Raw genomic sequence first — 72,089 nt, forward strand, 5'->3', positions numbered from 1 at the left:
GTCAAAGGCCAAAGACTACATGATATTTCTTCCCCTACCTCTGGAAGTTTGAGGAATTGATGTAGCTGGAAAGGAAAAGACATTTATCTGCAGGAAATTGTTCGGCCTATCTCATCTTTTGTTTAAAAAAAAAACTTTGCAATCTTGTCACTTTGTAATGCATACAAAGTTACAATTTCAGTTTGGTAAGCTTTATTTGACAAATTAGTCATAAAAGCACATAAAAGGTGAAACAAAATACAAATACTTATAGCCACAGTAAAATATTGATGTGCAAATTAACAACTTGTATGGTATTCTATGCACCACAACAAGTTGACATAAAGAATAGGATACAATAAATCATGATCCACGTAAGGGAAATAAGACAATTGAAATAGGTGGCAGTGGGAAAGAGCTCAACAGGGAAAAAAGGAAAATTAGGATGGGAGGACAACTTAATTTGGTGCTGGCCGCACAAAAAGAGACCTTAATTAAAACACAGTTCATTGCTAATCACAATTTAACCTCTTCTATGCTCATGATGAACTCAGCTCATCATGAGGCACAGTGCAGCTGCACTCATGATGAGCTGAGCTCGTCACGGCAGTTGGAACGCTCGCACGCAGTGATAATTACCCCGCTGTGCTGAACGTTCGAAAAACGGGTGTGGTTGTGACGAGCTCCGCTCGTCATGAGTGCAGCTGCACTGTGCCTCATGACGAGCCAAGCTCGTCACAAGCACAGCAGTGCCGTGCGCAGCCGCCTCCCCCCCGCACAGGGGGGGAAAAACACCCCGCAGCGAAGGGGTTAAAACCGTTGTTATATGATGCAACATAAAGTTATGCAACTTTATTCATTCAGATTTTGCTCTAATCACTCACATCCACCCCAGTAACGTCCCAATTGCATAGGTGTAGGTTGAGTTTGGCCCTGACCTCAGTATCCTCGATGCAGACCAGCTGTTGCTGATCCCTATAAGCCTACAAAGGGGTTGGAGTCATTTCTGGCCAGGTGCAATATATCCTGGCCAATGGTTTATTTAAAGTTCTTACAGTTATGGGACTGTAGGTCGCCATTTGGGGTCCATTTGCTGGTAAACGTTTTTAGAGGGAGGGTGATGACCCTGAATTGGAAATATGGATGTCTGTCCTAAAAGTTGGCCCTTTTAACCGCAAGGTAACTGCAATTGTGACTTCCTGTTTAGTATTCAAATATAGCAATAATATGTGTTTAGAGGAGTTCTGACAACTTTTAGTCTCAATTCTATTGCACCTGCTACACCATACAAATCTTGGCACTGCTGTCTGCAATGTAACCACACTTGTGGTTGCCTGTTTAGGAATAAAATATAGCAATATTTGGTGTTTGGTGGCGTGCCTGGAGCTTTTGAGCCCAGTGCCACTGCACCTGCTGCACTATTGAAATCACAACCATAGTGCTTGCTAGATAACTGCACTTATCACTGCCTGTTTAGTTGTAAAATATAGCAATAATAGGTGTTTAGAGGACTTCTGACAACTTTTTTGGCCCTGTGCTACAGCACCTCCTGCACCAATCAAATAATGACCCTGTTGCCTGCAAGATAACTGCACTTCTAACTGCCTATTTAATAGTAAAATCTAGCAATAGTTGGTAATTAGTGGAGTTATGACAACTTTTGGTCTCGGTGCCACTGCACCTGCTGCATCATTTAAATCAAGCCCTTTTTAACTTCAAGGTAACTGCATTTGTGACTGCCTGTTTAGTAGTCAAATATATCAATATTAGGTGTTTGGAGGAGTTCTGACAACTTTTTGGCCCGTTGCCACTGCACCTGCTACACCATTCAAATCATGACCCTAGTGCATAAAAGGTGAATGCACTTGTAACTGCCTCTATAGTTTTAAAATATAGCAATAATCAGTGTTTAATTGGGTGCCTGGAGCTCTTGGGCCCGATGCCACTGCAACTGCTGCACAATTCAAATAATCACCCTGTTGCCTGCAAGATAACTGCACTTGTGACTGCCTGTTGAGTAATAAAATATAGCAATATTTGATGTTTAGTGGACTTGTGACAACTGTTGGCCCGGTGCCACTGCATCTACTGCACCATTTAAATCAAGCCCCTTTTAACTGAAATGTAACTTTAATTGTGACTGCCTATATAGTAATCAGAAGTTGCTATATTAGGTGTTTAGAGGTGTACTGACAACTTTTTGACAAGTTCATCCTCTCCCACTGCACCATTCAAATCATGACCCTGTTGCCTGCAAGATAACTGCACTTCTGACGGCCTATTTAATAATACAATATAGCAATATTTGGTGTTTAGTGGAGTTATGACAACTTTTGGTCCTGGGCCCACTGCACCTGATGCATCATTTAAATCAAGCCCCTTTTAAATGCAAGGTAACGGCATTTGTGACTGCTTATTTAATAGTCAAATATAGCAATATTAGGTGTTTAGAGGAGTTCTGACAAATTTTTGGGCATGTTCCACTGCACCTGCTGCACCATTCAAATCCTGCCCTTAGTGCCTAAAAGGTAAATGCACTTGTAACTGCCTGTATAGTCTTAAAATATAGCAATAATCTGTGTTTAATGGGGTGCCTGGGGTTCTTGGGTCCGATGTCACTGCACCTGCCGCATCATTGAAATCATGACCTTGTTATCTGCAGGGTAGCTGCACTTGTGATTGCCTGTTTAGTTTTAAATGTTAGTAATAATCCGGGTTTAATGGGTTCCCTGGAGGTTTTGGCCCCGGTGCCTCTGACCTGCGGCACCATTCAAATCAAGTCCCTTTTAACTGCAAGATAACTGCAATTGTGACTGCCTATTAGTAGTCAAATATAGCAATATTATGTGTTTAGAGGTGTTCTGACAACTTTTAGGGCCAGTGCCACTGCACCTGCTGAATCATGAGCCTAGTGCCTGCAATGGAACTGCACTTGTGCCTGCTTGTTTAGTAGTATACTACAACATAGCTCTTGTCTGTTAACTTTTTTTTTAACTTGTAATGTTTATTAAGACATTTAGAATTTGATCATAATGACTAAATCTGCTAGATTGAAAAAATCTATCTGATAATGCTTACAAAGTGCAAAGAAAGGTACGGAGGCATGAATAGGAAATGCCACAAACGTTCTAAGCATGAAGCATTTGTTTTACACAACTAAGTAATACAAACCAAGCATCCTCCAGCGTACTGTTAGAAGCTGTCTACCTTTTCCATGGGAAAGGATCTTATCTTGACAGTGAATTTGGCTTAAACAGTGTGAACAGATTTAGTTGAAGTATCGTAAATGTATGCAGACAGAGGAATTTAACAAAAAAAAAGTTCCACACAAGAGTGAATGAACACAGTAATTCGATTTTGGAGAAAAGATAAGAGCCCATTTGAAGATATATTCAATATAAGAGATTTCACAAGCACATCGCAAGAGCTGTGCAGGCGAAGCCTATGTGTGGCATCCAACTACAGTATTTTAAACCTGCTGATGTACTTCTTTGAGTCTGAACACCAGCGCATTCAGTGGGTTGTGAGGCTACTGTATATTAATTAGCATATTTTGATATAAACAAATTCAGACAATCTTAATGGATTGGTTGTGTGAGAAAAAACGCTCAATCGAGGATGAAAATCCAAAGGAACATTGTTAAGCAAAGAACATTTTAATTTAACTAGACTATGGTAGTTTAATCGGTGTTGAACCCTTTTTTTGCCCTTTTCTTTTCAAGTACTATGAAGATGTCTTGTTGAAGGCCATGGATGAGAAGAACCTCAGCCCTCAAATGAAACAAAACGTGGAGAAATATCTGAAATTTTAAAGCGATACCCTCATCAAGGCACCAGAATGAATTGTCAATGAAGTTCATTTTAAAAGCATGCATGATCTAAATAAATGGCAATGATGTTGTGTCTATCCGTCTATAAATAGTAAATGATTCTTGCATATGGATGTGCTTGCAGCAGAAATCATTGCCCCTAATAAAAAATCGAATTTGGTTACTGTCTGTAAGACTGGTTGTCATTGATGTTGGAACTTTGAACTGAATTGGAGAGTCAGAGGACTTATCTGTTCGCGGGTAAATAATCAGCACATTTCTGCACTGAACAAATACTGTGATCATTATTAGAGAGTGTATAATTCACAAAATGACTTGCAAGGATATGGGTACCATTGGAGGTTATCAGAGGAAAAATATATTTTTTAAATTCAGAGATCTAAATCAGTTGGTGGGAGCTGGACCTTTGTTTTGCTTCCTGTAGAAATTTGAATAAAAATATCAAAGTTCCAGTTGAAGGAGTGAAGTTGCATGAGAACCGTAGCATTAAACCTACAGCAATATACTACCAACAGTATTACCCTTTATTTACTGGAAAGGTTGTGACTGTGGGCATCAAAGATTTTGACTGGGTGCATTAGGCAATCATGTAGGTAAAAGAAAAAATAAATTCCTACCCAAGTTAAAAATAATATTGTTTTTATTCAGTATCAATAATCAGTGATATATAGAATTAATTAAAAGTAATCTAATTATATTTTAGTAAAAATAATTTTACATTTGTGATTTCTTTATTTTGGCTTGATTGAATCAAAAAAGGTACAAATAAAACAATAATATAAAACAAGACAAATTCATTCAAAAGCACATTATATGTACTGTAAAATACAATTTGTTCCATAAATAAAATTATTTTGTACCCAAAGTTGTCAGAAAGGCATAATCTATGAAAGGTTTTTGTGCTAATGAATGCTCAGTCCCTTGTCAGATAGCATACTAATAAGGCTAGGTAAACAAATCAATATTCACACATGAAACCATACAAACTATCATTAAGAAGAATACTAATATCTTAAAATACTCCTCACATATAAAAGTATGCTTCTAGAAAACTCTATTATTTCAGTGCTTTCATCTTGATGTACTATATTGAGGACAAATAGTGTGGAACTGAATAAACAATACAGTCATGTGTATTTGTTTTACATACTCTTAGAGCTGTATGGCGATTAAAGAAGACAAAAAATCACTCAAGTGGAATATTCCACTTTGAACATTGCTTTACAAAGGCTTTACAGAAAAATCAGACATATTTATCATGCTCGATTGGTGTACAACTCATGGGACATGTGTTGAATATAATTTATTTTTTATTCCAACAAGGGTAACAGCCCAAGTCTGAATTTTATGTAAAGTGCTCATACGAGACGGTTACTTATAAAATTCATAATATCTCAAATTCAGCTACAAATGTAAACATCATATAGGAATTTACCAGACTGCCTGAATTAACAGTGGGTGACTTTGCTTCTGACACAATATCCAATAACTCATTTCCACTTTCGCAAGCACCACAAGTCAATGCAGTGGGATGTGACCAATAATCATTGAAATCCAGCTTCATAAGCAATGTTTTTATGTATATTAGTGAAGGGATATTACTTGCTGATTGGCCCTCGAGTAATTCCCTGATACAATCCATATATGGCCCCAACTTCTCATTTTTCTCCACAGCCTAAGCCAATATAAAATTGGTCTCAAGTCAACTATATCTGAGATAGACTGAAGATTTGTATAAAATCTCATTGGGAGCATAGGGGCATTGGTGGGGCGTCTCAATAGGGACTTCTGAAAAGCATAAACAGCATTTTCAAGAAACAACAAAAGTGGACACCCTTTTAGCAAACATTAAGATGGACCCTTTTATTTTGCTTTAAGAGCAGTATACTTTTTTTCTATATCTGGGGCTGCCATCTATGAGAATCACTTATTCAAGCACCCAGATAGTCAAATTAACCCTGCCCAATGTCTCATCCTCAAGCACTACCTTTCGCTTAGCTTTCTCTAAACATCATATATTTGGTTTTGTTACTATTAATCTCTATTCCCTCCTACTCAAAAAGAGTTTACAATTTCCCAGGAGAATAGATATTCCCTTTTTTCAGTTTTGGAACAAAGCAAGGTATCATCACTGAGAAGACGGCCCGATATTTTGTGTGTCCAATTTTGGGTGAATCGTTTTCGCAGTCACAAAGATCCATTTATATATAAAAGAAAGAGGGTAGGGGCCAAAATGCACCCGTGTCTGACACCTCTTCTAATGGGAATATCCTCTGTCATTCTCCTGTCAGTCCTCAACTAAGTCATGCAAATTCTCTGTGTACAGGGCTTGTGTAAGAGACAGTAGACCCAAGGGAACTCTTGTGCTTTGCAAGACTTCCCAAAGCTTTCCCTTCGGGACAAAGTCAAATGCAGCGAGGAGGTCCACAAAGGCAACACATGATGACTCCTGATTAATGTCTACATTCTTCCACTTAATGGATAAAAACACATTATATGGTCGATTGTATTGATATTTTGCCAAAATCCTGCCTGAAGATGGGACAGCACTTGACTCGAGGACATTCCTATAGCCGTATCAAAATCTGCCTACAATAGACTTCTTGAATATAATCAATTAGGCTTATATGCACAATATAAAGACATTTTCTGCTAAATAATGAGCCCTCCCAAAGGTCTACCTGCTCCTGATGGAATAACCTCAAAGCTATAACTTGTAAGGCCCTGCCTATGAATTTCCATAAGGGCCCATGTCTCTAAATGTGAAATGTATCTATAAAAGAGCCCAATCTCCATCATCTAATTTGGAATAAATTCCAGCAACATTTCATGAAGCTAAGTGCAGATAAGACATATTTTTTTTGTGCATACAATTCATATTTGTAGGAATCAACATTGGCTGCAAACTATTATTTATTGAGTTAGCTACATTAATGCCCTTCTTCATATTTCATTTGGAGCCAATTCTCCCAAGCTGGGTTGAAAATGCTCTTCTTTTACTGTTTAAAAAGTTGGCTGAGTCATTGGTGCAGGAAAAACAATATGAAAATCCAGAAGTAAATCGACCACTGTCAATGTACTCTCTTGAGAAATACCAAACTTAATCCCACATTTCTTGCCGGTTCCATTCTCTCCTTGGTAGAAACTGCATTTCCACCCCTTTCATAAGCACAAGCATATCCAATACGGGGGGACTTGATTTGAAACAAATTTCTGAGCCATTTGGGGGTAGCGTCCGTTGGTCTTAGCCCTCGACCAACTCAAAGGAGGTTATGTTTAATTAAATTGGATCTTTTACTCCACCAAGCTCTACAAGGCGTTTTGCATAATTAATATCAGAGTAAACAATCGACTAACATTTCCTAACATGCCTAATCCAATGTAAAGCCTTATTCTTCAGGGAATCGTTATTTTCAAAGGAACAAGATGGTAGCTTCGGTACTCTCACCATAAATACCAAATATCCAGCTTGGGTGTCAGAGCTCCCCTGCAGTCTCACAGTGGAAAGAGTGACAGAAGAAGGCATATGTTTGGAATTGTGCACCCCATAAATATAACAAGCTCACCTAGGCCTTGTGGATATAGGATAAATAGATAGCAGGTGGGCACTTAAAGGGCACGATAACACACTTGTAGCAAACCACGACCTGAACTGCCATAATAACTACCCCATTGACTTTGAATAGTTAATCAGGACAAGGATGAGGATGCAATAGGAGTCGTTGATAAGCTCGTCATAGCACCCTGGCCTTGTTTGGATTTCGAAGTCCAAGCATTATGCTTCCACTGTGATGTAAAAATGTAAAGACCTTGGTTTAGGGGTTTTCGCCACATCTAGGAGAATTTCCTTCAGGTTGCAATCTCCTCTCTTAGAGCTAATATCAAATCAATTGCTTCACTAAGCGTTGAGGGTGCCTGTGTGGGTAAACTTTCTAGCATGGGTATAGACAGTATCTGTGAAGGAGAAGCTTTCACATACTTCGTGTAGCACCACAAACCTGTTAGAACATTCTACATTGATGCATTTTTTTAGTGTCATCCTTGCAACCAGAAGTCAGGGAGGGCTCCTCACCTTGACCCATGTAACAATACGCGTGAAACTGCAGGCAGAATTGGCTGGGGCTAAAACAGAGTTTTTCAGCGGCCCTGCTTTCAATTGAAATGAATCTGGAACGCTCCTCCCTCTGTTAACTTTAGTAATTTTACCTTGAGTATTACCTTGTTTGCCTAAAATAAACTCCACTGCTTCTATCAATGTATCAAACACATTTGTTACAGAGTTTGTTGTCGCATAACTTGACTGCTTGAGGAGTTTGAGTTGCACAGTCTTATCCACCGGACTATTTAAAGCTTTTCATTTTCCCATTTGCTTCCTACCTGTGCAGGGTTTAAACATTAATATCTGTAGTACCTTCAGGTATCTGGATCACTAAAGACTTGGGGCTCAAATTCTATAGCCGGAGGGGGGGTGCCCTGCCTCTTCCTGGTGCTGATGGGCGAAGGACGGGATATGCACGTGGCCACCTTACTCCATTGAAACAATATGCTCTTGAACTTACATGATTTGTCAATATGGTTGTGGTGGCTTGAAGCTATTGATCATTATTAAAATATTTCACTGTAGCACAGAGAATGTATGACAATATCCCAGGTGCATTTTGATAGTTGTATGATTTTGTCACAAAGTCATGTGTCAGTATGGATATAAAAGCATGTGGGTATCTTAAATGCAAACCCTCTCATCTGTGATCAAGGTTAAAACACGGTACATCAAAATGTACCCCTAGGCAACGGTTATGATGGCTATGAAGTCTTAACTTCATAATAATAAATGAGCTATATCCTTGACATAACTAATTTGATTATGCCAGTGTTCACTCCACCTTATGATGATCTATTGCATACCGACAAGCATGGCGGAGACATCTACATATACCTACCTCCTTTATGCAGCTATATACTTTCCATGTACTTATGGATCTGTACATTTATCCCTTTCTTCCAATTCTGCATATTCAATGCACAACCCTCTTTCTCACCCTATACCTCTCTCAATATATCTTCTACCCCAACATTCTGACTCATCTCAAACTTCTTTCTACTACTCTTTCCATTGCACTACATTATTTCTTACCCTATACCTCTTTCAATATATCCTCTACATTCATTCTCTAATTTATCAGAAACCCCATACCATTACTATAACCCCCAAAATACCCCTTTCTAGACTCTTCCCTACTCTACCACTCCTAGCATCATCTGACACTTGTTGTATTATACCAATCCCACCAAAACAAGGCTTTCTAAACTCTTTCCCTCCATATCCCTTTGTACTCATCCTAAACTTCCTCCTACTACTCTCTCCAAAACAAAAACAAAAAAGTCTAAATCTTTCACTCTTCTATCCCTCCACTATCCTTTTCAATCAAAATAATAGACTAACATGTCCAGTTCTTAAATTTCATATTACACTCTACTAATTCATCACTAATCCTTTATGGGTTCTAGAGTAGCGTGCTGCTTGCCAAAAAACCTCTTCAACACCTTATCAGGGGTAGCAAGCACTATATAAATGCAAACCTTTTCCCTCTTCTATGCCTCAGCTACCCTTCTCTATCCAAATAACTGAATAAGATATCCACCACTCAAATTACTTTCATATTTCACTATACCAATTCAACACTAATACTTTATGGGTTCCAGAGTAGCGTGCTACTCGCCAAAAAAGCACTTCCACACCTCATCAGGGTAGTAAGCACTATATAAATGCAATTACAATACAATCTATGGAAAAGGAATTCAGTGATCCTAGTGGTAAATAGAACTTGCAGTGTGCGAAGAGAAGTAATAGAACAAAGTAAGAGAACCAAAGAAAACTCAAGTAATGTGTAAACCAAGCTGAATTCCTCTTAAAAGAACGTCAACCTCTGTAACAGAACTACAGCAGAAAAGTATGTGTTTGCAGGGTAAAATACTCTATCTCAGTGGCTGTGTAGAAGACTCCAAAGGGTGTTCATGCCACAGCAATGTCTGAATTGTAGGACTTCCGAAAGACATAGAAGGAAACAACATGGTATCCTTCTTGGAAAAGTGGGTATTTCAAATGCTACCTATACCAGGCCTTATTCTCTTCTCTTTTGAAAGAGCACACAGCGTCCTGGACAACTATCCTTTTCTTGGTGCCACCTCTAGACCTGTTGTTGTGAAACATTTCCACTATAAATATAGAGATGTTATTTTGCAAGAAGTGAAGAAAAACGGAGACATTACAGTAGGAGAGTAGAAAGTATTATTATAGCCTTAGAGACTGCTGTAGCAGGCTATACTGGCCATTAAAGACCCACTCTTATGCTAAAGGCTGAAGGCGAGGGCATTTAACAAAGGAGCAGGCCTTTAAGGTCTTGTAGAGCCCACTATGAGGGATCTAAGTCCATTAAAACATACCACCCTTAGAGGGCAGAATGTTTTAATTTGTAAAATAAAGGCTTTGCAGAGCCTGAGGGGATTGACTCTGTAAGGCCTTTGTTCACAGCTGTTGCTGTGAACAAACATTGGAATGTTGATGCTCCGGGCTTCTACTGGCCAATAGAAGCCAGGAGCACTTCATTGTCTTTAATGGAGCGCTCAACATTCCAATGTTCTAATTGTACTTAACTTCAAACTGCTATTGCAATAGAAGCAAAACTAATTTTAGGCAGTTAAGACGAAACTCAGAGAAACATACCTCAAATATGCGCTACTGTTTCTGGATAAAATTAAAGTTATAGCAGACCAAGGGCCTCATTTTGGCTGATGGCACATCATTCCAACAGGGGTGACAGAGTAAAAGAATATGTCCATATAGCAGAGGAGCCATATGCCAAAATTACCAATGACCACCAAGCAGGTTACAGTGGTTCCAGGATATATATTTTGCTGCAGGGCCGTGTCAGCTCCCAATGCAGGGAGAGTATTATAAGCATTTTAGAGTCCCTTTTCACCAGGGTTTGCCTGGCGATGATGGGCAGTAAAAAAAAAGGGCTCTTTGTCTGTCCATCTTAATTGGGTGGGTGGACATATAGCCATTTCTCCTACAGCCCAATGGAGTAGTCACCACTGTAACTAAACCTATGGTCAGCCCGCTTTTGAATTGGGAAGGCGGGCCATTGATGGATAAAAAATTAGATCTCCCATGCATAAGGAGTATCGGACCTATTTTATGTTAGAACGATGCATCTATATGTACCCTTTTTGCTTGATATATATATATATATAGTTATATGCGTTTGCAGGGAGGAAAACGTTAATTCGCTCCTTGCGTATTTACTGCTAACAGAGTAGGGCGAGAACCATACAGACCCCATTTTCGAACTTATGCTCGAACATGGGCTGTGATCATGTGTAAATCTCCGGCAGTTGTCAAGCCCCATTTCATCTGAATTACTGAGAGCAGTTGAACATAGGCTGTCTACTCGACTGTCCTGAGACTCAAGGTCGCATCTGGCTTTGGGTGCGATAAGCGCATTCCTGGAGGCGCCGTGCCTACACACCCGGGCACCAAGACGAAAGGGAGTCACCCCTCCTGACCTTCCCAGTATTAAATTGTTAAGCTTTGAAACTAATCATGTGTGCCATATATGGTCTTTCCCTGGAGATCGATGGCCGACTGGTGTTTTTCCTTTTACAGTGATTATATGTGTTGAACCGAAAGTACATAACCACATGTTTGAATACGAGCCAACAGTCTTCTTCGCGCACCTGATGGGTGAGGATTAGAGAGGCTCCTCTATAGAGTATTTTGCTGAATAAATTATTACATTTTCTTCACTGCCAACTGACTGATTATTTTGGAATGGGATTGGGGCTATTGGTAGCTATAGCCTTTTATGTTATTTTTATAGTAATTCACCATTATGCTGGGGGTGAGGATACTCCGTTCCCGTTGCAATGGAGTATCCTTACAGCCAACATATGAATCAGACCTCAACTCTATCATTTCCTCACAAGCCCAATTTAGTGTGGGTCTTGGTAGACTAATAACAAAAGCCACAGGGCTCACAGTCACAAGGCAAACATGAAGGGTGGAAACAGCACTTCATAATGGATCATGGCTTTCTAAAAGATCAAAATGCCAAGACAATCTGTACACCGTGTCAAGTAAACAATCAGGAGCTGAAAAGAAAGCTGTACTAGTAGCAGCACCTACTATAAAGTATGGTTGCATCCTTATAAACAAGGATTCATTAGACTTTGCTGCTTTTGGAGAGAAGTCAGAACCTGGAACACTGGACAGTAATACAGACTCTTTACTAAAGGTCCCCACAAGATCAGCAAAGGAACTACGTTGAAATCAGATAGGCTGCAACACACAGGATTAAATCCATTGTTTTGCGCATTGAAGTAGTCAAGAACTCAGCAACACTTGATATAGATCCCGACCACTGAGGCTGTAATAAATGGACCTAGACCACCATGGTGCGAATATGACCCACATTACAAAAGACAACTTTTGGTCTGACACCCCTTCATCTTTTCTGCAGGGGGTGGAGAATCCCCCGCATTTCAATACCGCCTGCTCCCTTTCCTCCAAAATAGTCAGTTCCCAAAATAGACACTTCAGTATAATGAGAACAGGAGGATTATGTGTTTGTTTCTATGCTCCAGTCCAGAGAGGGAAGTTGTTTTAGGGTTGTAGTCAGTTTTTTAGAGATGGCTGTTGCTCATACTGAACTTGAACAAATAGGGAACAGAAAGAACCTCAGAAACTATAGCACAATTCTGTTTTATGCTGGCCCCTCACCCACTTACATGGTACCGGTACACAACACAAACTGAATGGCCATACATTTATAATATTGGCATAGAATATAAGGGGCCTGAAAACATCTAGTAATAGGGCAAAAATACATTCATGTATATGGTGCAAAGAAACACAGATTACCATCCTTTAGGAAACTCACTTCAAAGGGATAGGGGAAGGACTGCGCAAGAGATAGAGAGGCAAACATTTTTCAAGACTTACTTTGCGTACACCGAAGACATCATCCTACGATTTAGTCATGGGTCTCTCTGTTGAGATGATTGAAGAGGGGTTTGATGACTAAGATAGATATGTTTTTATAATTGGCAAGCTAGACAATACACCTGTGGTAATAAGGACATTGTATACCCCTAATTTGTTAAATTGGCTAAATTCAAATACTACATATCCCTTAGTTAAATTTTTACTTAATAACCCCCACACGCCATGGAGAATTGAAGGCGACTGTAACAGGTTTGTCAGCATTCAACAGGATCATTTGTTTCTCCCTTTCCACACTACCCAGTAATAAAGAAAGCTAAAGATCTCCAAGAGTGTCACCAACACTGGGTATACTGGATTTCTGGAGAATCTCCCCTCATGATACTAAAGAATTCTCCTATTATGACCCTCTACATGTTTTCCCTCCTGACTTGGCAATGTATTTGCACCAAAGCATATGTAAAAAATGGTGTGATCCAAACACTTAAGCAAAGCATTGTCAGATCACAAACCCCTACTGGATGAGCTACAACGGGAGAGACAATTAACTCCCATTCCAACCTGGAAACTCCTTATAATGAATTTGGACAACACAGTCTATAAGTCACTCTCCAAAAATCTGAAGGAGTATTGTATTTTTGCATTGTATTTTTGGTGCTTGTAAAGCGCATCAATCATCCAGTGGGACATCACGGCGCTAGGAAAGAATGTAGATGCTAGACAGATTACTCTTGGCCTGAATTATTGGTACATTGCTCTAAAGAGTGGAGCAGCAACCAGTAGACTATTGTACCGGGAAACCTTAAAGACAGTCGTTCAGGGAGTATCCATAAAGAGACAGTTATAGTTTTCTGCAAAACAATCCACAAAGAAATAACTGCAACCAGCATCAAAATTGAGAATGCTGGAATGTGAGATGATAATGAATTGCCTTTTCCTTTCCACACTGATACAGGCCGAGAAAGATTCAGCAGTGCTCTTGGTCATCCTTCGTTGCATTGATTACAGGGAATATTCCACTCGAGCACACACCCATGTCAACAAATCAGGGAGATTATTGGCCAGAATCTTGAAAGATAAGATAGATGGCCCTTAATGACAACCATCAGAGATATATTGTGGCACACACAACAGAACCAAACAGCCTTCCTAATCGTGTTTTATACGTACTATTCAGAATTATACAAACACACAGATCAGGTTACTCAGGATGAGATTATCTTGTTTTTAGAAGCATTAACCCTCCCAAGAATTGACTCAGATGATAGGGTTCATCTCGACAGCTTGCCTTCTGAATTTGACTCTAGGTTCTCCAAAATATTGGCACCCAAATTACTGGAATTATATATGCTTCACTTGAAGAGGGTATCTTCCTACACACTACCTCTCAGGAATTGGTCATTGCTTTACTCAAATTCAGTAGGATCCACTCAATATGGAGTCATTGTACATGAAATTATCTTCACCCGAAGATATCAAATCTCTCAACGGAACCCTGCACAAAACCTTAAATTGGCTTACCTCCAACCACCTCAAACTAAACGCCCTTAAAATGGGATTCCTTCTCATTTCTCCCACAAGGCAAACCCCAACCATTGAGAAAGATCTAAGTCACACCTCACCGCTCTCAACTGCACACTATACATCATTGATTCCACTAAGTCACTGGGAATTGTTCTAGATAAGAACCTATATATGCAAGATGACATCAGAACATCTACCAAAGGAGCAAACTTCCAATTGAACATCCTTAGAAAACTTGTTCCTATCTCTAACAAGATGATTTCAAATTGGCAGTGCAAGCACTAGTCATTTCAAGACTTGATTACGGCAGTGCTACTCTATGCGGACTTCCATTGCTCAGCTTAGACCCCTCAGAGCATCTCTGAATGCTGCAACTAGACTCGTCACTGGCTCCAAAAACTCCAACCACATCATGCTGGATCTAAAATCGCTCAGCTACCTTCCATTTGACACAAGGATTCAGTTAAAAATTGCATGTATGACCCATAGAGCACTACACTTCAATACCCCTCTCTACCTCTCAAATATGCTCGAGCTATAAGGTGTAACCCGGCCCTGAAGGAGCACCATCACTCTACTCCTTAAACTGAAGAAATAGCAAAAACTGAAAACATTCAATCGTACATTCTCTGGCATTGCCCTTAGAATTTGGAACTCCCTACCTTAGAAAGAAGACTGATTCCCTCAACATTTGCCTTCAAAAAGAAAGTGAAAACCCTACTGATGAACACTGCACCGAACTAGATGTCAATGGGAATGCAGTCGTAGTGCTGAGGAGGACAATGGAAGAGGTCAAGAGGTGCTGGAATTATGTGAAGCGCAAAACCAACCAGAAACTCGGCAACAACCAGAAGGCAGCAATGCAGACTGGAGGTCGGAGTCCAGCGCCACAGGAGGAGCTGGATGAGATGGAGGAAATGGTGTCCACAGTCATCAGTGTGGAGACGGTGGCAGGAGTTGGGGGACCGGACACTCCTCAACATGACCTGACACAACAACAACAGGGTGAGTAACGACCAGGGACTGGGTGGACGGGGGAGATAGGCACAATGGCACACATGCACAAATAAGTATAGCATAGTGCACACCCACAATGATTCTGGATTATGTCCCTGATCCCCTTGGCACACTGCCGCACATTAAGAAACAGCAAAAAGGCCCCCGTCAACTACGTGCCTAGAGGAGACCCTTCTCACACATCACCAATCTCACAACCAACCCATGCACATGTGCCAAACCCAGCAAAATGACCTGTCTGTGAGCCACACTGACAATGCAAGTTACACTGCATGACAAATAGCATGGCTGCAGTCAATATATCGGGACCTGTTGCACACCACGACACGGAGGTGGCTGAGTGTGGGCCACATCCGTAAAGGAGCAGGTCACACTCTGACACATCCTTGTGCACAAACAACCCCTGACGTCAACAACACATCTGGGGACACAAAATGCCCAAGAGTCCCAAGTCCCACCAAGAGCCCTATTTATCCAAGTATGCAACATCTTTGCACTGTATAAGCACAGAAGTCAAAGGCACACCACCTGAAAGAGAGAAGGGGCAGCAAAATCAGAGCTGCAGGGGCGACTCTCCTAAAATGCAGCACGCACACATAATATTCAGAGCACATCAACAGGGACAGAAATGTGGTGCAAACTGCAACACGTTCACAACAGAACAGAGGACACAACTGGTGCCGCTTGTGTGTAGAAACTGGCCAATCACATTTGGCACAGCAGGAAAATGTGAGATGATAATGTACAAGTACAGAAACACATCCGTGATGTTATCGAAATGTCCACTTTCCTGCATTAAATAGGCAGCTCCTCCCAAACAGTCACAATTTACATTGTCATGCAGTCTGTATGTAAACTTGTACAATGCGTCAACATACATGTGAACACAATGTTAAACTACATCTCCCCTTCACTTTGCAGAGGGAAAGTCAACACCTCCTGCAGAGCAGATCGAACATCTCTTTACTGATGACGAAGAGGACCTCCACACCTTCCACACCGACGCCCTCCAAGAGCTCTTGGACAGCTTCGGCACCTCATCTCCAGGAGCAGGGCAGCCCAGCTGCATCAAGGAGACCGCTCTCCCTCCATAGACCACACAGCAGGAAGCATCCACCACCACGGCTGTCTCCCAGGACCCCCACAAACAACACATGGCCTTCCAACGCTGTATGTTGGGTTGCCGGAAGAAGATGGCTGATCAGGTGTGTGTGGGGTTCAACCTCATGGCAGCCAAACTAGATGCCATATGTGGGTGTCTAAGGCCCATCAGGGACCACTTACAATCCCTAACTCACACCCACAGTCTGCTCCAAGCTCTCCAACGATCCATGGCTGACATTGCTGGAGTCCTGACTCTGGGACAAGAACAACTGTCTAGTCAGAGTGACTCCAGTGATGTCAGCCGGGTGTTGGGACACATGCCGAGGATCATGGAGAAAATGGAGCGGATGTAGGCAAAAAGAATGGCTGCCACGGCGGCACACCAGCGAGATGTAGCTGAGTTCTTCCATGCCCTGCAGACCCTCATCATGGCATTGCTGCCACAAGGTCTGGCGCAGATGAATGCTGCTGCTACTACTCCATCCACATCTCTGCCCCTGAAGTGTCAGTGAGACACAGTGCTGCAGACAATCCACTTCCGGCCAATGATGTGTCACTGCCACACAGTGATGCAGACAATGCAATACTACCCACATGTGTGGCACATGACACAGCAGAGGACGAAGACGTGGATGATTCTGCCCTAGTGGTAAGAAGGAAGCAGTAGCATTCACCTCCGCCATATGCCCTGTTTCTGCTTGGTTCTGCAGTCTGCATCATCACCTTCCACTGTCCCCTGATACACTCTGCAACACTCACCTTGGACCTCGACATGGACTGCCATATTCTGTTTGGTTATCAATGGCACAGCAATCAGATTGCGACTGAACTCTTCCCCTACTGATGAAATTGTCAAACCCTAAAGGACTCTGGCTGGCCCTCCACGGGGCAACAATGTAAAGTGGGGTATGCATGGCCCTGTACTGCTCCAGCTTAAACACTCCACCGAATGTAAATAAAACATTCTAATTCACACAGATTTGTCATGTCTATGATCAATCAAGTATGAAAGTATAGATCAATGTAGGGACAGTGATTCCACTTCACATCCATGTTGCTAATGTTGTGGGACTTGAGTCACAGGGTGCCACTCTCTGCATCATGGTGGTACCCCGAAAGACACCCTGTTGTCTTTTCTTGGTCACAAATTGCAGCCTTCATGTCATGAATTTGTACACATGTGATACGCCGCTGAGTGAGATTACGTACTATAGTTGACACCCTGAAATGGTATTTTGAATACGTGACACTCTAAACGGCCTCTCAGTACACAGGTGACAGTCCCACCATCTAATTGCCCTTTGTGAGATTGTTAGCACTAAATGTTGCACTTACACTTGTCAGAGTGATGTGCTTATGCAAAGGAGTGACATCCACACTGGGAATGTGTGTTGGAATGACTTAATTTGCACATGCTGTGCCTGTGGTCATTTTGTCCTGTCCCATGATTGCTAAGGACAGTTACAATGTGACGTGCTCATGTGAAGAAATTGTTAAAGATTGTGTTCCTTCGGGCTATTCCTGCTGCAGCTGCAGTGGGGTGTGGTCCACCTGCCTAATCTTCATCATCATCATCTTTGCATCTGGCACTTGGATCCATGGGGCAATGGTGCGTACACATATGTTGTGCAACGCACAACATGCAATGATCATCTTGCACACTATTTCCGGGCTGTACAGGAGTACTCCACCTGTGATGTCAAGGTACCTGAAACGTGACTTTAACACACCAAATGAGTGCTCCACAATGCCCCATCTGCATTTGTGGGCCGCATTGTACTGCCTCTGGGCCTGGGTGTTCGTGTCTTGAAGGGGTGTCATCATCCAAGGGCACAGTGCATATACTTGATCACCAGTGACAGGGGAGAGAGATGTGTGTCAATCGGTGGTTCGGCATTCTGTGTTGGCAGGCTTATTAGTTTTGTGGTGTGTGATGTGTGCAACTTTGGGATTCATGTTTGACATGTATTGCTTGTGGCAAATGAGCGGCATCCATGTGTATTATGTTGCCTCGCAGCTGCTCCTCACTCCCCCTCGAGCCTATTTACTTATGTGCGCTGCGCGGCTGCATCACTTTCACTCCTAAGACACACCATTGTCATGACTGTCTGCGCATGTCCCCAAGCCTGGCAATGACACTGTGATATTGGCCGTTGAAGGGACTCAGCCACGTGTGTGTAGGCCTAAAGTCAGGATATGGCAGACACAGAGACACACGCCGTATTTACTTTGGTGGCCATCCCGGAAGTGAACCATGACCAGAGCCCCAGTCTATTTATTCCCATTTCTATGCTGGACTGGCATACACCGGCCCAGCCCACTTCGCTTACTCTTACAGGGGGGACGACATACCTACATGTCCAAGGTCTTCCCCAATGCCTGAGGTGACATGGTTGTGTCCCTTGTCCACAAAACTACAAACACCAGCAGTATATGTCTACATGAACATGTCTGTGCTCTGCATACTGAAGTCTGTCCAGCACATCACCCCCACACTTGGCATTGTGTACATTCTTATTCATGGGTCACTTGCCTCCTTCACACATACTTGGTTCCCACCTCTCCCCACATTCTGCAATTGTGTGGCAGAGGAGCCTTGAGGCGGATGGTTTGTCTACATGGCTGGCCACGGTTACAACAGTTACTTCTGTTGGCGTGTCTGGTAGGTGGGCATGTTGTTTGGCATGTTGTATGTGATTTTGTAACAAGTGCATTCCCACAGTTGTGAGTTGCATGATTGTGGAGTTGAGGTGTGTTCAATTGGTACTTACCAACAAGCACTGCATTTCCATAGGTGTCATCCTGGAAGCAGTGGTTGATGATGGATTGTCAGAAGATGTAGGAATCATCCACATTGCCTGGGTAGTTGGCGACGACGTTGGTGAAGAGTCCCCGGTGGTCCACTCTTGCCTGCACATTGATGGAATGCGTGTGCTTTCTGTTGTGGTAATTGTGTGCAGTGTCGGCAAGGGGCATGTGTGCAGTCAATTGCCCCTAACATGTGCGGGAAGCCAGCTATGGCGTAGAAGCCTTGCTTGTTCTCCAGCTGTTCCTGCTCAGGAATGTATGACGTTACAATGCATACTTGTACAACGCATACCATTACAACGCATTTTTTACAACGCAATACCATTACAACAAATGATTTTAAAACGCATACCATTAAAGCGCAAGTGTATTAAATACTTTAAAAGTGCAATTACAACGCATGATAATACTCCGCATACCATTACAATGCATATATATTTTTTAAAAATATATATAATAATAATTTAGTAACCTACAACCTGGCACGGGACGCAGGGAAAATAGGGGTTTTGGATGGGGAAGTGTATTAAAACGATAAAACGAACTGAACGTTTGGTTTAACGAAAACTAACCTATTTTTACCAAATTAATACTTGAGTATTAAAATTGATACTTGGGTATAAAAATGAATGCTCATCATGTTTTTAATTTAAAATAACCAAATAAAAACTATTATTAAAAATTAATCCAAGAAAACAAAATTTCCCCCCCCACAAATGATTAAAACAACGGCATGTCAAAATACTTCATTCAGAGTAAACAAACGTAAATAAAAAGAGCCACCATTTTGTAAGGTCGCAAATGCCGCAGTCCTGCAACAGTTTCAATGACACTAAAAGGAACCCACAGCAAACAAAATGGAGGATAAATGTCAAACCACAACAGAATAAACACACTTTTTAACTCAATAAATTAAAATATACATTCTCACATCAAATGAAACCTAAAAAAACCCAATTTAAACGATTATTGTGAATATTATTGATTACACACAATTAAAACTATAAATACAGGTGATCCACCATTTTTAACTCAGTGGTCGGATGACTACGAGCGAGAGCAGACACATTTAACACCACTGCTAACGTGACTGAAAACAAAGCTTTTCACCTTGAACTTACATTGAAAAATAAAAGTAAGTAACCTATTATATAATTAAACTAATATTTTTAAAAATGTACCTAACAAAAATATTAATATACAGGTATTCTTTATGCAGTTTCAAATTCATTTCTGAAAGAATCATTTTGAAAAAATTCGAACATACAACTTTCAATTTAAACAAGTAAGCAGAATATATTTTAAAAACTTTTTAAATGTAAGAAACCGGTATTATGCAGAAAGAGTAACAGATAAAAATTCTCACTTTTCGAGATTTATGAATTATGAAAAGGCCAAAAACAATTTTAAGTTAGTATTGCGAATTTAAAAACTGTCAATCATTGTATTCCTTAAAAAAAGTGTTTAGTAATATAAAATAAATAGGTTTAAATAAATATTCTTCCTTAAATACAGATAAAATCATAAAGCTTAAAAACAACACCAAAAGAACAGCTTCTAAAAAAAAAAACAACTCAGACACATCGAAAAACCTAATTATTCGGTAAGTACATTTTAAAATAATTAACAAATAAAAATGAACTGATTTCACCAGATAGAATAAATACTATCTGTGTTTTTCAAAATGCTTTTTTCTAAAAATTGAAAGTATTTGTGGTTGTAATCAAGAAATGTATTTGTAAAAAGCAGTCAAGCAAAGTAACCATTTTAACATGTTTCTTTACATTCAAAACTAATAGGATATATATAATGTATAAATAAACATCCAATATATTTTTTTATTATAAAACAGAAATCATCTTTCATCTTCAAACACCACACCTAAGGAACAGCTTCTTATTGACGACCAAGCTGAAAGACATTTTAATTGCAAAATAAGGGTAAGTGAGCACATAGAATTAATTCTTTTTTTAAGTGTTCGAATTAAATATTTGAATTTATTAATATAAATGTTTTGCTGTGCTAAAAAAAGTTTAATAAAAAAAAAGTCATGCATAATAACCATAAACATAATGCCATTTAAATCCCAAAACAATAGGGTATTTTTAATCAATAATTAAACAACCTATATATTTTATTTCCTTCTACAGAAAACTACCAAAGAAGCTCAAGCAAAACCAGTTCAAGACCAGGACCTACAGAACCTACATTCAAAAATCAATCCGGAAACGACCACCATATAAAAGTCAACTCAAAGTACACGACTAAGGTAAATACCTTCAAAGCATGTTTTAAAAACTAATTCTACGACTGAAAGGGCCCAGAAATTAACTTTAAACCCAAAAAAAGAATGTAAATGCACTATAATGTATAAAAAACATTTTTCAAAAATTTGCAAATTTTTTTCCATTTGTATTTATTGTTTCAGAAAATGTCACAAGATGAAGCAGAAAAATATATTACAAGCAGTAAAGGAAACCGTCTCTTCCAGTATGCAGATTATATTTATTGCAAGGAAAGAATTACAGAACCAAGGAGACATTAGAGGTGCGTGCAATATTACTCATCCCATTGCAAAGGCAGAGCGGTTACTCTTGGTGACACTGTTGAAAAAACAACTGAGCCTAACCACTCTGCCTCTGCAATGGAGATTGAAGTTAGTGAAACCATTAACGAAATGAAAAATATTACAAGCACCTCCAATGACTCCTCTGGATCGATTTTGAGGGAGGTAGCTCAACATGTTCCTGATCACATTGCTAGTAGTATGCCTATAATACCTAATTTGAGACAAATTATTGAACGTAAAAAACAGGCAAGTAACCCACAAAGAACCAGGGGATACAGGGCACAGTCCTAGCCTGGTTGACGTCTTTTCTAGAAGACCGCTCGCAGCGAGTTCAACTCACAGACCTTGTGTCAAAACCAGCTCAGTTGACATGCCGTGTGCCCCCAGGCTCGGCTCTGTCACCCCTGCTCTTTAATAAATATCTGCAGCCTTTGATTGCAGCATTGAACAGGATGGACTGTGGAGTTTATAATTATGCCGACGATACACACATCCTGATCCAGATTGACGACTCAGCTAAGGCCCACTTGAGAGTGCAAAACATCCTCAAGTTTACGATCAACTGGATGTCGGACAACTCTTTAAAAATAAACCCGGATAAAAAGGAAGTCCTGGCAATTACGACAGCTGCCAATCTGTGGAGTGATCAGTTCTGGCCGGCCGAACTAGGGCCACTTGCAGAACCAGCACTGGCAGTAAAAAGCCTAGGCATTAGAATTGATGCCCTGCTATCCTTGACACAGCAGGTATCATCAGTGGTGGGCACTTTTGTTAGTTTGTTACGCCAGCTGCGGAAACTCTCCCCACTGTTGTCCTTTTCCACGCTTAGGCTGGCGGTCTCTGCTCTGATTCTGGCACGGCTGGATTATGGCAATTCTTTATACTATGGCCTCCCAAAAAACCTTCTGGCCAGACTTCAGGTTGTGATGAATGATCATTTTTAACAAACCTAGGCAAACTCGAGCCATGCCTTTATTATGTAGCCTACACTGGCTGCCAATCGCTCAAAGAGTAAAATTCAAGAGCCTCTGCATCGTTCATAAGGCAGTCTATGGCTTAGCCCCCAAATACATCAAGGAACGGCTCACTAAGTACACGCCAAGTAGGACCCTTCGGTCTGCGGATGCGTGTAACCTGATATGCCCTCGGTTTAACCTCGCATCCAAGGGTGGCAGAGCATTCTCCAGTATTGTTCCCTTGACATGGAATCGCCTCCCAGCAGAACTTAGGAAGGAAACTAATCTGCTAGTGTTTAGGAAGAATCTGAAGACTGTGCTATTTCTGGAGGCCCCTGTGATTCGGCGGTCTGATGCCTTACTGATGTTGTGTGTCCGCTGATAGCGCTTAAGATACCTCTGGGTGATATAGCGCTCTACAAACTTATAATAACATAACATAACAGAGTTACACCCCAGACATTCACTGACATTGTAATTCCTCATGAACTCTCTTTTTCTATTTCTAATGAAACTTTTATCCTGTATGATAACCAAAACCCTCAGAAATTAATATTTATTTTTAGCACACCCTGTAACCTTGCCAAGTTAGAAAATAGTGATATTTGTGATAGTGATAGTGATATTTGGAGGATGGATGGGACGTTTAAAAGTACCCCCCATCCTTTCACCCAAATATACACTACACATGCAAAAATTAACCATACAGTAGTACCCATAGTATACAGTTTGCTACCTGATAAACAATCCACAACGTACACTGAACTATTAACAGTGGTTAAATCAAAAACATCCAATAAAAGTCCTAGGAAAATAATTATTGATTATGAATTTGCGATGATAAATGTTATTTCCAAAACGTACACGGATACCCAAATTCAGGGATGATTTTTCCATTTTTGCCCGGCATTTTGGAGTAAAATACAAAAATCATCCCTTGTTGTGGATTACATATCAGACAGCAAACTGCAATTCGAACTAAAAAAACTAACTGCACTTTGCTTTGTCCCTAATAAATTATTTCGAAGACACATGGATTGGTCATCTAAGCAGGTCGGGTCGCAGGAGGAAGCCACGTTTCCATGTGGAGTGGTGGAACTGCTACTCGTCCTGCTTAGAAGGAGAGGCAAAAACAAACAATGCCATAGAGGGATGGCACAACTCCTTCAACCACACAATTGGAAAACCTCATCCTTATTTCTATCATTTCTCAGAAACTCGGAACAAAGTTTTCAAGAAATGAGAATGTCACAATCATTACCAGGCAGTCTGAACCCACACATCTCTAAAATATCCAAAGAAATGTCAGAATGACTATTGGCAGCTTTACAACAGTTTTCGTTGTGTGTGGCTTCAGACTACCTAGATAATGTTGCACACACTCCACTACTAATACTCTCTTCAGATTTACTTTCCTGTTTTGCCCTAAATTACATTACAACACATTTAATTTGGCATTTCAATTGGCTTTTTTCTAAAATAATTTTTTGAAAATTGAAAGTCGGGTCACCTAACCTTAGAAGTCTTCTTTTTTCTTTTTTTCTTTTCTTTAATGCAATCCAATATAATCCAAACCATGCTTGTTTTGTTTTCCATTTTTGCAAAACCATTCCCAGAAAGCAAAAAAAAAAATAATCTTGTTGCATATTTTTAAAGAAATGCATTTCCAAAATAAGGTATTCCTTTTTTTAAGATTGGTTTACTACAAACAACTCCACCAAAATTATTTTCTTCTCCAAATCAAAACAATCTCCAACTCCCCAAAAATCGAAAATGTATCCATCATCTTGCTGTTCTTAAAATCCGAAGTCCCAAAAAATCCAAATAAAGATCCATCCTCTTGCTGTACTCTAAATCAGCACTCCTTCAAAATCCATTTCCAAAGATGTAAATCCATCGAAATTCAAACACCAAAAACAATCCAGAGATGTGTTCCACGATTCCTTGAATCCACCACGAATAACGATCCATTTTCTCCAATGGAAATTCAATGTTCATAAATCGATCTTCTTCTGTGTGCGACGGAATACCGAACAAACAATTTCACAAAAATACATTCACAAACCATTGTTTAACTACTTTTTTAAATAAATCAAAGCATATATTGCAAAAAAGTTAAACAACACGTGACCCGACGTAGCCATACTCTAACAATGTGCTCGTGAACAGGTGGAATGTAACCTAAACATGTTATTTACGAATTCTACACCTCCCTATTCTTTCCTTGCAATAAATAAGAATATGTACTTTTTAAGTTAAATAAAAACTTTATAAAGTTTCCTACCAGAGCGCAGATCTCCATACTTCTGCTCTGTCCAGCGACGCTCTTCAATATGGCTGCCTACGCGTTTGAGGTTCACGCGTATACGTCATCACAAGCTGCAAAAAAAGAAAAAGGACTATTTTTCTGTAAAACTTTTTTTATTATTAAACAATATTATTTTCATAAATGTTATTCCTTTTTTTAAAAATGTTTAAATATGTGCAAAAATGTATTAAAATATATTCTGTTAATAAATAAATGTATTTACAATTTTACTTTAATAAACTGTGTCGCAATAAATTATTTTACATTTGATTTTAATTTAAACTTGTTTCTTTTCTATTCTTTAAAATGTTTAAATAAATTTAATTTTATTCTTAACTTATGGATACTCCGTTTTGACTCTGTAACAAACCCGTTAGTCTCTTATTTCAGGTACGTGATATTCACATAGAGAGCTATTGAAATAAATGCAGGACAATTCATTACATAGCAATCAATGATAAAGCGTGGGAATTTTTTTGTAAATTTTTTTTTACTTATTTATTAAATCATAAACACATTTTTATAAAATACATTAATGTACAATAAATATTCTAAAAATAATTTTAAATTAAAATTACACTCTTTATTAATTTTAAAAATACATTATTCATCAATTATTAATATCTATATTGTTTTTCAAAGGGGGTTTAATCCCAAAGTATGTATTTGATAATAGAGGAGTAATATTTACTATTGTTACTCCAATTGAGTGTAATAGTAGGGTAAGTGCTGGATAGTGTAGGGGTATAAATTAATATTCTAACTCCAGGGAGGTGTAATAGTAAGGTAAGTGCTGGATAGTGTAGGGGTATGAATTACTATTCTAACTCCAGGGGGGTGTAATAGTAGGGTAAGTGCTGGATAGTGTAGGGGTATACATTACTATTCTAACTCCAGGGTGGTGTAATAGTAGTGTAAGTGCTGGATAGTTTATAGGTATAAATTATTATTCTAACTCCAGATGGGTGTAATATAAGGGTAAGTGCTGGATAGTGTAGGTGTATAAATGACTATTATTACTCCAGGGGGGGTGTAATAGTGTAATGATTTCCAAGCAGGTTCCGCAGGAGCGTCAGGAATCCGGAGAATAATCCTCAGCCTTCCCCTACGGGCTTTCGGCTATATCAGACACTAGAGTAACGAATGGCTCGCCAGGGGAAAACAGGGAAACAAAACAAGGAAAGGTTGGGGAAGACAACAGATCTTTCAGTGGACTTCAGAATGGGCGCTTGGTAAAAGGCAGGCTGTAAGGAAGGAAATATATTACTGTCTATACATGATAACCACACCTTATGTATATACAATGTCTATTATACTCCTTTGACCATTACCTACCACAACTAAATGTCTGGACTTTAGGACATAGTGGAAGGGTAGCATAAGGTGCTCGTTTTCTGTGCAAAAACAAGACAAAAAGATAATAAAACTCTATCCCACTCTATACTAGTAAGTGTAAGGACATGATATGTAATTCTCACTCTGCTATTCTTTGGAGACAACTGGAAGAACATCCAAATCTTCTGTAAGTCTGGATTCGTGTTTGTGAGCCTCTACCATGTATCCTGCACCAGGTTATCTGTCATACAATAATCACAATGAGTTATCCACTCTTGTAAACCCCCTGATATATGGTAAGAAAAAAGGCAGTGCAAAGCGCTGTTACCGTGATTCTTTGCAGAGGAACTTCGAAATAACACCACACTCTGGTCCACGCAAGAGCCCACAAAATAAAGTATATAACGTCAGGGGGGAAAAAATTAAGTGGGGATGTGCACAATGGGAGTCAGCAACAGTAGAGATTCCAAATGCTGAATAAATTGGCAGTACCCAGCCGGATGGCGGGGAATAGTCCCGTCCCACGGGCGAAGCACCAGGAGATAGGGAGAATGGACACGAGCACTCTAAAATGAACTTAGCGGTGCCCAGCGGGATGACGGGGAATAGACCCTGCCGCCGTGCGGAGCACCTTGAGTAGGAGAGGATTAACAAGCTGTGCCCAGCCGGATGGCGGGGAAAATCCCTGCCACCGGGCGGAGCACAAGAAATAAGGGGAAATAGGAAATGAACCAACACGGACCACACCGTGAATACGGACGCCAGGAAAGTAGACGTCAGAGACGGTGTAACTGGATATTCGGCAACAAGGGAGAAGCCGAACGAAAACACCCTCACGAAGGAGGCAGGAACCAACTGGAAGTACACACGACAACAGGAAACCGGAAGTCAGGTAAAACAAGTCGGAACGGAACACACAGCAGAAAGGGCTAGACGCAAGAACGTAAAGTAGCGTTCCGATGTTGTGTACATCTTAAATAGTGTCCTGCATTTAAAGTTACAGTACGAGTGGGACGTCGGGGCATGACAAATAGTATTGTAAGTGCTTGATAGTGTAGGGATAAAAATTACTATTCTAACTCCAAGGGGGTGTAATAGTAGGGTAAGTACTGGATAGTGTAGGGGGAATAAATTACTATTCTAACTCCAGGGGGGTATAATAGTAGGGTAAGTGCTGGATAGTGTAGGGATATAAATTACTATTCTAACTCCAGGGCGGTGTAAAAGTAGGGTAATTGCTGGATAGTGTAAGAATATAAATTACTATTCTAACTCCAGGGGGGTGTAATAGTAGGGTAAGTGCTGGATAGTGTAGGGGTATAAATTACTATCCTAACTCCAGGGGGGTGTAATTGTAGGGTAAGTGCTCAATAGTGTATGGGTATAAATTACTATTCTAACTCCAGGGGGGTGTAATAGTAGGATAAGGGTAGGATACTTTAAGGGTAAAAATTAGTATTCTTAAAACATGAGGTTTTAATACTAGAGTATTAATTTTTTTACTATTTTAAAATAAAACATTAATGCTTATTGATACTTTAATAACTAAATAAATACTTATAAAACATTACCTATTTTATTTTAAATTTCTAAAAGCATTTCTTTAAACTTCTAAATATTACTCTAGTATTTAAAAAAATACTCCTTAAATACAAAAATATATTAAAAAAATATATAAAAAAGATTTTCAAACTTACCCAAAAATGCGTTGTAATGGCATGCATTGTAAGGACATCTTAGTTGTACTGACATGCGCTGTAATGGCATGCGTTATAAAGGATCCTGCGTTGTAAAAGTTGCGTATTTAAAGCAGTAATAGTTGCATTGTAATGGTTGTTTACCCTGCGCAGTGTGGGGGAAATGACGGTGCTGGGGTACCAAGCTGATGATGGCATCCAAGACTGGTATGAGGGACTTTGATAGGGCTGGCTGTGGGACTCCTCCAACTCTCGCAGTTGTTGGTTGGAAGGTACCAGAGGCCAATAGGTGCAGCACAGCCAGAAGATCTGTCTGTGGAGGGATGTTGGTTCTCCGCTGTGTTGGTACTGACAGCCTGTGGGCAATGTGGGTCAGGATGCAGGGGCTGGTTATCCTTTTCAGCCTGTAGTGGGCAATGACATTCTCTGGCGTTAAGTCTGTGAGGCTGGTGCTTTTTTGAAAGGTCCGCTCTCTTGTTCTGCGCTACCTCTGTGGCAGTCCGGGAGGGGGGTGGTCTGAGGGAGGGGGGTCCTATGAGTGGTGGCAGTGGGTGTTGTGGCCCTCTTGGTTCTCCAAGCTGCAAGATCATTAGCTCCATGACACATGTTGGTCTTTAGATTTGGCTCTCGGCTGGGCTCCCTTTTATACTGCAGGTTGTCATCCTGCTTAACATCATTAGAAAGCAGTTGTTAAATCCCTGCTGCTAACGTGCCTCATCACCTGTTTTTGGATCGCATTGCCGATCTGGCTGATCGTTGAGACTATCACAAAGTGGCGTTTTTGTGTATTTTTGTTCAGGAACGCCTACTCTGCATATTATTAGAGTTAGCTGTCGCTCTCATCCGTTGCAATGTTTTTTGCGGCAGCTATTGCTGGAAAACTGGCGATATCGGCAGTTTGCACCAGCTTGACAATAGGGCGATAAATCTATTGCCACTTTATCGGCGATAAGTCCTTGAGAATATGCCCCTACGTTTTCAGTTACTTCTCAAGAAGTTTTTTCTCTAGAAGTAATACAGAGCAAATTTACATAGGGAATCATTTAGGGGTGGGTGGAATATTCCGTTGGTTAAATTTTGCTGGCTTCTCATCACAAGACATAGAGTTCCAGCCAAATTCCTCCAGTTGCCGCATGGTTGAAATGTTTGTCCACACGCGGCTCCAGAACAGTTAGTTGGTGAGCGTGAGCGCAATTTGGTGTCTATAGCATGATTTCTGGTCGCTAGCAGGACATTGGGTGAGAATATTCTAATGCGGGCACTTGCAACTATTCACATTCAGAAGGCCACCACATGAGAAGAAATTGTACTCCACCTGCAGCAAAATCAACTTTAGTTGCTGTACACTATGGAGTGCTGCATGGTACCATTTGTGCTGATTTTTCAGAGCAGAACATACTACTGGGACAAATTCACAGCTCAATAAATGTGAAATGCCTATTTCTGCCTGTTGGTGGAACTCCACAGAATTTCGTGAAGTCAAGACTTGCCCACCTCTAGAATAATTCTAATTTGTTGATCTAAGCTAATCTTTAAAAAATAAGTACACCTCTTAGGCCTCATTACAAGGTCAGAACTATTCTCCAATCCCTGGACAAGCATATATTTGCACAGGGATCAAAATTACTAGTTGAGTGTTGACTATTGCACACTTCCATTTTAGTGCTCCTTATGTTGACATACAATTAGGCCAGGTTTGTATGTAACATGTATGTATTATTATAAAATCCCTACCACACACAATACAACCAACAATTGGTTTGACGTAAACACCTATTCACTAACATTGTTAAACAGAGATGTGTTAATAGAGTTGTGTCTCCTTGAGGCAAAAGTTTAATTTTCTCTAACCTTTACAACTTTCTATGTTTGCCTTATTGAACCGCACACATAAATACTTGAAAACATATTAACCTATATCTGAGTATAGCACTATATACTCAAAATGTACCTTTTCAGTACAAAACCAACACTAGATATGACACATCTTTGTACTATTGTGCAAGTATGTGTGCGTAGCGCAAGACCAAAGTGTTCCTGCATAGGATGAATTATTATTATTATTATTATATTTCTTATATAGCGCCAGAATCGACCCCCGAAGGGGTATCTCCGCGCTTGCCTTGGGAACCCGTCCTGGCTTTTCCCTGTGAGATAGCCCCTACAGGGCATCCCCAAGGTGAAAGCCAGGCATCCCGCCGCGGGGGGCCGTTGTGGAGATTAAGCAAGCTTAATGCCCAGAGTTGCAGAGTGTGAACCCGTGATTAGGTCAGGCACCGAAGCGAGAATTATCGAGTCCGTGGACATTTGAGCTCAACACCCTGCCGCGTCGGGAATTGAACCCTGGTCCCGGGTCTGACCTCTGCTTCAGGGTCTGCCTGCTCTAACCAGTGAGCCACACTTCTCCACTTCTCCAGAATTAGTAGTAGCTATGGTGCTAAATCGGTTCTCTATCTTTGAAACAATTCAGTACAGCCCTTAGATGTGTTCCATTATTTTCAGATTACTCATGCTGAAAGCATCAGGGACAAGAGTACAAAAAAAGTATCCTTATGCCTTTACATATGATAACAGCGGTGTACATTGGGCTCTCAAGTGGGTTCATATTTGTATGCTAGTATGCACACCTAGCCATGGGGATTATGTAGTCTCAAATATGAGACTATTATGCAATGTATTGACCAATACAAATGAAGGAGCACAATATCAAAAACTGAAAGACAATATGATGCACAGTAATCTGGATTAGTGATTAGTTTCCTGATCATTGAACTCATATATTGAATAATTTCTATTGTTTTGAACAGTGACATCAACATCAAGAAGTACTCCATCCTCTACAAGTGCTACAACTACTACTCCATCTACAACAAGTACTCCCTCCAGTACACGTACCACAAGCACACCCACTACAACAACCAGTACTCCCTCTTCAACAAGCACTACAACTACTACTCCATCTACAACTAGTAATCCCTCCACTACAAGTACTGCAAGCACACCCACTACAACAACTAGTACTCCCTTTTCAACAAGCACTACAACTACCACTCCATCTACAACAGGTCCTCCCTCGAGTACAAGTACCACAAGCAGACCAACTACAACAACCAGTACTCCCTCACCAACAAGCACTACAACTACTACTCCATCCACAACTAGTACTCCCTCCATTACAAGTACTACAAGTACACCTACTAAAACAACCAGTAGTCCCTCTTCAACGAGAACTACAACTACTACTCCATCTACAACAAGTACTCCCTTCACTACAAGTACCACAAGCACATCCATTACAACAACTACTACTCCCTCTTCAACAAGCACTACAACTACCACTCCATCTACAACAAGTACTCCCCCCACTACAAGTACTACAAGCACACCAACTACAACAACCAATAATCCCTCTTCAACGAGCACTACAACTACTACTCCATCTACAACAAGTATTCCCTCCACTACAAGTACCACAAGCACATCCACTACAAAAACCACTACTCCCTCTTCAATAAGCACTACAACTACTACTCCATCTACAACTAGTACTCCTTCTACTACAAGTACTACAAGTACACCCAGTACAACAACAAGTACTCCCTCTTCTACAAGCACTACCACTACCACTCCATCAACAAGAACTCCCTCCACTACAAGTACTACAAGCACACCAACTACAACAACCAGTACTCCCTCTTCAACAAGCACTACAACTACCACTCCATTTACAACAAGTACTCCCTCCAGTACAAGTACCACAAGCACCCCCACTACAACAACCAATACCCCCTAATCAACAAGCACTGCAACTACTACTCCATCCAAAACTAGTACTGCTTCCACTACAAGTACTACAAGTACACCCAGTACAACAAGTACTCCCTCTTCAACAACGCTACTACTAGTACTCCCTCTACAACTAGTACTACTTCTACTACAAGTACCACAAGCACACCCACTACACCAACCAGTACTCCCTCTTCAACAAGCACTACAACTACTACTCCATCCACAACTACTATTCCCTCCACTACAAGTACTACAAGCACACCCACTACAACAACTAGTACTCCCTCTTCAACAAGCACTACAACTACTACTCAATCTACAACAAGTACTCCCTCGAGTACAAGTACCACAAGCACACCCACTACAACAACCAGTACTCCCTCATCAACAAGCACTACAACTACTACTCCATCCACAACTAGCACTCCTTCCACTACAAGTACTACAAGTACACCCAGTACAACAAGTACTTCCTCTTCAACAAGCACTACAACTCCATCTACAAGTACACCATCCACTACAAGTACTAAAAGCACACCAACTACAGCAACCAGTACTCCCTCTTCAACAAGCACTACAACTACCACTCCATCTACAACAAGTACTCCCTCCAGTACTAGTGCCACAAGCACACTCACTACAACAACCAGTACCCCTCATCAACAAGCACTACAACTACTATGCCGTCCAAAACTAGTACTCCTTCCACTACAAGTACTACAAGTACGCCCAGTACAACAAGTACTCCCTCTTCAACAACGCTACTACTAGTACTCCCTCTACAACTAGTACTACTTCTACTACAAGTACCACAAGCACACCCACTACACCAACCAGTACTCCCTCTTCAACAAGCACTACAACTACTACTCCATCCACAACTACTATTCCCTCCACTACAAGTACTACAAGCACACCCACTACAACAACTAGTACTCCCTCTTCAACAAGCACTACAACTACTACTCAATCTACAACAAGTACTCCCTCGAGTACAAGTACCACAAGCACACCCACTACAACAACCAGTACTCCCTCATCAACAAGCACTACAACTACTACTCCATCCACAACTAGCACTCCTTCCACTACAAGTACTACAAGTACACCCAGTACAACAAGTACTCCCTCTTCAACAAGCACTACAACTCCATCTACAAGTACACCCTCCACTACAAGTACTAAAAGCACACCAACTACAGCAACCAGTACTCCCTTTTCAACAAGCACTACAACTACCACTCCATCTACAACAAGTACTCTCTCCAGTACTAGTACCACAAGCACTCACTACAACAACCAGTACCCCTCATCAACAAGCACTACAACTACTACGCCATCCAAAACTAGTACTCCTTCCACTACAAGTACTACAAGTACACCCAGTACAACAAGTGTTCCCTCTTCAACAAGCACTACAACTACCACTCCATCTACAAGTACTCCCTCCACTACAAGTACTAAAAGCACACTAACTACAACAACCAGAAGTCCCTCTTCAACAAGCACTACAACTACCACTCAATCTTCAACAACTACTCCCTCCACTACAAGTTCTACAAGTACACCCACTACAACAACCAGTACTACCTCTTCAACAAGCACTACTACTAGTACTCCCTCTACAACTAGTACTACTTCTACTACAAGTACTACAAGCACACCCACTACAACAACCAGTACACCCTCTTCAACAAGCACTACAACATCTACTCCATCTACACCTCCCTCAAACATGAAACTATTATGCAATGTATTGACCAATACAAATGAAGGAGCACAATATCAAAAATTGAAAGACAATATGATGCACAGTAACCTGGATTAGTGATTAGTTTCCTGCTCATTCAACTCATATATTGAACCATTTCTATTGTATTGAACAGTGACATCAACATCAAGAAGTACTCCATCCTCTACAAGTGCTACAAATACTACTCCATCTACAAGAAGTACTCCCTCCAGTACAAGTACCACAAGCACACCCACTACAACAACCAGTACTCCCTCTTCAACAAGCACTACAACTACTACTCCATCCACAACTAGTACTCCCTCCTCTACAAGTACTACAAGCACACCCACTACAACAACTAGTACTCCCTCTTCAACAAGCACTACAACTACCACTCCATCTACAACTAGTACTCTCTCGAGTACAAGTACCACAAGCACACCCACTACAACAACCAGTACTCCCTCATCAACAAGCACCACAACTACCATTCCATCTACAACAAGTACTCCCTCCACTACAAGTACTACAAGCACACCAACTACAACAACAAGTACTCCTTTGTCAACAAGCACTACAACTACCATTCCATCTACAACAAGTACTCCCTCCACTACAAGTACTACAAGCACACCAACTACAACAACAAGTACTCCTTTGTCAACAAGCACTACAACTACCACTCCATCTACAACAAGTACTCCCTCCACTACAAGTACTACAAGTACACCAACTAAAACAACCATTACTCCCTCTTCAACAAGCACTACAACTACTACTCCATCTACAACTAGTACTCCTTCCACTACAAGTACCACAAGTACACCCAGTACAACAACAAGTACTCCCTCTTCAACAAGCTCTACAACTACTGCTCCATCCACAACTAGAACTCCCTCCACTACAAGTACTACAGGTACGCCCAGTACAACAAGTACTCCCTCTTCAACAAGCACTACTACTAGTACTCCCTCTACAACTAGTACTACTTATACTACAAGTACCACAAGCACACCTACTACACCAACCAGTACTCCCTCTTCAACAAGCACTACAACTACTACTCCATCCACAACTAGTACTCCCTCCACTACAAGTACTACAAGCACACCCACTACAACAACTAGTACTCCCTCTTCAACAAGCACTACAACTACTACTCCATCTACAACAAGTACTCCCTCGAGTACAAGTACCACAAGCACACCCACTACAACAACCAGTACTCTCTCATCAACAAGCACTACAACTACTACTCCATCCACAACTAGTACTCCTTCCACTACAGGTACTACAAGTACACACAGTACAACAACAAGTACTCCCTCTTCACCAAGCACACCAACTACCACTCCATCTACAAGTACTCCCTCCACTACAAGTACTAAAAGCACACCAACTACAACAACCAGTACTCCCTCTTCAAGAAGCACTACAACTACCACTCCATCTACAACAAGTACTCCCTCCAGTACAAGTACCACAAGCACACCCACTACAACAACCAGTACCCCCTCATCAACAAGTACTACAACTACTACTCCTTCCAAAACTAGTACTCCTTCCACTACAAGTACCTCAAGTACACCCAGTACAACAAGTATTCCCTCTTCAACAAGCACCACAACTACCACTCAATCTTCAACAAGTACTCCCTCCACTACAAGTACTACAAGTGAACCCACTACAACAACCAGTACTTCGTCTTCAACAAGCACTCCTTCTACAACTAGTACTACTTTTACTACAAGTTCTACAAGCACGCCCACTACAGCAACCAGTACACCCTCTTCAACAAGCACTACAACAACTACTCCATCTACAACAAGTACTCCCTCCAGTACAAGTACCACAAGAACACCCACAACATCAACCAGTACTCCCTCATCAACAAGCACTACAACTACTACTCCATCCACAACTAGTACTCCTTCCACTACAAGTACTACAAGTACACCCAGTACAACAACACGTACTTCCTCTTCAACAAGCACCACAACTACCATTCCATCTACAACAAGTACTCCCTCCACTACAAGTACTACAAGCACACCAACTACAACAACAAGTACTCCTTCGTCAACAAGCACTACAACTACCACTCCATCTACAAGTACTCCCTCCACAACAAGTACTAAAAGCACACCAACTACAACAACCAGTACTCCCTCTTCAAGAAGCACTACAACTACCACTCCATCTACAACAAGTACTCCCTCCAGTACAAGTACCACAAGCACACCCACTACAACAACCAGTACCCCCTCATCAACAAGTACTACAACTACTACTCCATCCAAAACTAGTACTCCTTCCACTACAAGTACCTCAAGTACACCCAGTACAACAAGTATTCCCTCTTCAACAAGCACCACAACTACCACTCAATCTTCAACAAGTACTCCCTCCACTACAAGTACTACAAGTGAACCCACTACAACAATCAGTACTTCGTCTTCAACAAGCACTCCCTCTACAACTAGTACTACTTTTACTACAAGTTCTACAAGCACGCCCAATACAGCAACCAGTACACCCTCTTCAACAAGCACTACAACAACTACTCCATCTACAACAAGTACTCCCTCCAGTACAAGTACCACAAGAACACCCACAACATCAACCAGTACTCCCTCATCAACAAGCACTACAACTACTACTCCATCCACAACTAGTACTCCTTCCACTACAAGTACTACAAGTACACCCAGTACAACAACACGTACTTCCTCTTCAACAAGCACCACAACTACCATTCCATCTACAACAAGTACTCCCTCCACTACAAGTACTACAAGCACACCAACTACAACAACAAGTACTCCTTCGTCAACAAGCACTACAACTACCACTCCATCTACAACAAGTACTCCCTCCACTACAAGTACTACAAGTACACCAACTACAACAACCATTACTCCCTCTTCAACAAGCACTACAACTACTACTCCATCCACAACTAGTACTCCCTCCACTACAAGTACTACAAGGACACCCACTACAACAACTAGTACTCCCTCTTCAACAAGCACACCAACTACCACTCCATCTACAACAAGTACTCCCTCGAGTACAAGTACCACAAGCACACCCACTACAACAACCAGTACTCCCTTATCAACAAGCACTACAACTACTACTCCATCCACAACTAGTACTCCTTCCACTACAAGTACTACAAGTATACCCAGTACAAGTACTCCCTTTTCAACAAGCACTACAATTACCACTCCATCAACAAGTACTACCTCCACTACAAGTACTACAAGCACACCAACTACAACAACCAGTACTCCCTCGTCAACAAGCACTACAACTACCACTCCATCTACAACAAGTACTCCCTCCACTACAAGTACTACAAGTACACCCACTACAACAACCAGTACTCCCTCTTCAACAAGCACTACAACAACTACTCCATCTACAACCAGTACTCCCTCTTCAACAAGTACTACAACTAGTACTACCTCCACTACCAGTACTACAAGCAAACCTACTACTACAACAAGTAGTACTTCCTCAACAAGCACTTTATCAAGTGGTAAGAAATTAGTAATATTTTTTTAATATGATTTCTTCTGACTATACTGTTGAAAGTCTGGTTTGTCTTTTTTTTCTAATTTGTAATATATCCTCTCTAGAGTTGTGCTTCTATATTATTTTAGTTCACTAACTCTGTAACTGCAACTTTAGTTCTGTTGATTTAGAACACTTACAATAGCATACACGGAACTGCACATTGTATTAATCTGTGCAAAGGTGTCATATGTGTATTTTTTTATTTTAGCATGTTTATGTTTCAAACAGTTAGTATTTATGTCTCATACAACAATTAAGATTGCAGAAAGTGTCAGTCAAAGGGGCGTACAATTGATTGATTGTTTTGATGTACCATTTGTATCTACCCTGAATTATCTTGTTGGCGTGGATCTTCTTGTAGCCTTCTTACAATTCTATTAGTTTCAACTGTATTTGCGCAGTCCGGCTTGCAGAACTTTTTATAATGTTTTGTCCGTACTGTAAAAAATGAATTGTGCTAGGGAAATTGACTAATATGTTTAGGTTGCTTTAGGCTCTCAAATCTTTTTTTTTACAAGAAAGAATTCAGATATAGTGTTTGTTTGCAAGCTTTAATCAGACATCTCTTGATTGCGTGTAGTCTATTTATTCTTCTCCATATCATGCTATCTGCCACTTAGACATTGGGTACATAGTATAATTGTCATCAACATTAAAAACATATGAGGAATTTCATCACGTGAAAAGGACCAAAGTATCATAGCTGAGTGGCTAGTATAATTGACTGACATGTTCTATGTCATTTGGTCACCTGGTGCTTCCTTACCTTCGCATGACTAAATCTGCCAAAGGACTATTTTTCTTATTAGCAAACAGGTGCCTCTGGGCCATATTTTCAAAAAAGACACACAACACAGCAGCCCAAAATGCTGGGTTGCATTGCTTGGCAGGGAGGAAGCAGGAGAGCACCATATCTACAGATATATGACTCTTTCCTCCCCGCTCCCTAGCGTCATAGCTGATTTAATCTGCTGTGTGCCATGCACACACCTTAGCGATTTAGCGTTAATGTGCTTGTCTGAGTCTGAAATAGGTTTTTTACAGGAAGGCTACCCTTCCTGTACAAAATACTATGCCTAGACAAGTTCAAACACGTCTCCCTCTTTGTATGCATGCTGCACAGTGCAGTATGCATGCAAAGTAGGAAAAGAAGGGAGATATGAAAAACATTTCTCCTGTTAAAATTTCCTTAGATGGCATTACCTTTTAGCGCTAAACCTTGTCTACAATTGTTTGTAGATAGGGTTTTGCATCAAAAGGCATAAGTGTTGCATGGGAATGTCCATGTATTACCAATGTAACGCCCCGTTGGCACTCAGTAACGCACAGTAATGCTTTACTTTACTTGTATGGTACTTGCCAATGGAAAGCAAGTTTTCCCCTGGAAAGTAAATTGGTAAAAAAAAAATGTGTTCCTGGTTTTGTGGCACTGACCCAGCACTAAATGATTGAAAATCTACCCCTTCATTTTTAAGAGCAGGGGTGCACGTATGTTTGGTTCTTGTAGTTTCAAATGTTTCTTGTAGTTTCAAATGTTTATCTTTGGTCCACATCGCCTGCTTGAAGTCTTATTGAATTTTATCAGACGTCCCTCCAGTTTGGTATTGTTTTAGGTAAAAGGAATGTTGCCTGCAACCTGGTTGTTTCTGAACATAGACTTATCACAGGCAAACACACTTACTTCAATGTGCCCTTCCCCCTAGTGTTTAGTGTGTTGGTTCTTTATGGTCAGAGGATTATCTTGCAGGCCATAGCAATTAAGCTCTGCTCTCACCTGCAAAACGATGAGCATTGAATTCTTTACAGAATGAAGTTGGCCTCATGCATTTATCATGAATTTACATTGCAACTTTGGCTTTTATGTAAATTCAACCCCCGAAAATTCAAAAGCGTTCACTAAACGTATGCTGAGCACAGACATGCTTTTGGTGTCAGCTCAGGTGTAACAAGCATTTGCAGTGTAATCAGTCTCACCTTTGGGACCTTATAAGTATTTAACTATGCAGCACATTATGCTGGGAGCTCTAATATCTACTGTTGTTGAATATGGAGGCTTCAACACTAATAGGCACATTATCGCATTATACAAGGTTTATGATAATATTTACAACGCAGTTTCATCGGCTCTGGTAGAGTGTAAGCGCCCAAGTTAAACACATCATCACTTAAGGCCCGTATTTTCAAGTGTATGCCAGCAGCCATTTGCATCAAGTTAATGTCAAATGCTGGAGGTCAACTGTCTCAGTGTGTTAAGAATGCACCATTCATCGAGTGGCACAAACCTCTGAAATGTTAAATCCTAAATGGTCTGTTGGTTCAATTTGTATTACAATGTAGCTTTTGCCATCCATTCTGTTAAAACTGCTAAGGAAAACCCTTAGTGTAAAGTTTGTTGAGCTTTAAAATGCTTTAAAAGTAAATGTATACCTAGTAAAGTTTGTATCAGCCGCGATTTACTAATGGTGAGCTGCCATTCCGTAAAACAAGCACTGCACTGCTAAAAATCCCCATATTCTAAATACAAACACCCTATGGTGCACGAGTGACGTATATATTACAAGCTACATATATGCAGGCCAGGCTTTATGTGGGCCGATTTCCTCCGGGTCTCTGGCCTGGTAGTAAATTTAAGACGAACATTGAGACTCATCCCTATATTCACTACCACACATCGATCTTCGAACAAGTAATTTTAAAAAACGTTATGGTAACGCTGGCACTTAAACATGTACCAAAACACTAGCTATGTGTTTAAGCCTCAATTACATAGGTCACGCCTCTTTTAGAAATTCCTCCACTTTTTGAATCCCAGACTTAAAACTCTCTATCTATCTATCTATCTATCTATCTATCTATCTATCTATCTATCTATCTATCTATCTATCTATCTATCTATCTATCTATCTATCTATCTATCTATCTATCTATCTATCTATCTATCTATCTATCTATCTATCTATCTATATATACATACATACATACATACATACATACATACATACATACATACATACATATATATATATATATATATATATATGCAATTCACAATCCTGTTCCGCTGCCTCAAATCAGGACCAGATCCAATCTGCCACACCGGATACCACAGGTACAGACCACTCCACAGCGCAAGGGTGATATATTAATAGAGTTTATTCACACGATTTCGCCAGCATGACGCGTTTCGGTCACTTCACGGTGACCTTGATCACATGACGAACAAAACCAATGAAAATGTATATAAAGGGTTACCAATCAACAAGAGGGGCGGGAGAAATGAAAGAAACTAAAAAATCACTTAATGCACATCATCCTGGAGTAGAAAACAGACAAATAAATGGATGTAAACATGACAGACTATTTACAATCTATAAACTGATTACAATGTTCATATGTACAATCTATGTACAATCGATCAATTCATAATATGATTGTGCCATTATTACTATACATTATATACATGTGAATCCATCGAGGTTGCTGTTTCACATATTTACAACCCTAAACCGTTCTACGTTTCGTATGTTTGCAAGATCCGATGATGATGCGCAATTATATTTCTTGTTCAATACAAATTTTACTCATTCACAAACCCCAGTCGATTGGCGCGTAAGACCCCTAACGTGACCACCTAGTGTGCAAAAAAAGGGGGGGAAAAAGACAAACCCATAAATCAAGGTGTAATCTGAACTAACCTGAGATTCAGAAAAAAGATCAGAATAAGTGATTAATATGTGACTAGTTTATCAAAAATTAACACACTGGTCAAGATTATGAAAATTAGGAGATACTCATGCTTTACCATGTTATACCAATTAGGAGGTTTACATGTGCAAGAGTTAATACAACTATTCACCCTGCTCCCCAACACTAAATTGAACGTGACTGAAGTACTTTGCAAAATGGATACCCCATACAAATAAATACCGTAGTATATACTCAATCTCAATCATTAGAGAAAACATAAAGACATAGTGCCTTAAGGGTATCACAACATAACAGTTTGGACATTACTTTTCAGCTGGTACACACAGAAATTGAGATGGGATCGATCAAATATGTCCATATTGTAATCAATGATGTACTTGATGGAAGGTATTTACACAAATGCGAGGGGAACTGATTTAGCAATAGGGGATGAGAACCTCAGATACCAATGCAGTACAAGGATGAAATTCTTATCTTGTGTGCAGGTTCGATGATGCCCCATGTACTGCCCACATTTCTTACAAGTACAATATAACTTGGCTAGCCTTCCCTGAATTAGAAGCCGCTTGTAAATTGACATACGGAGGGACTAAATATTACGCCTAATATTATCTGCATAGCTGTTTCTTATGCCGTGATGTTATAAAAAGCAATGAAGGTCCTCCCCCGTATTGAGGCCATTTGGGATCCTCGTGTCCATTAGTAAAATGTACTTGCTTTCCAATTGTCTGAGGGATTTTTCCCTGTTGCCCCCTCTAATGCTCTTAGGGACTCCATCAATTATGTAATAGCTTAGGTGACCTACATTTTTCTGATGTACTAGGCCAAAGTGACGAGCCACAGGGTATTTTTCATCTGTGTTTACTATGGCCCTGAGATGCTGGAGTATTCTATTGAAGGCCTGTAGTTTAGTGCTCCCAACGTACCTGAGCCCACAAGTACATTGGAGCACATAAACTACAAACTCAGACCGGCATGTATAATGCCCCTTAATGGAAATAGGGGAAGCATCAAAAGCAGTTTTGTATTCTTTAGTGGAAACTCCAAACTTGCAGGCCCTACATGATATACACCGATAGAAACCTGACTTGTCAAATAGACCCTCCTTTTTGGGGATAACCTCTGGGCTAGATCTTACCAAGGCATCCCGCATCGAGGGTGCCCTCCTGAAAGTTAAAGTTGGCTCTTCAGGTAACAAGGGTGCTATCGTGATGTCAGTTTTTAATAGTGGCCAATGCTTTCTGAGAATGCCTCTCAATTTTTTCTCCTCACTATTGAAGGTGGTAATCAATCCCAATCTATCAGGGACCTCAGATGATCCTTCCTGTCTCGTTCTGACAGCTGTGGTTGTTTTTAGATAATCTGCTCGGTTGAGCTCATTGGCCTTAGACATTGCCTCCCTCAGGGCCGTGGAGTCATAACCTCTGGCCAAGAATCTCTGGAATGCTTCTGTCTGGCACTTTTTCAGGTCCTCCTCAGAGCTACAAATCCTGCGAATACGCAAGAATTCCCCATAAGGGATGCTTTTCACGAGGTGGCCTGGGTGCGCACTACCAGCGTGCAAAATAGAGTTGCCCGCTGTAGGCTTTCTATAGAGCCTGGTCTGGAGTCCCTCATTCTGGACATAGATTTCAACGTCCAAAAATTGAATTTTTTCTTTACTTATTTGAGATGTGAATTTCAAGTTAAGCTGGTTCTTATTAATCTCTTTAACAAATTCAATTGCAGAATCCACAGATCCCCTCCACACCAGACAAACATCATCAATAAAGCGCCAAAAATGCCAAAAATGCGAAATTCTATTTTGAAATTTGGCCTCCAGAGAACCCCTGAGGACATGTTCCTCCCACCACCCTACATGAAGACATGCATAAGTGGGGGAAAAACATGCCCCCATGGCCACTCCTCTTAGCTGCTGATATACTTCCTTGTTATACAAAAAGTAATTGTTATTTAAACAAAGTTCTAACATTTTCAGCAGCATGTTACTATGTTGGGTAAAGGCAATGTCACGTTTACTTAGAAAATATTTTACCGCATTCAGCCCATCCTGGTGTGCTATGCTGGTATAGAGCGAGTCTATATCCAACGCTATTAATACCGATTCATTGTCCCATAATACATCATTGATTTTGGACAAGAAATGTCCCGTGTCCTTGATGTAAGAAGGTAGTGCTTCCACAAATTCATGGAGAAAATGATCTACATACCGAGACACTGATTCTAACAGACTGCCTTGGGCCGAGATAATAGGACGGCCAGGCACTGGAATTACTTGTTTGTGTATCTTCGGTATCAGATAAAAGAATGGGGTTATAGGGAACTCGTTTTTCAAAAAGGCATGCTCCTGTTTACTTAAAAGACCTTCACGCCTCCATTCGTTTAAATCTTTATGTACTTTGTCCTTGAGGCGCAGAATGTCTATAAAGTTGCCCTTTCTGTAGCAGGATGTGTTGCTTAAATGACGTTCCGCTTCCGCCGTGTATTGGTCTCGAGGCCAGATGACCGTGTTACCTCCTTTGTCCGCTTTATTAATTATGAGATTGGAATCACTCCTTAATTTTTTGATGAGTTTGCTGTATTCCTTCTCCATATATCTCATACGTCTCTTCTTGCGTGTGGTATTATTTTGTAGCTTTTTCAGTTCTTCCACCACCATGTCCCCAAATGCATCAATGTTGTCCTTTGGCATTATAGGGCAAAATGTTGACGGTGGTTTAAAGTTAGTGGCACATGGGAGATTAGTCATTATGCCTGCCCTCCTCAGGTTTTGTTGAGTCACACCAGATACAAAATCTTCTTCTAGTGCCAATTCCTGTGCTACCACCAGAGCTTTGGTATCGGAAATAGAGAACACATTGGAGGGTTGATTGCTACTGACGATGTCGGTTGCTTTGGACTGCGCACTGGACAGTTTGAAATGCTTTCTTAACTTGAGTTTCCGTATGAATTTAAATACGTCCACCCTGGTCTGTACATAATTGAATGAGTTTCTGGGGCAATATGACAGACCCAATGACAGAAGTTGCAATTCAGCTTTGTTTAGGTCGACTTCAGACAAATTGATTGAATTGAATTGAATTGAAAATTCCATTTATATAGCGCATAACCACCCGAAGGCCTCGCAGCGCTAGGGACTGAATTCTGTGTGCGACTGCAGGGAAAGATTAATGCGCTTTTGAGAACAGATGGGTTTTCAATTCTCTCCTAAATGACATCAGGTTGCTGTTTTTCCTGAGGGACAGGGGTAGGGAGTTCCATGCCTTCGCCGCTGAATAGGTGAAAGAGCGGCCGCCCCATCGGGCTCTCTTGATTTTTACTTTGGTTGCCAGGTGCAGTGAAGCTGAACGTAGGGTTCTAAGCGGCACATACGGCGGTATTAGAGGGTACAGTACTGCCGGGCCAGTTTGATGAAGGGATTTGTGCAGGATGCACATGGCCTTGAATAGTGATCTTGAGGCTACTGGAAGCCAGTGAAGCTCCTTTAGGGCGGTTCTCGCTGACTGCCAGCGAGGGATATTAAACAGTAGGCGGGCGGCGCAGTTTTGAGTGACCTGAAGTTTTTTTGTCACTGTTGCCGGGGCCCCAAGGTATAAAACATTTCCGTAGTCCAGGCGGGAGAGAATCAGGGCCTGGACCATGACCCTCCTCGCCTGGAATGGGAGCAGAGGGAGCACTTTCCGGAGCATTTTCATTAGCCCTATGCATACCGAGGCGGTGATAGTAGCTTGGGACGAGAAGTCTAGCGCTCTGTCCAACCAGACTCCCAGACTCTTTATCTGCTCTTTAGGAGGGGGGGGAGTACCGAGACACAGAGGCCAATCATCCAGGAAGGAGGTAGGGGAGGAATTACCAAGCACCATGATCTCGGTCTTCTCCCCATTGAGCTTGAGGTGGGAGAGTTGCATCCACCCAGCTACAGCCTCCAGACATGGACCCAAGGTGTTCGACGAACCCCCCTCGTGGTCCAAAGAGACCACGAGTTGAGTGCCGTCAGCGTAGGTGACAATCCGCACACCAAAGGGGAGAACGATCTTCTCTAGAGGCTGCATATAAACATTAAACAGCGTGGGGCTCAGGGAGGAGCCCTGAGGAACCCCACAGCTGAGAAGATGTTTTGATGATGTCACCTCGCCCTCAAATACCTGGAAGAAGCGTTCCTCCAGAAAGGAGGTCAGCCACAACAGGGCCGCGCCCGACACTCCCAAGCCACTCAAGCGATGTAATAATGTGGCATGGTTCACAGTGTCGAACGCGGCACTGAGGTCCAAGAGTATGATGGCTGTTTTACCACCTTGGTCCATTATGGCTCTCGCTGCCTCCGTGACCGCTAAAAGAGCGGTCTCAGTGCCATGTTGTGGGCGAAACCCTGTTTGGGAGACCTGAAGCAATTTGTTGGATTCCAAATATTCCCCTAATGCTTTGTTGATATGCCTCTCCAGCAACTTACTCATCCATGGAAGCAGCGAGATAGGGCGAAAATTGGATAGATTGTTAGGATCCAAATTCGGTTTTTTTAACAGGGCCCTTACCATTGCACACTTCCAGGCGGCTGGTACAGAGTTGGAGGTAATGGAGGTATTAAGAGCCTCCAGCAAACAGGGGCGGATGGTGTCCATTGCTTTCACTAAGGTCTGGGGTGGAGCAGGGTCATTTGGGGATCCTGAAGTAACCTTCTGAGCAAGAGAATCTAAAGTATTAGGGTCCAGGAGTGGAAAGGTAGCCAAGGAGCAGGATGGAGGCAAATCTGAATCTGAGGTGGGCAGTGGATTAGTGCCCCCATCATTTGCTGCTAATTGGGAATAAATGGCCTGAATCTTCTGTGAGAAGAAAGTGGCAAGATCCTCACAGCGGGCCTGCGCCCCCTCTGATATAGGTCTCTCAACAGGAAGAGATATCAGAGATTTAGCGATCTTAAAAATTTCCCTCGGTGAATTAGCTGCCATATTAATTTTATTTTCATAAAACTTGGCTTGAGCAAGTTTTATCTCCCTCTTGTAGTGCATTATAACTGCCCTGTACTCCAATTTTTTAGATTGAGAGCGGTCTTTCCTCCAGGCTCTCTCCGCTTTCCGGCACGTTTGTTTCAGGGCCCTAAGGGCGAGAGAGTACCAGGGAGCGACTTTGGGCCTTCTGATTGTTTGCAGGGAGCGTTTTGGAAGGACTCGATCTAGAGAGTTGGAGATCCAGTTATGAAAATTATGGACTGCTAGGTCAGGATTCTCCGTTTTTTGGGGCAGTTGTTCGGAGAGGGCCTGTTCCCAGGTGTGAATTGGAAGCGCGCTCCATTTCCTACCCCAATGCCTAGTATGGGGTGCAGAGGTAATGGGAATATTGATGGACCATGTAATGGGAATTAGACAATGGTCAGACCATGGCAGTGGTACTGGTGCTTCCACCGAGAGCGTGTCCAAATTACTGAAAACATGGTCCAGCAGATGGCCCCTATTATGTGTCGGCTGAAACCCCTTTTGGGTAAGACCAATGGCTTGGAGGCTAGAGCGGAGGTCGTTAGCAGCGGCATTAAGGGGATCGTCTAGATGCAGATTTAGATCGCCCAGCAAAGTGAAATTGGCAGAGGTAAGTACAGAGTAGGCGGCTAAATCTGTTATGTTGGCAATAAAATCACCAGAAGCGCCTGGTGGTCGATATGCCAAGATCCCAGAAAAGGTAGTAGTCGGAGACAGACATAATGAGAAATATAGGTTTTCACAGGATGAAGAGGTGGAGGGGGTGATGCGACAGCTATAAGTATCTTTATAAATAATAGCTAGTCCTCCACCCCTGCCTGTCTGACGATTATGACATTTGATGGTATAGCCTTGAGGAATGGCCCACACTACTGAGGGATTATTGTGGAACTGGAGCCATGTCTCTGTTAGGAAGAGAGCCTCTGGGTTGTGCTCCTGAATCAACAGCGCCAACTCAGTATGATGCTTTGAGAGAGAGCGGCAGTTGAGGAGGAGCAGCTTCAAGGTGTACAAGGGCTGTCGGTCCACTCTAGTGGGTGGAGAAAAGCCCCAGTTACAGCCTTTGCAACGCAAATTGGTGGGATAGGGAGGGGCAATAATAGGACAAGAAGAAACGCTAGTGGGTCGCAGGGCATGCAGCGTAGGAGCACTGTATACAATGCGGCGCCCTACCATAGTTCCAGACCACGAAGCCCGAAGCGTCTGAACGCGGACTGGCGCAGACTGGCCTCTCCTTGGCGCCTCCTCGGCGCGCCAAAGGATAACAGTGTTGCTCTCCATGTTATTTGATATATGATCTTGACTGCTACCATTATCTGAGAAACTGGTGGTAGAAGGCACAGTGGATGAAAGGGAAATGGGAGGATCTACCATTTCTTTCCTCTTCCTCTCCCTCGCTTTGGTTTCCCTTTGGCGTTTGCATCGTCTCCTTGCACTGCGCTTTTTGTTTGCTGCTGCTCGTTTATCTTTCGCTGTTGCCGGGTTTGTGGTCGCAAGGTCTTGAATCTGTCCTCGACCATAAAACCCAGTTCCTCAGAGGGTGTGTATTTTGTGGGTACAGGACCCATATTGGACCCCCCAGCGATGTTGTCATCAGACTCACTACCACTGGTGACGGAACTCATCTCAGGTTCTCACAATTCCACCACTTGATTGTTGCTTGCGCTTTGAGCTGTTACCTTCTGTGCCATCGCTTGTCTTTTCACATTGTCGAATTTTCGAGCAAAAGTGAAGATTCTACCAGTCTCATAGTCCTGTTTGTCGCGTGCAAACTTATATTGTTTCCGCGTGCTGATAGTCTCCTGATGCTTTGCGAGTCTGACATCAATTTCCTCTCGTGTTTTCTTGATAAATTCTTGATCCTTTTCAGCCTCCAATTCTTTGTTAAGAATTTCTATTTCCTGCAAGATATCATTACGATCAATTTCAGCGTATTTGATCAATAAACTGACCATATTCATTGAAGCGTCAAGGTTTCCTGTTGCCCATTCCTTTAGCATTAGAGGGTTGGGATTTTCGAATGATGGTGCAATTAGTATCCTCAACCCTCAAGGGACCCTGCCCACTTCTTGATATTTCTGCAAGGACCGTTTTTCCCACCATTTTGTGGTCTCAGTTCTGAGGAGTTTTTCCAGCTTTTTTAATTTGCTTTTTAAATCTGTACTTTCATTTTTGTGAGTCACAGGTTCATTACGCTTGTTGGGAGCGGGTAAGTTTTCAAACATAGCATCGGCTAGAGCCTCCTGGTTTCGTAAGGCTTCTGCCGGCGTGGCCATGATGCGTGTGAACAACCAATTAACTTAAGATGACCGGCTGCCAAAGATTTGCACGCAACCGGTGATCTGTTATAGAGCGCGTTTCCTTTCACTCGTCAAAAGGCACAGTTGCTTCCAATAGTACAACAATCCCCATCCGCTGTCTTACCACGGAATACGCCGGCGGTGTCTCCTCGGTGTCCTCCGACCCACAAGGGACTCACGGACGGCGGCTCCCGGTCTTCCAGCAGTGATGGGATATTCTGCCTGACGAGGGGCTGTCGGCTTACAATACTCCTTCCGGGTTGATTGCTGAGGTGCTTCTGCTTGGATCGCAAAAACCAACACGCCCAGTTGAAAGGAGGGTCTGTAAGGAAGGCAACGATCCAATACCTTCCGAATGAAATGCAATTCACAATCCTGTTCCGCTGCCTCAAATCAGGACCAGATCCAATCTGCCACACCGGATACCACAGGTACAGACCACTCCACAGCGCAAGGGTGATATATTAATAGAGTTTATTCACACGATTTCGCCAGCATGACGCGTTTCGGTCACTTCACGGTGACCTTGATCACATGACGAACAAAACCAATGAAAATGTATATAAAGGGTTACCAATCAACAAGAGGGGCGGGAGAAATGAAAGAAACTAAAAAATCACTTAATGCACATCATCCTGGAGTAGAAAACAGACAAATAAATGGATGTAAACATGACAGACTATTTACAATCTATAAACTGATTACAATGTTCATATGTACAATCTATGTACAATCGATCAATTCATAATATCATTGTGCCATTATTACTATACATTATATACATGTGAATCCATCGAGGTTGCTGTTTCACATATTTACAACCCTAAACCGTTCTACGTTTCGTATGTTTGCAAGATCCGATGATGATGCGCAATTATATTTCTTGTTCAATACAAATTTTACTCATTCACAAACCCCAGTCGATTGGCGCGTAAGACCCCTAACGTGACCACCTAGTGTGCAAAAAAAGGGGGGGAAAAAGACAAACCCATAAATCAAGGTGTAATCTGAACTAACCTGAGATTCAGAAAAAAGATCAGAATAAGTGATTAATATGTGACTAGTTTATCAAAAATTAACACACTGGTCAAGATTATGAAAATTAGGAGATACTCATGCTTTACCATGTTATACCAATTAGGAGGTTTACATGTGCAAGAGTTAATACAACTATTCACCCTGCTCCCCAACACTAAATTGAACGTGACTGAAGTACTTTGCAAAATGGATACCCCATACAAATAAATACCGTAGTATATACTCAATCTCAATCATATATATATATATTCACTGAAAAAACCATAGGTTATAGACCATATATAGTTAGGAATTCACATTTACAAAACCTTATTTTACTCACACAAAACCATTGAAATTCCATATATAGTTAGTTGCACTAACTATATATCGCGAACCCGCAATCCACTGCTGATGATGTCACATATTACATCATTCATGACATGGTCAGTGACATCACTGATGACATCACTGATGACATCTCAAATGACATCACTGATGACATCTCAAATGACATCACTGATGACATCACTGATGACATCTCATTTGACATTACTGATCACATCACTGATGATATCATTCATGTGATAATACGATGAACCTCTTCAGACTCTAATATAACCTTAGATACAATCAGTGTAAACAGACACTCACAGACTGTCACTCATCCATGGAGTTACTCACACACCTAGTCAGTCATGCAAAGAATCAATCACACCTCCATTTCCTCAACTATACAGTTATACAAACTTTACTTATTCAAACATATACTAACACATATTTACTCTCTTATACAATCCCTGATACAAGTTCACAATGATCCATACAGCCACTCACACATTCACTGGCTCTTATGCACAGTTATTTATATATGTCAACTCTCACATGTACTGTGTTTTACATATGTACTTACTTTGACATGTAGCACTGAGATATCCATTCACTCACCAATACACTCATGCACACAGTCAACCGCCCATACAGCTGTTTCCACATGCACTTTTGAAACCATACATCTAGTGAATCAACTGCTCACACATCTATGCACAGAGTCATACACCTCCCAGCCACCCACACACACACTCAGTCTCCCATACAAATACTTGGGCAACCAATCAATAACCCATATAGTTACTCATATAGCTACTTATCAACACATGCAACAGTTTACAGAACAACAGACATAATGATGCACAAATTAAGACAGTTTAGTCACTAACCCATGCACTCAGTGAGACACATTTAATCACTCATTCATACAGTCAGTCATGCACCTACTAAATCCTTCATCCAGACACTTATACATCCACTCATTCTTCAATATGTAAGACATATTTTAACTTTACAGAAACATACAGTCACTGGATGTTGTCATCAGTGATGTCATCAGTGATGTCATTTGAGATGTCATCAGTGATGTCATCAGTGATGTCACTGACCATGTCATGAATGATGTAATATGTGACATCATCAGCAGTGGATTGCGGGTGCGCGATATATAGTTAGTGCAACTAACTATATATGGAATTTCAATGGTTTTGTGTGAGTAAAATAAGGTTTTGTAAATGTGAATTCCTAACTATATATGGTCTATAACCTATGGTTTTTTCAGTGAATTTTCAAGGTTTTGTAAATGCTAATTCCTAACTATATATGGTCTATAACCTATGGTTTTTTCAGTGAATTTTCAAGGTTTTGTAAATGCTAATTCCTAACTATATATGGTCTATAACCTATGGTTTTTTCAGTGAATATATATATATTCAATGAAAAAACCATAGGTTATACTCCATATATAGTTAGGAATTAGCATTTACAAAACCTTATTTTACTCGCATAAAACCATTGAAATTCCATATATAGTTAGATGCGCTAACTATATATCGCGCACCCGCAATCCACTGCTGATGATGTCACATATTACATCATTCATGACATGGTCAGTGACATCACTGATGACATCACTGATGACAACATCCAGTGACTGTATGTTTCTGTAAAGTTAAAATATGTCTTACATATTGAAGAATGAGTGGATGTATAAGTGTCTGGATGAAGGATTTAGTAGGTGCATGAGTGACTGTATGAGTGAGTGATTAAATGTGTCTCACTGAGTGCATGGGTTAGTGACTAAACTGTCTTAATTTGTGCATCATTATGTCTGTTGTTCTGTAAACTGTTGCATGTGTTGATAAGTAGCTATATGAGTAACTATATGGGTTATTGATTGGTTGCCCAAGTATTTGTATGGGAGACTGAGTGTGTGTGTGGGTGGCTGGGAGGTGTATGACTCTGTGCATAGATGTGTGAGCAGTTGATTCACTAGATGTATGATTTCAAAAGTGCATGTGGAAACAGCTGTATGGGCGGTTGACTGTGTGCATGAGTGTATTGGTGAGTGAATGGATATCTCAGTGCTACATGTCACAGTAAGTACATATGTAAAACACAGTACATGTGAGAGTTGACATATATAAATAACTGTGCATAAGAGCCAGTGAATGTGTGAGTGGCTGTATGGATCATTGTGAACTTGTATCAGGGATTGTATAAGAGAGTAAATATGTGTTAGTATATGTTTGAATAAGTAAAGTTTGTATAACTGTATAGTTGAGGAAATTGAGGTGTGATTGATTCTTTGCATGACTGACTAGGTGTGTGAGTAACTCCATGGATGTGTGACAGTCTGTGACTGTCTGTTTACACTGAGTGTACCTAAGGTTATATTACAGTCTGAAGATGTTCATTGTATTATCACATAAATGATATCATCAGTGATGTGATCAGTAATGTCAAATGAGATGTCAAATGAGATGTCATCAGTGATATCATTTGAGATGTCATCAGTGATGTCATCAGTGATGTCATCAGTGATGTCATTTGAGATGTCATCAGTGATGTCATCAGTGATGTCATTTGAGATGTCATCAGTGATGTCATCAGTGATGTCACTGACCATGTCATGAATGATGTAATATGTGACATCATCAGCAGTGGATTGCGGGTGCGCGATATATAGTTAGCGCATCTAACTATATATGGAATTTCAATGGTTTTATGCGAGTAAAATAAGGTTTTGTAAATGCTAATTCCTAACTATATATGGAGTATAACCTATGGTTTTTTCATTGAATTTCAATGGTTTTTTAAAAGCTAATATCTGTAGCTGTACAATGTATTGTTCTTTAAATTTTGAAATATATTTTTCATGTTCTTTAGACAATTTTTTTAAAACATTTTTTTTTGTTCCGCTCCCAGTCCGCGAACCGGTCTGCTTCCCGTTAGCTCAATTTAAAGCCGCGGCTTAGTACGCGAACCGGTCAACGTTCCTTTAGCGTAACTGTTACGTTTGCATGACGTTTTGCGTTATCGCGTAATACGTCGTTGGACGCGCCAAGTTAGCGGACCCGGAAGTGGACCGGAAAGCGGAGCAAAGCGCGAAACGTAAACACAGCAGGTCATGTGACTCGAAAATAACACTTTTCATTGGTTCATTTCACTTTTGGTTTCCTAATGATGTAATACTTGGTCATGTGATATAAAATTAACACTTTTCATTGGTTTAGAATTTTTCCTTCTCCCAAATGATGAAAACCCCTCCTTCTTTCCTCACTCTGACTTTCATCTTGGTGAGAGAAAGACCTTTTTTGATTCATCAGCAATGGCTTCAATGGTTGCTTCTGCCAGTGTGCCCCCACCACCTCCTCCACCTCCTCATGGGAAGAAAAGACTACCTGCTTCACTAATTATAGAAGAGGAGGAAAATCAAGAAGAGGAAGAACAGCAAGAAAATGACGAGTTTTTGCCAGAGGAGCCCAGAAGATATAATAGGAAAGAAAATTATATCTGGCAATTTTTTAAATTTCCTGCTGACCAAAAGAAAGTAAATGCCAGATACGTCTTTTGTCGCATTTGCGGCGATCGTCTTTCAAGGGGCACAGACAAAAAGTACAGTTTTGGCAATCATACAATGCACAGGCACATGAGTCGATGGCACCCTAACAATTACAGCAATGCACAACTTCGCGACCAACAACAAAATCCGCCAGAAATGGCAAGAAGATCTGTTGTTCAGGAGGTATCGGGACCGGAGGCGAGGGAGGTGATCCCGAACATCCAAATCAACATGGGAGAAGTGAAGCAAGTCTGTGTGTGGTGCAACCAGACACTTTGCTACCGCGAAAGTAGCATTACCCTGATAATGAGAGCCATCACCAATCATGTGTGCCCAAAACGCCCCAAAAAGTAAATTCTTTTTTTTTTTGTTGCTCCTGTTGAGCCGTCTTCGATGAATCATTTTTGTTTCCCCCCTCCCCCCCAAAAATAAAAAAAAATACAAAATGTTCAGAAAAAAACAAAAAAATATAAAAAATGTTCAGAAAACTAATAAAAAAAATTTAAAACAACAAAAACAAAAAAAAACAGTTCTTTTCAGAACTACCTCCCCATTATTAAAAAAATTGGTAGAATTCTTTGAACTCTGCCAAGCTCTATTTCTATTAGTTCGCTACCAGTTCGCACTCCGGTACGCGTACTTTGAGCGTACCAAAAAATTTTTTTTAAAAAAAGGAACAGTAAGTATAAGGAAAGGAAACAGACAGTTATGTTACAAAAAAAGACAGCTATAGGGAGTAAAGAAAAGATACTGTTACCCGCAATTCACTTCTGATCATGTCATATATTACATAATTTTTTACATGGTCAGTGAGATCATCAGCAGTGGATTGCGAGTAACAGTTTTTTCTGTTTACTTCCTATAGTTGTCTTTCTTGTAACATAAATGTCTTTTCCTATCCTTATACTTACTGTTCTTGTTTTTAAAATTTTTGGAGATCATTCAGAAACAGTAACATTAATAGAGACAGAATTAGTGAATAATAATGAAGAAGTATGAGAAGAGAGGGACTGAGAAAAATACTTGAAGGAATAGAAAAATTAAGTAATAGAGAAAGGAAGGAGAGAAGTAGCAAACACAGGAAAGTAAAGATTAAAGAAATGAAGCAGTAGAACTAATAGATGTTAAATGTGATAGATTAAATGATTGAGTGAGGGTGACGATAAGGTGTGTCCTCTCTAAAAGTTTGTTTAAGGTGAACCGTACTCTGGGTTGCATATCAAATTTATGCTTGTTGAAGAATACAGACGAGATAATAGATGTGAAGACCTACCATTGCAGTAAAACATGCCCATTTATTACATCAATCATAACATAGTCAGTAACATCATCAGTAGTGGAATGTAGGTTAAAAAAGTAGAAAACATTTACCTTATAATTCATGTTAACTTTTCAAGCAAATTTTTCATACATTCAATCTGTAAAAGAGAGAACAAACATTTCCAAAAATATTAAAACATGTATTTAAAAATTAGAAAAAAGAAGGGAAAAGGTTCAAGAAGAAACAGTTTTTAAACAACTTTGACATTTACAGAAACCTCTACTTCCCTACGACCCCTACACAATCCTAAAGATATTTATTTTAAAAAAACAGTATCTTCATGCTGATGAAATGAGGCCTATTTTGAAACATGATGCTTCTTTTGCATTGCTTATGTCTCACAATAGTGATGCAATAACAGCGCAAAAAAGATGTAAAGCCATCATAAAATTGTGTCAAACATTTTAAATGATTGTTTTAGGATGCAAATAAGATGTGTGCTTTCAAGAGCTTTCTTTGAGGTGAGGCCTATTTCTTTTTTTTAAAAAAAAACAATACCTAGAAGTACAGCACTGTAAGCATTAAAATTGACACTTACAGAAGACTCTGCTTCTCCATATCTACCTCACATTTCTAAATATATATCATAATTTCAAAAATCATAACATTAATTATACATGTTAAATGGTTTATTTTTGCTGTTCTCAGAATGTATCAAATTTCACTTAAATCAGTGACTTGAAGGTATTCATCATGTAACAGCGGGAAAAAAAAAACACAATCAAAATGATTGTGTTTAAAAAACCCATACAACCTTCGAAATCTGATTTCAAAACTCCTTAAAATTAACTTACTTTCAATGACGTCGAACGATCTCCTATGAACAGCATCCACTCTGTTGTGCTACAAATATTTTCAGCCCGCCACTTTCTGAAAGAAAACCTCCATCGATACGTGAAATATGTTACATAGAAAAAAAGACTTCTCTCATTATATCACATGTTTCCACTAGGCCAAATCATGTTGCCGCGATTCGCAAGTCTTGTTATTCTTCCAATCAAATCCCGACATTTTCTATTTTCGCAACTTTCAAAAATAAAATATTTGAGATTATTTTCACAATCCTGGACTACTAATAACTTACTCTTCTTTGTCACTCATGTTCTCCTTTTCCTATGACACTGATACTGCTTACTATGAAGCAGACTTACTTGCATTAGGTTTATATAGTTGGATTTTTAATCTAGACAGCATTGCAGACTTACATTCCCTCTACTTAAAATTTTGGTTTTAAAAACACCAGGTAAGAATTTTTAAGGTCAAACGGCAATTTTTTTTTGAACGTTACAACGGAATCATTACAGAATGACCAGCCGTTTCCAGACTTTAAGTAAGCTGTATAATGTCCTGATGTTGTTGATGGACCATCGTGATAGATAATTGCTACAGTAACAAAAGTCCTCCCTGATATTGACAGCTGAGAAGCCACAAAATTTTTTATTAAAGTTGACAATTTTGATCCATCAGGCCTACAACGTTGGATCATTAAAATGACATACTGGCCATATCTACGTATAAATAATGTTGACATCATATCACATTTACATTGGCTACACTCCATGTTGTGATCCGCTGCATTTACTAGCTTATTAAAGGAGACTGATTTACTGTCTGGCAAAGTTAAATATATAAATCTTTCTGAGTCTACACTAGTAGTACTTGATACCATACAGTTCTCGCAGTCATGCTGCCATTGATAAGAAAGCCCAAACAGGTGATCTACATCTACACCCTCAACTTGCAATATATCAAGCATATACATTAAAAACTCCTGACAATCTTGCTGATTATTTTCAGAGAAGTCTGTTTGACCTGAACATTCATCTAACAGATAACGAACTTCAGACACACTTTCTACTTTTGTTCGATCAGTGCTACATTTCTCGAAAACAGAATTCAACAAACAGCATAAAATTTGTTCAGAATTCAACAGAATCTGTTCTTTTAAACTCTCTAGTGAAAAGAGAACATTAACCACTACATTTGCATAGCAGTTGACACCAGAACTGTTTTCAAATTGAAAACCGACAACATCTTCAACAGAATCCACTTTCTTTCTGCTAACAATTTTCGGTTCATTGACTTTTGGTCTTTTTGCAACAACCTCCCTACTATTACTGCTATTTCTACGTTTGCGGCCTACCACACGTTTCTCAAACAAAGGATATTGAGGCAAATGTGGCGCATACTCTCTTCTTAACCTATTGTATTCCTTAACACAATCTAGATCCGCACAAATGTTTGTGACATCACAGTCAATCAAGTACAATCCCGATAAAGTTCTAACTCGTGACAATGCCACATATGCCATACCCTCCTTGAACACAGAACTGCCAATATTCACCAATGCACAGTCTACACTTAAACCTTGCGATTTATGGATTGTCACCGCATATGCCAAGCAAACAGGAAACTGTTTACGGCGAACATATAAGTCTTTAACAAGCAAAAACCTAGCAGAACAACGACCAATTTGCTGTACTTCCTCAATGCCATCAAATTTAATTTTTAAAAATTCTATTCCATCTCTATTTCTGTATTTCTCAAAATCAACAACATTACCCATTGATCCATTTACCAGACCTCTTTCTACATGTAAATTCCTTCTCAAAATAATTCGGCAATTTAAACACACATTCAAAGTCTTTTCAAAACCCGCTGTTTTAGATATAGTCTTCTCTAATGAATCCAATTTTGATTTCAAATTGTCTGACAAAATAATTGTTGATCCCATATGCTCTAATTTGTCGATAGCTTCAAGTTTCACAATCTCTTGCTTTTCTAAATTCAACATTTTGTTGTTAAAGATGGCACATTCTGCAAGAGTTGGCATGAGACATATCCCGGATTTCTTCTCAGTAATTTTCCGAAAAATATTCTCAGGCACAATCTCTTGTTTGGGATATAATTTTGACAGTAATCGTGCATTTAAAGCTTCTTTCCCATGCTCGGTCACTTTTCCAATTCTAATATCTTGTAGAATATTCTTGTAATCTTCATCCTTTGCCTGACGCATATTTTGATGCAGTTCTGCATAATTGAAGTTTAACCATATATTGACGTTGCCAATGCTCCCTAGGCACTTCCTGGTATCTTCATGCGTGAGTATTTTGAACACAGGTTGACCTTTTACTGGTGTCAGCTGCAGAAGATCTCCGAAAACAATGATGTGTTTCCCACCAAATAACACATCATATTCAGTTTTAAGTACTTCTTGCATTCTCAAATGCACAAAGGCAAGCATGACATTGGAAACCATGCTTACTTCGTCAATGATAAGTAGTTTCATTTTCCTCAAGACTCTTGAAACTTCACAGCAAGCATCTCCAGATAACTTGTTGTATTGTAATTTGTTGTCATGCTCCACCGGCAGCATCAATAGACGATGCAAAGTAATACCTTTAATATTATGTGCTGCCAGTCCAGTAGGAGCGGTGACAACACAAGACAGCGATGACTCAGTCCTTTCCTGCAAATAACAAGAGATTGCTTTAATGAGGAAACTTTTTCCAGTTCCCGCTTCTCCACTCACGTACAGTCGGACAGGCTTCAACGACGTACACGAGCACTCTTTCTTCTCATGACTTAATCCGTGCTCAATTTCCTTGGTAACTTCATCATATATTTTCCTCTGCTCAACGTTGAGTTGTTTTTCCAAGTCTTGTAAGTTAACTGAATCCTCCTGAGCATGTGCCATGGCTCTTTCTACTTCATTCATAGCAGTGGCAGCTTCATTTTCGATAATAGGTCCTCCAAGTGGATCTTGACTCAATGAAACAGAACTCTGACTGTCCTGAGAACTGTCTCTGGCAATCTCGGCTGCAATCGTTGCTTCCTGCTCAATTTCCAAAGTTAGCATTTCTTGATATTTAGAAAAAGCAGGACATTCTATGGACTCCTTGGCTGCATTGAAAGAGTCTTCGTAACAGAGGAAATCTCCAAGCAGTTCCTCTTCTGCACGCCAAGGCTTGAAAAGTTGCAAAAGTGCTAAATAGAAAAACTCCTTTTTTTCTGGAGATTCGCCACTTAATTTTCGATGGTTTACTAATTGGCATTTTCTTTGCTTGACCAGGCATCCCTCACTTCCAATTACAGCATACACTCCTTTCTCAATATCTTCTTTGATGTTCCTCTTGAATATATAATTTTGGAGAACCTCATATAGACAAACATTCTCAAGGTGACTGCTTCGATTTGGATAATATGTATCCAACATGTTGGTCTTCAAAATGTCGGTACTGTTTGGTTCCTTTTCTGCCAAATACTCAATTTCCCGAACAGGTTTTAGAACTCGATTTCGCGTTGCAGCAAGACCAAGACTCGCCCAAACGAGACTCCTGGATTTGGCATAGAGACTTGCTGAAGACAATCGATCAGAACATTCGTAAGCTCCGATTTCTCGATGCGACAACATCTTCAGACTGAAACTGTACAACTTCTTGCTGAGGCTCTTTTCATGGGAAATGTCCTCCCACATATCCTTCAGTTCGGTCTTTTCTTTTTTGGTGATGTAAGATGTCACATACCGAGCCACAGCCATACAGTTGTCAGCCACAAACTGTATATCCATGTTGGCATTCCACATGGACAAAATCACTGGGTTGTAGTCATTGATGTACTTGGACTCTTCGTTCCTTTTCAAATTGTATGTATTCTTGGGTGATTTCCTCATCACATTATGTCGCAGCGAAGACATCAAACTGTTCACTCTTCCTTTAGAAATCACCGGTCGTGGAAAGTTGAAACGACATTTGGTGTAGAACTTGTCCTTGTTTCTGAATTTACGACGACAGTACTTTCCACAACGATGGCTTTGGAAACGTAGAACTTGTTCTCTTAGACTTTTCTTCTCCGTTGCGTTTGGAACAGCACACGTAGAATACTGTTCGATGAAATTCATCACTAAGTCATCCGGATCTGTTCCAAATTTAGGTGCATCCTTGATCCACAGCAACATATGTATATGAGGGGCACCTCTTGCTTGGTACTCCTTTCTCCAGAAGAAATCCAACACCTCTCCAAGAGGTGGATTCTTTTTATTTGTGATGAAAGACATCATAGCTTCAAATCTATGATTGAAGTACCTGCATACATTCACAGGATCCAAAGAACACAGTTCTCCAGGTGTCTTGAATTCAATGTTTTCAATATTTCCATTTGCCTCTCGTAGAAATTCAAGTAAGTCATCCCAGCCATACTCGGCACAGCTCAGAGTGAGGAACCATGTCGGAGTTCCTAAGTTCCTCAGCATACATTTTAAGTCACCATGACGACGGTACCAGTACTCATTAGTACCACGCTGACACGCCATGAGATTAATTAAGTGAGAATCCAAAATACTGTCTTGGACATTGACTTTATGCATAAAGTCACTTGCCGAGATGTTTCGCATCTGTATACCACTTTTTAAGATGTGGTTCACTGCATATGACAGTCCAGACAGATCGCTTTCAAACAGGAGATGAAACAAATAGGGAATGCATTGCCGAAACCTAGGATCTTCTGCATACAATCGTAAAGTCCGGTATTCAGATGCAGGAATTTCACGAGGTCGCTCATCATATCTTCCTCCTTGACCTGTGGGAAATAGCTGTGGGAAACACCGAGCTTCCAAACTTTCCTCCCAAACACTAATGGGACTCCCTTTGGCTTGTTTCATTTGAAACAACTCAATAGCATTCCCCATCACTTCCTTCGAATGCAAAGGATGAACACTATAATGTTCATATATTTCTTCACTTTTAGAGGCCTCTACTTTCTCAATTTGGCCAGCACACAAATCGCTATCCTCTTCATCACTTACTTCCTCTTCTGCAACATATACATTCTTATAGTACTTATTATTTTTCTTCAAATACACTGTTGCCTTTTTGACTTTCCTAACATCCACTAAATCTTGCCATATTTTCTTATTCTTTGTCGGAACCCCATTAACCAAGATAACCAGAGGTTCCTCTTCCACTTTTTCTATTCCAATTGTGTTAATGTTTTTGTTCAAATCTAGAGGCAAATAAACAACTCTTCCCTTTAATCCTCTCTGTAAATCTGCTGGAGGCAATTTCCCTGTCTTTGGCTCCATTCTTACAATAGCCTGAAAGGGATGGATACTTTGAATCAAAATAGATTCATAAGTATTTAAATCCTTCAATTCAGAAGGAATCTCAACCAATTCCAGATTATTATGAACTGCCCTAGCAGGCATCTGGTTTTGGTTTAATTTATTACAACAATAAGTACACACACGTTGATCCGATCCCAAATCAAAATAATTTTCTACCATCAAGTATGTGGCTAAATCCTTCCATTCACTATTATTTTCCCTTTCACTTTTTGCATATAAATCCACTACCTTAGTCTGATTCTTATAATAAGTGCGTCGACAACATACACAAGTGAAATTAGGCCTCTCACTTGATTTCATCTGAAACGTGGCAATTTCCTTCTGAAAATTATCTGTACTGGAAACCTGTACATTATCTTCCACATTACCCTCTACTTCAGGGTCAATTTGAACATTCTTATCTTTACTACCAAAGTAACAAAACTCAATTTCTTCACAAAGATTCTTCACATCTATTTCAGAACCATGCAAAAGAGCAGCACATAACTGTTTAAGCATAATTGCTGGACTCTTAGCATAATACAACATTCTCACTAATTTTCTCACTTTATTATGATGCACTGCTAGCATCCTGAAATGATGAAAAACACTCTGGCATACTCTCCTGGAAAGACAAGCCAGTGAATGACCACGCAAACCTGTCATTTGTCTCACTCTGCAAGGATCTAAATCTTGCAACAACTTCATTTTCTGCTTCAAACTTTTCTTATTAAATGTCCGTATAAAATCACATAGCAAATTGATGGAAACCTGTCGCACACTGCAAATAGAACTACACTTCCAAATGTACACAGGACCCTTAGGACGTCTTCCTAAAACCTCATCACTTAGCGCCTCTTCTGTCTCTGTTGTCACAAGTTGTTCTTTTTCAACTGGACAACCATCCTTCACTTCATAAGCTCGACCACTGATGTCAACTGCATGCACCAAATCATTATCCTGAAAATAAGTCTCCTCATTAAAAAATGCCTCAGAACTTGAACTATGCATCCATTCTCCAGAAAAAACTTCACAAAAGTTAGTACGATTTACTACTCTCTTCCATCTACTTTTTGTTTTGAAATCAGAAATTACCTTGCTTAGTTTCCTAATTCTATTGATTACCAAAATAAACAACTTTCGCTTGATTTCAAAAGCATGATCAATAATTTTCTCTACATTTTTCTTCCTCCTATAAAATGCCGCTTTCTGTTGGCCTTTCTTTTTAATATTTTTCAATAAATTAACTAATATCCTATTACGGAACATTCGTTGTCGAATGTCCCTAAACTGTTGTTTCCTTCTACTATCATGCACAGAGTTATCTCTTCCTCTACCAGTAACATTTGTGATGGGTCTCTCCTTTCCATTTAAATTACTTCTCTTTTTGTTAAGAGACACATTTTTTTGAGCAAAATTTTTTTTACTACAAATATTTCTTAAGAATGATTTCATGCTCTTACCCGGACCTTTCTTGGTGTTTTGACAAGTATTTGGGGAAGAGGACTGCTGCAATAAAACATCATCCTGCTGTCTTTGACGTTTTCTAGCCTTTCGTATTCGACTTCTGGAAGGCATTTTCCAAACTATGAAAGAATCTGCAGTTGAATCTGTGAAAAAATATAATATAAAATGTTATTAACCACTATTACCAAACAGTAAATAAATAACAGTCATCTAAAACTTAATGCCGTACTAATTATTTAACATAGCAAATATTTTCCACCAGCACTGCATCACAAAAATGACACTCAATGGTACAAAACAGGCATACAACACTCATAAATCACTCCCTAATATTTTAAATCATTAATTCAGGATGACGATAAGATGTAGCCTATCTAAAGGTTTGTTTAGGCCCAGATCTTTGGACTGGGGTGAATGTGTGTCATTGATCCACATTCAGTCCATCACCTGTTTTGTTTATTTGAGGTGAGGCCAACACATGGTTGCAGATAAGATTTTCACTGAAAAAAAACCAAGGTAAAAAAACATGTGAAGGCCTACCAATGAAGTAAATCATTAAATGAAAACCAATACATTTCTGGAAATATGCACTACTAGTGCTTCATAAGATGTTTTGGATCATATTTATAAGTTATTTGAGTATCTAGTATGCTATTTTACATTCTTCATGGTGCAAATTTATTGTAAATACGCTCCCACCTGCGGTTGGCAAATTTAGATTTTGATTATGGGAGTTAGATAGGCATGTTAATAATTTCCCAAAAATGGTATATAACCCCAAACAACCTTTGAAGCAAATTCTCTTAGCCATGTTATCCACCTCCCATTGGATAACATGGCTAAGAAGTGCTTGCAAATGTGATAAAAAAAGGCCTGCAATGCATGAATAACGCAGAAAAATCAGCGATATTCATGCATTTTCCAACAAATGCTCTTAGCCATGTTATCCACTTCCTATTAAATAACATGGCTAAGAACTGCTCAGGGCACCATGAGGAACGCTTTCCATTTAAAAAGGGAAAAATAACATCAAAGACACTAAAATGCCTTCTAAATATGAACCCAAACAACCTATGAAGCAATGTGAAAAAAAACTGCCGCAATGCATGAATATAGCAGAAAAATCAGCGATATTCATGCATTTCCCAGCAAATGCTCTTAGCCATGTTATCCACTTCCAATTAAATAACATGGCTAAGAACTGCTCAGGGCCCCATGAGGAACGCTTTCCATTTAAAAAGGGAAAAATAACATCAAAGACACTAAAATGCCTTCTAAATATGAACCCAAACAACCTATGAAGCAATGTGAAAAAAACGGCCACAATGCATGAATATAGCAAAAAAATCAGCGATATTCATGCATTTTCCAGCAAATGCTCTTAGCCATGTGATCCACTTCCTATTAAATAACATGGCTAAGAACTGCTCAGGGCCCCATGAGGAACGCTTTCCATTTAAAAAGGGAAAAATAACATCAAAGACACTAAAATGCCTTCTAAATATGAACCCAAACAACCTATGAAGCAATGTGAAAAAAAACGGCCACAATGCATGAATATAGCAAAAAAATCAGCGATATTCATGCATTTCCCAGCAAATGCTCTTAGCCATGTTATCCACTTCCTATTAAATAACATGGCTAAGAACTGCTCAGGGCCCCATGATGAACGCTTTCCATTTAAAAAGGGAAAAATAACATCAAAGACACTAAAATGCCTTCTAAATATGAACCCAAACAACCTATGAAGCAATGTGAAAAAAAACGGCCACAATGCATGAATATAGCAGAAAAATCAACGATATTCATGCATTTCCCAGCAAATGCTCTTAGCCATGTTATCCACTTCCTATTAAATAACATGGCTAAGAACTGCTCAGGGCCCCATGAGGAACGCTTTCCATTTAAAAAGGGAAAAATAACTTCAAAGACACTAAAATGCCTTCTAAATATGACCCCAAACAACCTATGAAGCTCTAACAGTACATATCCTGAAATTTAATTCATTTCAAAATTCGTTTTTAAACACAGCATATAAATCAATTGTATACCTGCATTCATGAAGAAATGACTAAAAATGTCCTTGAGACACATGAAAGTGTTTTCTGGAATGCCCTAGCACCATTTTTGGGACACTATTAACATGGCTAGGTAACTCCCATAATCAAAATCTAAATTTGCCAAGCACAAGTGGGAGCGTATTTACAAGACACTTGTCCCATGAGGAACACTTTACATTTTAAAAGGCGAACACAACATCTTAGACACTCAAATACCTTATAAATATGGCCCAAAACAACCTATGAAGCTCTAGCAGTACATATCTAGAAATGTAATTGATTTCTTAAATCGTTTTTAAAAGCAACATATCTGTTTCAGCTTACATAACAGACCATGAAATGGCCTCCATGTATTACAATATCTTGTGTAACTGCATGCCAGAATGTTACACCAAATATGCAATTATAATTTCTCTTTGAAACTAATTCTATTAGTATATCACTAGAGACAAAACCACATTTTAAAAACACAGCTTTCTTCATCATTTTCTCCTTAAATCATACTATTCTCTATCTAAATTAAATAAATCTTTTCTCACCTTAGCAAATATTTTTTGAGTTTTGAAAACAGTCTCAGAAATACACCAAATTGTCTTCAGCAGAAGAAAAAGGATGCACTCCAAAGGCTGCAGCTATTGAAAGCACAGAAATACAGATATTCTTTTCACATATCTCTCATATTAGCCAATCATACCTCTTCCCTCACTTTTTTCAAATCAAAATCCTTCCCCCCTCTGCCCTGTCTGCCTTGTATCCATAGCAACCACCTCCTGGAAGACCTCTCATGTTTGCAAATTCACACAACAATGTTTCAATTGAACTCTGAACTCTCAGTGCACCTGCGTATCCAGTGCAATCTTTCATTAAATGTTTCTTACTTGACCATTCAAATTACATCTTTCAAAGAACACATCCATGCACCCTAACTTTCTGTTTTCAGAAATGGAAATGCACCAATCACTGCTAATGAATCATTAGCATTGTAAATCCACAGTTTTTTTTCTTTAGAAACTCCTACTGTTTCAACTGCCCTTTCATTACCACACTTCATCTGACTGCAGAACAACCTTCAGCCACCATGTTTAACGTCTGGATTGTTGGACATAGTTACATCCACTGGGCTCAAAGGTATGCTGAGAGCAGAAATTTACCTAACCTCAATTTACAAGATGTGGAAATTAAGTGGTTGGGCCAAAGAGGATTAAAATGTCACCAATTGATACCATTGGTGAAAACCTTTATGCATTTGCCAAAACCTGACCTGTTAATAGTGCACTGTGGAGGTAATGATTTGGGCACTTTGACAGGGGTAGGTCTGGAAATGCTTTTAAAGGACACCTTTGAGCAATTAATGGCACTTTTTCCTCAAACTGCCTTGGTATATTCCAATATATGCCAAAGACAGAAATGGAGGTGGTCCAACCAATTTTGTCCACAAATTGAGAAAGCGAGGAAGCATGTAAACAAATCTGTGTCAGCTTTCATGAGAGACCATGGAATGGGCTCTCTGTACAACAATAACTTGCGTTACTACATGCAAGATATCTACAGAGGAGATGGAGTTCACTTCTCAGATGAGGGCAACAGAATTTTCATTCTGAATTTAAGACTGTGCATTGGTACCTACTTATAAGTACCTAAATGTACCATAAACCCAAAAGCTCTTCTCAGAGCTACCCTTCATCTGATCACACACTTTTATTATTTTTTTTCTAACTTTTTTCTGTAATTTTCAACAAACTACGCTTAAAGAGCGCTATCCGGTACGCGAACTGGAAGCTAACCGCGCAAAATTTCAAAAAAAAGTTTTTTCTTCGCAAATATAGTCCTCCTCAGCCACCCTCAGAAAACGTAGGGGGGCAAAATACTTGTACCATGCCCCCTTCTACCCATTCAGAACATTATTTACCCTCCATTTTATACCTTGATTCGACCGTAACACAAAATGGTGGACTCCCGTTACGCTCCAAGTACGCGGACCGGACCGCTATCCGGGAAGCGGTCCAAAAAAAAGGCGGGAAAGTAATTTACAGAAAAACGACTAGAGACACTCTCACCAAATATAAATTAGCTCATACTACATAACAATCCCTTTCATTCTCACAAATTTGATTGAAATTTCATTTAGCCATTTAGCCTTTAGACCTCTCCAAATACCGTGAGGTAAATTACTTCACAAAACACATCTGAACTGTTGGAATTGACAACCAATGAAAATGTTACTTTCATTTTCTACTTTTATTACCTGACATTTGATTGGTTATATACTTGAATATATATAAAGGAAGAGAAGAAAACACAGCCATTTTGACTACTACTTCTTGTTGTACAACACCTTTTAATAGCTTCCAAAAACTTCAACTTCTTTGTGAAGGTAAGATATAATTTTTAAAAACGAAATATATTGTGCACTATAACTTAATATAATAGAATTTTTCTGCTACGTATACACTATCCCTCTGTAGTAGTAATGTATTTAGATAGACTTCTCTGTTATAGTTATGAATGGAGTTAGGCTTGTCTTGGTTAAATCACATACACTTTTTTATAGTCCTATTTCCACTCTGATACTATACACTGCCAAAAGATAAATTCACTGATAAAAAATGACTATCTAAAATTAATCCCAACAGTGCCCTATCTCTACTAATATATATTTTCTTATTCAAAATTTCAGGCAAAATGGAAGGCGAACAACAAATTTCATTTTCGATTGAACTGAAGGAGAGCAGCCAAGACAAACTTGATGACTTTATGGATGACAGTAGAGACCACGAACTTCTACAATGTGTTGAAGCAGTAGACAACTTGCTTGAAAATGAAAAACAATTACACCCTATAATAAATTATGACATTTCTGACAATGAAATGTTAGAAAATTTAATAAAGTATGAAAAACAATGAAAATAACAAAAATAACTTTAAAAATAAAGACAACAAAAAAAAAAAAGAAAAAAAACCAAACAATTAACATACAGTCTTTGAAAAGTGTATCATTCTATTATCCTTATAGTACGCTGCCCAGAACGCTTTCCGGTTCGCGTACTAGACGCTCATCGCGAAAAAAAAAAATATATATATTTTTTTGGACCCTGCTGGGCCCTTTTAAAAACACCACATAAAACCTAGGGGGTCAGGGAGGATCTACTATGCCCCCTTATGGAAATTTCCCTCTTTGTTTTGGCCTCCTCTTGTCTCTCGATCCTACCGAGAGAGAAGATGGCGGCTGCACCGGACTGTTTAGAATGTTGACAAACACCGAAGAGCCAATCAGCTTTCCGTGCGCAAAGTTCCGATAAGCGAAAAGTACGCGAACCGGATCGCTGCCCGGACCGCTGTTACAGATATATATCTTGATTTAAACGTTAATTTCTCAAAATCCACTGGAGCACATATATTGAGACCTAGCAAAGGCACATCGGCCTAACAGTCCCTACAATTTTGCCAAGTTTCGTGCAAATCCATTCAGCCGTTCGGGCTAAAAGTGAGTCCAACCGCCCTATGGAAATTAACATGGGAAAAACGCGTTTTGGGACCCCCCTTTTTTCTCGGGCCCCCCTTGATGAAACCCCCCCAAATTTTCAAGGGCTGCTCAGAAACAAAATGTGCCATTTTCCTGAAAATTTCAGCCAATTCCGTCCACAAACGCCAAAGTTATTAGACATAGAATTTTCAGAAATCCCATAGGGAAAAAATCCTAACTATATATACCTACTGGCGACCGCCAGTAGGTAATACATACATATATAAACATATATCATCTGTATATCTATATAAATACAAACATAAATGCATGCATACATATACTTATATGCATACAGATGCATGTTATTTACATGAAAGTTGAAAAAACACTAATAAAAGCAAAGCTAAAAAGCCACCTCATTACAAACAGAATGGCTTTAACTTAAACGAGGGCGAGATCTATTGCATTTGCAATGCTTGTTTACTTTGGTTCCATCAAGAAGGCATTCAGATGTGTCACACATTTGCCATAAATTCTGAATGTTAGCACTCTAGTTGCACATTAGATCACTGTAGTAAAGCTACTGCTCACCAGGGACGTCTGCTGCTGGTATTCAAAGTGCATGTTTCAGTCTGCATGTCAGAATTTTTTTAATGAAATAGAAGAGGATTTGAGAAGTCACTCAAAATGATCCCTAATTTTTCTTTCTGAAGCACTAATCATACTTTCTATGGCAAAATTAACCCCCTCATGTTGTTCCTTTTTAAATTGAGTGTTTTCAGACTTACCACTTCATTCCAATCAAGATGGCTTCTGGTGTGCCATACTTTTGTCATAAGTAAGACTGTTAGCGCTCTAGTTGTTCTTTAGAACACTCTGGGACATTCTGTCATTGGGCTATACTTGGGGTACATCTGGGTGATATTTGGGCTACATTTAGGCTCTTTTGTCTCTGGTGGCCATCTTGGGAGACTGTATGTCAGAATTTTTTAATGAAATTGAAGAGGGTTTGAGAAGTCACTCAAAATGTGCCCTAATTTTTCTTTCTGCAGCACTAATCATAATTCATATGGCAAAATATACCCCCTCATTTTGTTCCTTTTTAAATTAAATGTTTTAAGAGTTACCACTTTATTCCAATCAAGATGGCTTCAGGTGTGCCATACCTTTGTAATAAGTAGGACTGTTAACGCTCTAGTTGTTCTTTAGAACACTCTGGGACATTCTGTCATTGGGCTATACTTGGGCTACATCTGGGTGATATTTGGGCTAAATTTGGGCTCTTTTGTCTCTGGTGGCCATTTTGGGAGACTGCATGTCAGAATTTTTTAATGAAATAGAAGAGGATTTGAAAAGTCACTCAAAATGTGCCCTAATTTTTCTTTCTGCAGCACTAATAATACCTTCTATTGCATAATATACCCCCTCATTTTGTTCCTTTTTAAATTAAATGTTTTAAGAGTTACCACTTTATTCCCATCACGATGGCTCCAGGTGTGCTATACCTTTGTAATAAGTAGGACTGTTAGCGCTCTAGTTGTTCTTTAGAACACTCTGGGACATTCTGTCATTGGGCTATATTTGGGCTACATCTGGGTGATATTTGGGCTACATTTGGGCTCTTTTGTCTCTGGTGGCCATTTTGGGAGACTGCATGTCAGAATGTTTTAATGAAATAGAAAAGGATTTGAGAAGTCACTCAAAATGTGCCCTAATTTTTCATTCTGCAGCACTAATCATACTTTCTATGGCAAAATATACCCCCTCATGTTGTTTCTTTTTAAATTAAATGTTTTAAGAGTTACCACTTTATTCCAATCAAGATGACTTCAGGTGTGCCATACCTTTGTAATAAGTAGGACTGTTAGCGCTCTAGTTGTTCTTTAGAACACTCTGGGACATTCTGTCATTGGGCTATACTTGGGCTACATCTGGGTGATATTTGGGCTACATTTGGGATCTTTTGTCTCTGGTGGCCATTTTGGGAGACTGCATGTCAGAATGTTTTAATGAAATAGAAAAGGATTTGAGAAGTCACTCAAAATGTGCCCTAATTTTTCATTCTGCAGCACTAATCATACTTTCTATGGCAAAATATACCCCCTCATGTTGTTTCTTTTTAAATTAAATGTTTTAAGAGTTACCACTTTATTCCAATCAAGATGGCTTCAGGTGTGCGGACTGTTAGCGCTCTAGTTGTTCTTTAGAACACTCTAGGAGGCTGCAGTAGAACACAAAGGAATCAACTGACAGTCTCTGTCCTTGTTGGATGTACATGTTTTACTGAGAATGTCAGACTTCATTTTCACATGACTGAGAAAGATAATGTGAATTTACAGAAAATATGCTTTCAGTTTAGCTTATAGATCCCCTTCCAAACCACTGTGGGAAAATCATGAGATATTAGTTTTCTTTCAAACAATATTCATGATATCACAGCAGAAGGTTTATTCACATGGTAAAATCACCTTAGAACCCACCACAATTCCTAAAACGAGTATGGTACCATCAACAAATGATTTATAATGTAACTAAAGTCCTAAAACCCTCTATTAACTACAATGCTTTTTAATGAGGTGCTATCATGTATACTGGTCCCAAGATGGCTGCCAACACTTCTTGGATGAAGTGCTGACAGCCAATCAGATCAGATGTGTGGTTAGGCTCCACCCAGATATATATCTTTTTTTGAACCTAAATTACTCAAAATCCACTGGAGCACATATATTGAGACCTAGCAAAGGCACATCGGGCTAACAGTCCCTACAATTTTGCCAAGTTTCGTGCAAATCCATTCAGCCGTTCGAGCTAAAAGTGAGGCCAACCGCCCTATGGAAATTAACATGGGAAAAATGCGTTTTGGGACCCCCCTTTTTTCTCGGCCCCCCCTTGATGAAACCCCCCCAAATTGTCAGGGGCTGCTCAAAAACAAAATGTTCCATTTTCCTGATAATTTCAGCCAATTCCGTCCACAAACGCCAAAGTTATTAGACATAAAATTTTCAAAAATCCCATAGAGAAAAAATCCTAACTATATATACCTACTGGCGACCGCCAGTAGGTTATATATATATATATATATATATATTCAATGAAAAAACCATAGGTTATAGACCATATATAGTTAGGAATTCGCATTTACAAAACCTTATTTTACTCGCATAAAACCATTGAAATTCCATATATAGTTAGTTGCGCTAACTATATATCGCGCACCCGCAATCCACTGCTGATGATGTCACATATTACATCATTCATGACATGGTCAGTGACATCACTGATGACATCACTGATGACATCTCAAATGACATCACTGATGACATCACTGATGACATCTCATTTGACATTACTGATCACATCACTGATGATATCATTCATGTGATAATACGATGAACCTCTTCAGACTCTAATATAACCTTAGATACAATCAGTGTAAACAGACACTCACAGACTGTCACTCATCCATGGAGTTACTCACACACCTAGTCAGTCATGCAAAGAATCAATCACACCTCCATTTCCTCAACTATACAGTTATACAAACTTTACTTATTCAAACATATACTAACACATATTTACTCTCTTATACAATCCCTGATACAAGTTCACAATGATCCATACAGCCACTCACACATTCACTGGCTCTTATGCACAGTTATTTATATATGTCAACTCTCACATGTACTGTGTTTTACATATGTACTTACTTTGACATGTAGCACTGAGATATCCATTCACTCACCAATACACTCATGCACACAGTCAACCGCCCATACAGCTGTTACCACATGCACTTTTGAAACCATACCTCTAGTGAATCAACTGCTCACACATCTATGCACAGAGTCATACACCTCCCAGCCACCCACACACACACTCAGTCTCCCATACAAATACTAAGGTAACCAATCAATAACCCATATAGTTACTCATATAGCTACTTATCAACACATGCAACAGTTTACAGAACAACAGACATAATGATGCACAAATTAAGACAGTTTAGTCACTAACCCATGCACTCAGTGAGACACATTTAATCACTCACTCATACAGTCAGTCATGCACCTACTAAATCCTTCATCCAGACACTTATACATCCACTCATTCTTCAATATGTAAGACATATTTTAACTTCACAGAAACATACAGTCACTGGATGTTGTCATCAGTGATGTCATTTGAGATGTCATCAGTGATGTCATCAGTGATGTCACTGACCATGTCATGAATGATGTAATATGTGACATCATCAGCAGTGGATTGCGGGTGCGCGATATATAGTTAGCGCAACTAACTATATATGGAATTTCAATGGTTTTATGCGAGTAAAATAAGGTTTTGTAAATGCGAATTCCTAACTATATATGGTCTATAACCTATGGTTTTTTCATTGAATTTCAATGGTTTTTTAAATGCAAATTTCTAACTATATATGGTCTATAACCTATGGTTTTTTCAGTGAATTTCATTGGTTTTTTAAAAGCTAACATCTGTAGCTGTAAAATGTATTATTCTTTAAATCCCAAAATATATTTAGATGTTTATTGA

The 72,089-nt window shown here is 39.9% G+C and overlaps 1 protein-coding gene across 1 annotated transcript; it reads left to right on the top strand.

The window, feature by feature from the left end:
• The first annotated feature begins 27,157 nt into the window (after positions 1-27,157).
• Positions 27,158-37,328, top strand: LOC147685376 (uncharacterized). The gene is made up of 6 exons (XM_086939780.1): positions 27,158-27,323; positions 30,936-31,897; positions 31,960-32,583; positions 32,633-33,479; positions 33,804-37,196; positions 37,297-37,328. The coding sequence occupies exons 1-6, from the start codon at positions 27,158-27,160 to the stop codon at positions 37,326-37,328; spliced, it is 6,024 nt and encodes a 2,007-aa protein (XP_086795906.1).
• Positions 37,329-72,089: the final 34,761 nt, after the last annotated feature.

Source organism: Lissotriton vulgaris, chromosome 10 (genome assembly GCF_964263255.1).
Source record: "Lissotriton vulgaris chromosome 10, aLisVul1.2, whole genome shotgun sequence".
NCBI classification, from domain to species: Eukaryota; Metazoa; Chordata; class Amphibia; order Caudata; family Salamandridae; genus Lissotriton; species Lissotriton vulgaris.

Excerpts from the sequence above, each read along its gene's own strand:
- LOC147685376 (XM_086939780.1), top strand. The coding sequence starts at position 27,158 with ATGAACCAACACGGACCACACCGTGAATACGGACGCCAGGAAAGTAGA. Across the intron at positions 27,324-30,935 it reads AACAGGAAACCGGAAGTCAG|TGACATCAACATCAAGAAGT; the intron begins GTAAAACAAGTC and ends TGTTTTGAACAG. Across the intron at positions 31,898-31,959 it reads CAAGTACCACAAGCACCCCC|TACTGCTTCCACTACAAGTA; the intron begins ACTACAACAACC and ends ATCCAAAACTAG.